The sequence below is a fragment of the Centruroides sculpturatus genome, unplaced genomic scaffold (genome assembly GCF_000671375.1).
Source record: "Centruroides sculpturatus isolate CEXI.00-Female unplaced genomic scaffold, Cexi_2.0 scaffold20, whole genome shotgun sequence".
In the NCBI taxonomy this organism is placed as follows: domain Eukaryota; kingdom Metazoa; phylum Arthropoda; class Arachnida; order Scorpiones; family Buthidae; genus Centruroides; species Centruroides sculpturatus.
In genome coordinates this window covers 611,991-663,352 of record NW_019384333.1, presented here as the reverse complement: position 1 = coordinate 663,352, position 51,362 = coordinate 611,991, and the positions used below count along the sequence as shown (strand labels likewise).

Below are 51,362 nucleotides of genomic sequence, written 5' to 3'. Positions count from 1 at the left end.
TTTAAAACTTTTTTGTTACACAATATTATATTATATATATATATATCTTATTATTGGGCATTTATATAGATTGTACTATATATTTTCTAAAGGGCATTTGTTAAGTTCCTTTCACCTGTTATTCTGCATTCTGTCTCTTACAATGTATTATTATCTATCAAAAGAAGGTTAAAAAAATTGTGCAGATTATTATTTTTTTGTGCGTGCGTGTAAATTTGAAAAAAATAAAAAAATAATAGAAATTTTTATTAATTGTCAAGACGGAATGTGATAAATGTAACAGTTGTGTTGTTAAACTATATTAAAATTAAAAGCAAGATTTAAAAATGCAATTTCGTTTTCATTGATAAACGTAAATTCAGTGTTAAAAAACGACAACAGATGGCCGCGCGAGCAGCCACATTACACACTTCCCGAATCCAAGAATAGAGCTTCAATCGAAGCAGAGTCAACACTTTCAGAGGGCACAAAGGTCGCGACTCCCTCCTATTTAATTGTATTTAAAAATAAACAATTAACTTCCTTAATTTGAAATTTACGTATTTAAAGCTGCGGTTTAGTAAAATTTATTTAGCAATTTTAATTAACAACACTAGGCCAGTGTTACGTCAGAATGCTAACTGGACGGGGTATAATTTCGACCTTTTATTATTATTTGTGTGTTAACGTAGGACAAAGGAGCGATTCGAAACCGATTTATCCTGACCAAAAAAGGAACGGCAAGGAGTACAGTAGATGTAAATTTGGTAGCATCCACTCTAAAAAGGGTGGAGAGACGAACACTAAAAATAATTCCGAGGTCGTAACACATACCTAATACTGTTTGTGGATGGAAAATAGCATTAGGAAAATACGTCGTCGACACTTAACCTTAAGTAGGAGGCCATTCGTCTTGATTTAAAGGTGTTGGGAAGGGTGCCACGCCCTTTTTTTCGTTATTTATTATTTAAATAAGTGGCTTCACACGGAAAATTCGACACAAAAGTATAATCAACTATAAACAATTATAAACTAATATTTATGAAGTTCAATGTCTACAGCGATTACGATTATGATAATATTTTTTATCTGACATATTAACAAGAGAAAGTCTGTTGTACGTACCAACGAAATGTAGCGAAACCGAAAAGTTGGCTTGGAACACGAAAGATTTTTAAATTTCGGGTGCTGCCTGTAAATATTTCAAGTTATTTCCATAGAGATGAGTCGAGATATGCGTTTTAATAATCAATCTTAAGTTAATAAGCTAAATAAACTTATAATTAACCGTATCATAATCGATCTGTACAATTAAGTGTTATATTTTTTTAAAAATGGAAACAAATTACTTTTCCACTTCCTATTTGGAGTTTAAAATAGAATAGAACATCTCCAGATGTTCTCCTCTCCTCTCTGAATATTTTTTTTGATAAGGATCCTTAATAAGAGTAAGAACCCTGACCTATTCGCTTTACTTGCATGCTTGCGAGTAGGGAGGTAAAAAAGGAAACAAGGACACCGTATAGTTTAATTGTATTGTTTCAGTGTGGGATGCCTTGTGTATTAAAAAACAAATAAATAGAAAACACATTAAATTCGGAAGGTTCCTAACAATGCCGAAGAAAATTCGAACGTTTCAGCTTACTTTCTCCTTCTACAAGATGACCTTAAATGAGCTCATTCTAAAGTTAGTACGCGACACAGCAGTACACGGTGCCCAAAATATCATCGAATTTTGTCATCTTGGCTAAAGATGCCAGAGCAAATCAGTCGGTTAAGAAATTCCACCAAACAATAACTACGGAAATATAATTAATATATTATTAGAATTAAAAATGGCGGCCACACAAGTTAATTTACGGTATTATTTTACAAATTTTTAGAATTACTTNATTATATTTATTTATGAACAGTTTGGTACTTAGAATATATTCTACGGATTATAATTTTGATTAAATGAATACATTATGCACCCTTATGTAAATTGTATAATAAATTAATCATTTTTTAAAAATGGAGACAAATTCTGCCCAAAAGGGACCACCATTTATTTTCTTTGTGTTCCATACAATACACTTTGTCTTCATTTTTAAAAAATAATATACAGTAGAGCATTGATTATCTGACTCAATTGGGGACTGGGGTTGGTCGGATAACTGAAAAAACGGATAACTGAAAAATATGAAAAAATACATTATTAGTATAGTATATCAGTATATCTCATGTCATTAGTATATTAGTATATTGTTATTAACCTACTTCACGTTGAATTTTCATCAATGTTAAGCCTAACAAAAATGTTTTTAAAATAATAATCATCGTTATTGTATTGTTAAAAATTAGAAAATTAAGCCTCGTTTAAATACTGGCTCCCTTTCATGGTCGAGCCATATTGACAGCTAAAACACGTAAAAATACTATTAAAGTAGCCAAGACATAGCCAAATATTGTAGCGCCACATCACTAGCGGACATTTGAATTTGCCGACTAGTAATTAATATTTTAAATTGTGTTTTTACAAAATAGACATATTCTGGTCTGTTTTGCGTTGCTATCAATCCCTACAAACGTTTCCCAATTTATACAAATCGTGTCGTACAAATGTACAAAGGCAAGAGGAGGACAGAAATGCCACCCCACATCTTCGCCGTATCAGACGGAGCTTACAATGACATGTTACAGAGTAAGTACCCGAAAACACATATATTTAAACAAGTAATTAACAATAGAAAATACCCAAAACCGGCGGCATTTACGAAGTAAAAAAAAAGAAAAAAAAAAATATATTAAAAATAAAGTAAAAATTTCCTTATTAGGNGGTTAAGAAATTCCACCAAACAATAACTACGGAAATATAATTAATATATTATTAGAATTAAAAATGGCGGCCACACAAGTTAATTTACGGTATTATTTTACAAATTTTTAGAATTACTTGACACACAAATCTCCAGGATTTGTGTTAAATAATTCTATAAATTATATTTAATTAACACACAAATCCTGGAGATTTAAGGTGTAATTTAATAAATTTAAATTATAAAATTCAAAAATTACTTAATTAAAAAACACTCCTGAAAGTTTCTGGTGTTTTCATTTATCATTTTAACACTTCATTTGTCATGGGTATTTAGTTTATTTACTGTGTAAACATTTTTTTAAATATATGTAAATATAAACATTTTAAAAATATTAAATTCATTTCCATGTTTTATTAATTTGTTTCATAAACACCAAGTAATGCGGAATCTCTCGTTTATTTATTAAAATTAGTACAATGGCTTAAAAAGGTATGGAAGAAAGCTGGTATAGTTAAGTATCAAGATACGAGGCATCAATTTTTACAAAACAATTAGAATTTCCTCTGTTTCTGTATTCTACTAAAAGTACAGTATATGTAATATATATATATATATAGGGCTACACACGCCATCTTTAAATTCCGTGTACTAAAGATAAAAATAAGATAATAAATCCTCAAGTACTGTAAGACATTAAGCAGTGTAAGACGTATTTCATTTAAAATACCGAAATGTGACTGTTATAGTTACACATACCTGCGATATTCATTGTTACGCATTTGAAAGGGCATAACCAATAAGGGCTGGGGATTTTTAGGGGGAAAAAAGGGTCCCGTAGTGGTTCTTCCTGTAAATTTGCAGGGAGGGGCTCCATACAAAGTCCTGTATTCAAGTGAGAATAATTAAACACTAAAATTTGCTGTATATTTTCAAATTATGACGTAATAATTAATTTATAGAGTTAACTTTAATTCTAATATACAGGATATAATTATAACATTTTATTAACCAAAAAACAGTACTTTCACACTCCATATTTAATAAATAAAAATACAGCTCTGGGGGATCCGGGCGGTCGAGATACATGAAGAATTTTTTTTCATGGATGGATATGTCGGGCTCCATCTCTCACTACTATGATGTGGGCCTAGTCACCGTGGATGCGATTTAAGAAAGGCCCTCTTAGTGCCCCACAGGGCGAAAATGACAAGAATACTATTTATTTGGGGTAGCTTTTTAGCTTTAGTTTTTTTTATACTGGTCAAAATAATGGGAGCAAGAGATATCGCACACAACAATCATTTATGACGAACAACTGTATGTTATATGGCATTGTTACATAATATACAGTAAAATATACAACCATTCGTAAAAAATAGGTATTTGAGCCGACTGTTGTAATACATGTTTGGCATGCACATTTTTGCAAAGATCGCGCTTCCCTATGGATGGCTTTGACCATTGTATCGTATTGCAAACAGGTGCCATACTGATATTTGCCATTTCTTTCATAGATAACACTTTTATGTTTATTTAAATAATGCTCAAATATATATTTAACACTATCTAATTTCAAATGACTTTAATCCTTTGCTGATTTATTATTTAAGCTACTACAATAGTCTGAGTGACAGTGAAAGTAGAATGAACTTTTAATGCATTGTAAACTATACCAAACAGCTCTATAAATACACTTAACATTAACTCTTCTACTCTGTAGTTCATTCATCTAATTGTCTAACAAGATACTAAAAAAAATCAGTAGTGGTGCCAAATGTTCTTTTTATAATCAAAGACAATGAATGGAGAAACAAACAAACAATGGCTTATGAAGAGACAATGACTGGCATAGTTGGCTACATCAGATATAGTTCAAGGTTACGTTTATTATTGTTTTTTTCTGGCTAAATAGACTTTTGTCACTATTCGAACAATGCCAGGAGAGCATCTAAGGATTGTCAAGCATTACAATGGAGGAATTTTAGTTATGAAACGGCTCTTACCGCCGATAAGGGCGCCTCTAGCGGAGAAAACAGAAGCGGGAAAACTTTCCTCAAATTATCAATTACGTTTTGTTACATCATAATAAGCGATTGTGATGTCACGAATGCGTAATTTCGCTATGATATGTGTCAACTGTGACACCGAATGTTATGTTTACGTAATGGCAAATGATAAAAATTAGCAGCATAAAATATATTCATTTAAAATAAAATAATTTTCGCCGTCAACAATTCACCTGAAATTTAATTATTTAATTAAAATTAAATAAATCTAATTTAGAACAAATCGTTGTATTTAGTTTGAGGGAGGGAGGGAATAGCAAAAAGTACTTCATTGTACTGTACATGATGGGGAGAGAGGGGTAGAAGCATTGTCTACGTGAACTTTTAGTGGTATTAGTGGCCACTCACTAGTGTTATTGTACACTCAGAAGGTACACAAATTATTGTACACGTAATTAAAGAGTAGAGGCGCCAATAGTACACCATTGTACAAAAAGAGAAGGGGAATCAAACGTGGCACAAAATTTACATACGCAATTAAAGGATGATCCCTATCAATAATAAACAATGGATTAGATTTCTGAGTGTACTGTACATAAAATATATATTAATTGTGTAAGCAATTATAAATTGATTCCAGTTATAACCACGAAGAAAATGTCCATGATCATCATTCGAATCGATTTTTTACCCATTGTCATCACATATCCTTATGATCATCCTCTTCCAAGTTAATTGCACTTTTAGTTAACGAAGATAAAGGCACTAAACCTTATAATCCCTAAACAATTGTAACTACGAGTTCTTGCAAGCCCAAAGTCGTAATACGTTTTAAATTTAATAAAATTTAGACCAAGCGAAGAAACAATTCCAAAATTCTTTCGATTAAAAAAAAAAAAAACTGGAATTGATCCATTAAATAATCTACTCTTTAACATCACCTGATCCATTTTAAGAATAACGAAGACAAAATTAGAAGTTGTTTACTATGTTTTTTTGATTATTCATCACATAATTTCTATCAACAGTTATTTAAAAATAATTTACGTTATCGTCTATTTTAAAAATTCCTGAATCTATTAATAAGAATATTCACTTCCAATTCCGTAAAAAAAGAAAAAGGAGTGGGTACGTTCGCGTGCCCTATCAAAATTTCCAAATTATGCCACTTACTCTTGAATTCCTCGCGCTTGTGTGGATACGCCGGCGTGGTTCCCACTCTAAAACACCGATTTATAAACGTATTTTAATATAATTAATACGGAATTATCGTCTTTACATTCTGTTTAATTTAACAAACGATTAATTTGTGTTTTTTTACTTCATATTGCTACTTCTCAGTCTGTCCTGATTCATCAGTTTATTTTGGCAACGGTTTAAGAACATCCCAGCGTTTTCTAAGCATGAATCAGCTAACGGGTTATGTCCTGATAACCTTTATTACGTGAGAAAGAAATTAAAACTACATCTACAAGCTTATCTTAAAATACAAGGTATATCACAATTTAAAAGCGAAAAAGAACTGCAAGTTAACATGGTCTGTAACTCAACTTTGTAGAATCTGGTGAAGTGTCATGGCTGAAACTTAAGTATATCATTGGAGAAGAATTTAGAATGGTATATCCTAAAGATAGAGCAGTTAGAAATTTTTAAAAGAAATATTTAGACTGTGGAGGTGAAAATTTATAACCTGAAGTTACTGTCATATTGATTTTTATGGCTGAAGAGGATCTTGTTTACTTAAGAATCTTATTTTTTAAAATAATTTTCGTTTCATTATTTAATTATAATTAAACTAGCTTAAATTTAATTTTTTTTTAAACTAGACTATTAAATGTTAGAGTGAATGTGATTTTGAAAGACACTTAGGAGATTTTTGGCATTACTTCCAAAAAATTGAACCCAATGTTCCGGAAGTATTCCACGTCCACACTGTGATAACTTGGATGAGGTTTTTCTGAGCTTGTATAAACAAAAAAAAAAAAAAAATTCTGGCTGAAATTCAATAAATTTCATATTCATAAATGCAAGCGAAGGTAAGCAACAATACGATTTAAAAAAATACGTGGAGGCAATACGAATTATTATTATTTTAACGGCCTTTTAATGTTCTTTCGAGCATCTCTGTACTTCTCCGCCATTTAAAAATCCCTAAATAAAATGGCATTTCTTTAATTTCGAGAGCGATATAAGAGGAATTTCTTCAATAAGATACAAGAAAAAAATCCGATCGAGTCTTCGCTACGAGGAAACAAGATGGCGTCGCCTTAAGCTTAACAAACCCAGTTGTCTAGAAGTATTTTTAGACTCTATATCTCTTATCCCAAATGTCCTATGCCTCATCAGCCAAACATGGACTGGTGGGGGCGTGTGAAGCTTTGACTTATTATGGCGCTTCCCCGTCACGTGGCCTCCAGACGGCCAATGGTGTCCATTCTTAAGTTGCTGGATATGCATGATATCTGGTTGCATGGGTTTATATAGAATGGTTTGGTAGTAAAAGTTGGCATTTACAGCTCTAGATAGTAAGTTGGGTTTATTAGCATTATTCTGTGTATTTCCAAAGGATTTTTTGGATACTGTAAGAGTTCAACGTGTGGTGTGTAAGGCCTATGCGTGTAATTGTGCATTGGGTGGCAATCAGGCTTGAATATCTTTTAATTAATTAATTAATTAATTTTCTGGTTTTATAATTAAACAAAATAAAAATTTGTCTTCACGCGAAAGACAAGAAGCCACGACATTTAGTGAATGTCCACATTTGATAAACAAGGTGCGCTCGTTCTACCCCAAATGCCTTCGACTGACTGCATAAGCTGTTAAAAAAGCAGAAGACTAGTTTTAAAAATGATCACGTGGTGGGGAGTCACGTGACCGGGCGATGCGTGTGACGTCACCGTAAAAAACACGTTCCCTATGCGGAAAACGTGTTTCGGTTGAGGAAATTATTATAACTTCAATAGAGGGAAAAAAAAGGCTAACGTACTTCATAAGTAAATGCTATTTTCCCCCAATAATTAAATATATAAGAATAAAATACTTAAAAATTTCTATTTAATTTGAAGTATTTTTTTTTATATATATTTTTGTTAATTATTAAATTATTTTTAAAGTAGTAAAACTAGTTAAGTTATAATTAGAGCTCAACTGGTTATTTAAATTATCTATTTAAAATAAATATATATATGTGTGTGTGTTGTGTAATATTTTAAGAAAAATTTCTCATATTAAACCTTAATTTTTATAATAAAATTTTTAATTTATTTTAAAATTAAAGTTTAATATCAGAAATATTCATTTAAATAAATAATATAACTTGAATTATACTACCAATGGTACAGCAAAATTAACTTATAAAACTTGTTTATAAATTAACTCTTTATTAATTTAACTTATAGAAAAATATATTCAAGTAAATTTACTTGCTTTTATTTAAATGTTTTAAATGCAGTTAATTTAATTCAAAGTACAGAATGATAATACAAGGCAGGATAGACCCAGTAGGGCTATTTATCTTGGGATCCAGACAACATAAATTCCTAAAATTTAATTTATTTATATGAGAAATATGATATAAAACTAATATAAATTAAATGTTTTTATCATAAGTGATGATAATCTGTTTTTATTAATTTTTAAAATATTTTTGATGGCTTTCTGGAGTCACATATTTGTGATTGGGCTTAACTCATCTCTATGAAGTTCTGAATGTATATTATAGAAAACGTCGGGATTACGTAATTAATAAAATAAAAAATAATGTAAACTATTGACAAAAGTGACAACTTTCTTAATTAATTAATCAGAAAAATTAATTTTCAGGTACAAATTTAATTAATCAGGTACAGTACAAGTACTGAAAAATTATGATGTTTTTAATTTAAAGGTTTTAAAATAAAAAAAGAAAAAAAAAACATTAATAATTTATATATAGATCAAAATGTAACTTGCAAAATTTCAGAAATTTTTAACAAAAGACACATGAGTTATTAACGGAAACTTAAATTAACTTTGCACTGGAGCTAACTTTTAAGATGCTTAATCTTATTTTAAATTAGTTGTCAATTAGGAAGTTATATGACGTTCCTCACCCTTTTTCAATAATCCTCTAAGAGACCTTCAACCATAAAGTGAATGTCTTTTTTTTTTTTAAAGAAACTGTCATCTAAGGCAGTGTTTCTCAACGATTTGACGTCCGTATACCTCTTCTTAAAGTTTTGTTAAGTACCGAATGACCCCCTCAAAAATATCTTGTGCAAACTATCCGTGCAGCACTTACCACAGTTTAAGTAGGAGAATTCATCCGAAATATATAATTTACAGGAAAATGTATAAGTTTAAAATAATTCGTTACTATAGTGGTACGTAGCCGAAATCACTGCTCTCAGTCAATATCTTCTCTTTTAGAGCCATGAAATCCATCTAAATGCCCAAACTATGAATTCTGTAAGTATAAACTTTATAAAGTTAAAAAGAATTAAGATTTCAACTTAAAAATAATACTAAAATATTTCTATAAAAAATTATATACTGTAACGTTTATTACAATGATAAATAACAAGTTGTATGCAATTTAGAAAAAGAGGAGGAATATACTGTAATAGATTTACGGCATCGGGGAGGGGGTATATTTTTTAAACATTTTCAATATAAATATTAGCTTAAAATTTTTAAACATTAATAAAAATTGATTAAAAACAATACTGTTGGCAATTTTTAAAAGTTATTTACTGTCCACCAGCGGAATTTTTAGTGCCGAAATGCTAGAGATGTACAATACATTATGCACTCTCTAAATAATATTTATATTATTAAACTTTTTATTGAACAGATAAATTATCCATTAGCTATACTTTTTTCCCTTAAATAATAATAATACTATTGTCTCAATCTCGTTATGCCCAAACTCACTACAAACTTAAAGATTTTTGATAAATTAAAGATTGTATTTTACATTATAGAAAATGTATAATAGAAAAATGAAATAAAAATATTGGAAAATACATAATAATTTCTGTTCATAGATTTATTTACTTTACTACAGTATGTGTATTTACCAAATAAGCAAGCTTTAAAACACTTAGCGACATCTTTTGATCTATTTTAGTACTAAATCACGAATCCAGAATACAATTTTTTTCCTAAAATAATAGATTTACTTCTCGCTCGCTATTAGATTCGCATCCGCATAGTTGCATCTTAATTGCATTACACGTGTATACTATATATCCGACAAAAAATCTAACAATGAGTTGCATAGCTTTCCCGGCTGTTATGAGAGTTTATTTAAGAAATAACTTTTGTATTATTAAACGTAATAATTAAATCAAATTGTGTATGGCGCGTCATTTGTTATGTTATTAAAACTTTCTGTATTTTTGATTATTGTAAAATGGCAAAAGGTTTAATTTTGAGGACAGAGATGAGTGTTAAAAATTAAAAACTGTAAATTATAACAATAAATAAAATCTTTAATAATTCAGATCCCACTCGAGATACGTCAGCACCCTGTATCTATCCATCCCCTCGACCTTTATCCACCAATATTTAATATCATCAATTCCCCTTATATACAAATTACCATGCCAAATTTTGTTTCTTAACCTTTACCCCATCCTGAGATATTAAACGAAATAGAAGCCAACACACACACAGAGAGATTTTTTTTTGTATTTTTGGGGGTTCAAAAGGTCTCAAAACGTGGAGATTTGCAAAAATCTCAGAGGGCCAAATTTGACACGATTCCAATACTGTACTTTCCCTTGTTATGTGTACTGTACATAACAGCCTATTTAAGTATATTTACTGTGATTGCAAATATACGTATCTATGAAAATAGCATATTATAACTATAATTCCATATAGCTATCACGTTGCTTAGATATGATATTTAAGATTTCTTGTCTTTGTAAGGGTAACAAGAGAAGTTTACTGCAAAATGCAAGTTGCATTTTGTCTGTATTGTAAATGGAGAATGTATGAATCGAAAGGTTTCAGGGTATTGGGGATTTTGTTAACGTTTTAACTTTTAATATCTTTCAATAAAGTAGGAAAATTAAGTATTTTAAAGATTTGGGGGTTATTTTAACTGGTATTTTTATGCAATGAATTTTTCACAAAAATCTAGGTTAATTCAAAAATGTGATAGATGTGATTACGCATGAAAAATGTCGGTTAAGAGAGCGGTGACCCTCGAGACATCAGCCATTTTTTAAATTCGTGTAGTTTTTCGACTACTAAATGCTGAAAAATACCGTTCTCAGTACCTTCTTTTAAGTGTCTAAAGATTACACTCAAAAAATTTGAAATCTGTAGGAAATATACCTTTTTTACAAAGAGCGAAACAAAGTTCACTCATGTACGTTTTCTTCTACAGTTAATCTGTGTTTTCTTCTATACAAAACAAATTGCACCTCTCTAGAGTAAAGTTTCTTGTTTACAATCTACTCTTTCTCCCTTCCTGACTAACCGCGGGGATTAGTGCGGTTCGGGGAATGTAGGACAGTTAAAACCTTTCGCTGATAATAAGCCAGTGAAAAATATACATATACACAATTTTTATAAAAACACTGCGTGAATACACTGGGTTTGTGAGATCCAGGGAATTCATTCGCGTAAGTGAAATTGATGTTTGCTTTATGTAGATGAATATTGTCTTAATTTAGTTATTTGTTTAATAATTATTATTTACATGATTCTAAATTGAGAATTGACTGTCACTATTTTATACATATTGTTCGACATATATAAATAATAGCGTTCTCTTATCAACAATGCGGTGTTATGCAGGTAAACCACTTTTACTGATACAACTGTAATATCTCGCTTAAAATTTGCGCTACATTCAATCTGTTTTTCGATTTCGATCAAAAACATAAAATAAAACCATTGTTTAAATTTTTGTTCATTGCAAATTTAAAATTATAATAAAATTTCAAATTTTCCAACAAAACAAAAGAAAATTAATTTGTAAAGATTCCCTGATACATTAGTCACACACACCTGGCTTTTATACTAAACGAACCACATATCTCTAGAGCCCGCTAAGTATTTTACAACCTTGTTTACAATTTTCTCTCCCTTCTGACTAATTGCCTGATGGTCTGGTTCGGGTAATACAGGTCAAATTTCGTCAACGTATCTATTAGAGTTTGCGCTTTCGCAGTACGATTTTCTCAGATATGTGACGTTTGGTCTTGCTCATCTGTCTTCATTTTTTCTTGTTCTCCAGATGTTGTCTGCAAGGTATATAGAGATAAGGCAGCGCAACTCGCAAGTCAGACGTATGACAAAACTAATTAGAGAAAAAGGATTCTACAAGCAATTAAATCGTTACTTTACCTCATGGCTGCTCCTCAGGCAAATAAACATGTTTTTACCATGATATTTTCCGAGTAAAGAAGAAAAGTCTAAACATCCATATGAAAATTGTTAGAAATTTTTTTTCGTTATAAATATGCTTCTACAAAACTAAAGTTTTTTAAAAATACCAATGCTTTACAAGTAACAAAATACATTTTTGCTTTTTTATTCAATACAAAATCAATGTGGGTATTACAATACATCTAGTGTAGAGCTAGATATTAAATAACGTGTATATTTACACTGGTTTAAGCAAAACATTGCATTAAGAGAGCTATATATATATATATATATATATATAGACTATAATTATAAATTTTTTAATGTCTGGATGTGCAAGCATATTAAGCTTGCTACTTTCTTGCCTTTTTTTGGTGTTGTTTAGCAGACCTTTGGATTTTGCTTTCTGCATTTATATAACGTTTCCATATAAAAGTCTTGTTCTGACATACAATTTTATTACTTGGAGATGCAAATGTNTATTTAATTATTTTTTTTTGTATTTTTCTGGTGATGGTTTTTTTAAAAGGCCAGTGTCCTTTTTTTCCCTATCAGTGGTGAATCGGGTGCAGGAAAAACAGAAAATACAAAGAAAGTCATTCAATATTTCGCCCATATAGCACCTTCGGGCTTAAAAAAGAAATTCACCAGTGGTGTAAGTTTATTATATAAAACAGAAAAAAAACAATAACTGGCCTCGAAAACAATTGCGAATTTTGAACGCGACTGGATTTGTTTTACCTTATCAGGACAATTTTGCATCTTGAATTGAGAAATTTGCATGCTATATCAACTTCCGAATCCTACATTCCTTTAACCCGATGCTATATTTTTCATTATTATTATTATTATTATTATTTTTTTTTAATCTTAATCACGCTATTATTAATACTAACATCCAACCTCCTCACTACATTCATGATTTAGTTGTTGATGTGCAGTCTTGCAGCAAGTAGTCACCATTTATCACCAGTATAATAAGGCTTTTGTGTGTGAAATTCTGACGGACTGCACATCATATTTTTCTGTTTAAAAATAGCCTGACAAGCAGTCTGTTTTCCTAAAAATATACTTTCCTTACCCTTTAAAAGAGTTCACAGTAATTAAATCCCTTCTAACTTATCCAGTTTCTTCCTTCCATCTTGATCCAAAGTTTCTTAATTATGATTAGAAGGACGAGAGGAGAAAAATTTTTTTTAATTCTTTTTTCCCCCCGTCAGTGGAGAGTCTGGTGCCGGAAAAACGGAAAATACGAAGAAAGTAATCGCTTATTTTGCTAACGTCGGTGCCGTTTCGCAAAAAGCCGGAAAAGAGAAGAAAGAGGGATCTAAAAAGGTAGAAAAAATAACAAAAAAAAACGACCCTGCACGGAGTGAAAGAACAAAAGTGTTGCATGCGTTACCTCCCCTAAAACATCCCATTCCACGACAGTGCCTACAGTATCACTACGGAAATTATGCACGTATCTGATGACAAGTTAGTCAGAAGTGCTATTTGATGGAGAAAAATTAAAATTATAAAATGAAATTATTAAAATATACTGGGTGGGCGGAAAGTAACTAGGCATGGAGAAATCGCTTTAATTTTTGTACTAATAAAGCAGTCGTAATAAAATTTGCGTGTGAATGTATATCAATCTGTGGAATTTTATAATTCTTGCATCGATGATGTCGCGATGATCAAGAGAGGCTGCACGTGCAGTGGGAGAAAACATGGCCGGCTGCTTGTCCAGGAATGAGCGGGCATAGATTGCGCAGGTGTCTACATTAAGGTTATTTTACATTAATGCATCCGTATTTCCATTTAATAAAGTATACGGAAATGATTTTCCTCACCTTTAGTGTTTGAAATGTAGAAATTATAGCAAATTTTTAATGCCTAGTTACTTCCCACCCAACCTGTAAATCAATAGCGTCTATTATTCTATGATAACCTTTCATTTTATAATTTGTAAAGATTTAAAAATTGTTTCATCTTCGTTACTCAACTCCTAACTAATGTTTTAGATCAAAATTTATAAGAAATAACTTCAAAAAAAGTTATTATTTCAATGAAGTTGGGCAATTCAACAGCTTATTATCAATCATACCAATTTGTATTGGTTTATATTATGTTTTATTCACTTCGTATTGTTTTTGAATTTATAAAAATCGTAAATAATCTACTATATTTTTATCCCCAAAAGGCGCTGTCATGGTAATTAGCATGAGTATTCAATCCAAAGGTGATCTTCACTCTTTACTCCCAAAGATGTTACCTGTTGGTATAGAAAAATCCTTTATATGTTTTATATTAATGCATGTTTATAAAATTAACATGTTTCCCACTTTAAGAACTGGTATTTTATGTTTAAGTTTAAACTTTTTTGTCCTGTATTTGGGCAAAAACTGTCAGAGAAACGTTTCATATGTTGTGGATCTTTGTAACCTATCATAACACTGTTTTAAGCTAGTAGAAAACTGTGTGTTCACTAAAATAATGTAAAATTATAGCTTCCAGGTTTACATATAAATCCAAGTTTATGTTCAGAGTGTTTAAGCTTATTTTATGTGTCTACTTCTACGCGTGTGCGCGCAGAAATAGATTATCTCTGTGCCATTTTAACACACAACAGTTTAAAAAATAACCCATCAAACACTAGTTTCTCAGTAAGACATACAAATATTGATAAACACATTAATAATATATATATATTTTTTTTTTATCATGCAACTAGATGCTTTATAAATGTATTCTGCATGACTATGTTCTGTAAAAGTGTGATGTTTAGAACGTTAAATGCATATAAATGTGTACATGTACATGTGGCATAATTAGCAGAATTCAGTATGAAGTCTGAATATTGAATAATGCTTTGAAATTTGCATGCTTCAAGTCTTAATAATGATTCGAAATTTATAAATATACACTTTATTTGAGTCATTTATTTACTTATTTATATGATATTTTTTAAGGGTAACTTGGAGGATCAAGTTATTCAAACTAATCCAGTATTAGAAGCTTTTGGGAATGCCAAAACTGTGAGAAATGACAACTCTTCCAGATTTGTAAGTTTACTAATTAAAAAAAAAGGCCTCTCAATTGTTTTTAATTACGATTTTTACAATTTGTTTACTGTTTTTCAAGGGTAAATTTATCCGTATCCACTTCGGTCCTATGGGAAAATTGGCTGGTGCTGACATAGAAACATGTGAGTAAGAGTTTTAAAAAAATCTCAGTTATTAAATTTGAACAAGTATTATAATATTTTTGATTATTTAGACTTGCTTGAAAAAGCTCGTGTGATTTCTCAGCAACCTTTAGAGCGATCATATCACATTTTTTACCAGATTACATCAGGCCAAATTGCAGATCTTAAAGGTAACGTTGTAAATATATATATATATATATATATATAGAGAACAATGAAGAAGGACTTGCTACAGCAAGTAAATCCACCTAAGTTCGAAAAATGTGACGATATGTCCTCTCTAACATATCTGAACAATGCCAGTGTGTTGTACAACTTGAAAGATCGTTATTATCAAAATTTAATTTATGTAAGTAGAGTAGATTTTTATTACCATTTCTATTTTAATTAATGTGTACTTTTTTCTATCCCTTCCTTTCCTTTCACTTCTTTAAAAAAAAAAAAATTACCTACAATTTTCAAATCCTACCCACGTGGTGTTCTGTCAATGGCACTTCCCCCACTTTCACACCACCCAATATCCTTTCATCACCCCAACCCCCATTCCAATATACAGAGATCACTCAAAAAGGACCTACTACAACAACTTAATCCTCCAAAATTTGAAAAAACAGAGGATATGTCCAACTTAACCTACCTCAATGATGCTAGTGTCTTATACAACTTAAAAGAACGCTATTATAGCAATCTTATTTACGTAAGTACTCGCTTGCTTTATATTTTTGCATAACTCGCATGCTATTTATTTTATTTTATTTTATTTTTATTTTAAGCAATTAAAGCATTACACAAGCATATAAAATTATATCTNAGTATATTAATACACATTTTTAAATTTTGAAAGAACGAAATGAGATATGTTAGAATATTCTATCAAGATTAAAAATGTTCTTTGAGTTTAAAGTAGTATTTAGAAGAATAGAAGTATTGTTAGATACAGTAAAAAAAAAATATACGGAAATACAATACTGAAATAAAGTAATTATTATTATTAGTTTTTGTAAATGCTTTATGAGAGCATTTCTTGACTACTTTAATAATGTAAAGATGCTCTTTAGGCTCATAACACAAAGTAAAAAGCAGTATAATTTACACTGATCCGAAAAGACAATAGAAATATGTGGAAAAAAAATAACCTTTTTAAACTAAATATCTAAAGGATACGTCTAAAAAACAATAAAGTTTTTGTAAATGTGGATTGATTAACAACAACAGAAATCCAACCAAATTACAGGCAAATACTCTATATAGCGCCAATGCTCGTAAACTGACTTTCCTCCTTCTAGCAGCATCCATCGTTATCTCTGAATTACTAAATATAGGATTTTGCATTGTAAAAGACATTCTCATAACCCAATCACATGACTCAAACACTCGATTAAGTGCCTATTTCAGAGACGAACGAGAGAACGATATATCGAGGTTTTACAAGTGCCGTAAAATGACCTTTATCTCTGCAGGAACAGAAATAAAAATCCCTTAAAGCATCAGCACTACAATTCAGGTTATTCTGAGTTATATATAAACAAGATAAAATGCAAGAAAGATAATTCCGAATCATGTATTTTTTTTTTAAATTCCAGCCAAAAACATCAAAAAGAAACACAAGGTCAGTATTACAGAGTTTAATGTTGTGTAAAATTTCAAATATGTGTTGCTATATTAAAACTTCATCTGTCAATGAATAAAGAAATATAAAATTAGTATTGCAGCTAAGTAAATATTATAATACAATGGGGCATTTACAATGTTTAATGAATAATAAACACAGAAATTTGAATATGCTTTTATTCTTCTGAATATTTACTGATTATTTTTGCATTTTTTAAGAGTAGCCTTGTTCTTTTTATTATTTCACTATTAAAATGCAATTTTAATGGCAAAATAATANTTATTTTTAGAAATTATTTCTGTAGCTCGAGAAATGTATTTTTCTTATTACTAAAAATATACTTTCGGCGCGCGGTCGATATTTTTGTAAACCGAACGTTAGCTTAAGAATATGTTTATTTTAATATCGGAAGCGTCAGTTTGCTTTAAATTAAACGACAAACCCCGGCGCTAACGTAAAAAGTAAGGCTAAAATTTAAGAAATAAGGCTTTAAAAAAAATCATATTTTAAGCAAATTTGTATAGAAATCTAGCGGTTAAAGAAGGGAGCCATATTCAATTTCTCGCGCAAAAATAAAAAGAACAATATAAAACATTTATTAAATTATATAGGCTTATATCTAGAAGTTATTTTTTATGACGGCAGAGTTTAAAAACGGCCGAAAATAATATTTACTTATTAATGAAAGAGGGCATTTAATATCGAAATTTCATTGTCCATTCATATTTTATGCTTGTATACTTTGTAATTTAATATACGCTTTATAAACGAATCGTGTTTTAATTAATTATAAAATAGTTATATTTGTTTGTTAATTATTATCTTACTTGCTTGATTACGCGCAAGGCATTTCAAATTTCACATCCGCAAACTCCGTAAAAAAAATGGCGGACGTTAAGAGTTAAGTTATAATATTAACTGTATTCGTGAAATATTAATTGTATTTTGTTTATTTGCTTCAGGTAATACTTTCCGGAGCTGTTTAATTTATTGTGACCTTGTGCATCAAAATTTTAATCCTTCGATCGAAAAATAATAATCGTAACTTCTAGTCAATATGGCTGCCGAAGATCCCGATCCAAATCCATTTCTTTTCGTGTCTTTGGAACAGAAACGAAAAGATCAAACGAAACCGTACGATGGGAAAAAAATGGTATGGGTACCGGACGAGAAAGAAGGTTTCCTTCTAGGAAACATCGTTAGTACCAAAGGAGATTTGGTTACAGTCGAAATTAAAGGGGATGAGGTAAGTAATTGTCTTCCATTCTAACCGGCATATACCTACTCTTCCATATATAACTGTATATTAAAATACACTGGCAAAATTTAGCGAAAGTACCGAAATTAAATTAAATTTTTAAATATTTAAATTAAAACAAGAAAAAATTTATTAAAAAAATAAAAAATAAAAAAAAATAAAAAAAATGGAAGCGAATATGTTCAAAATGGTTCAAAATGGCGGATTATTATTCATATAAATTTAAAAACTTTTTAAATAAAAGAGTAGGTNAATAAAGCTAATATGTATCTCTAATGTGATTTTGCTAATATTTAATTAATACTTATGTTAATAACTACCTTCCCTTTTTTCCCCTATGTTTCTTTAATCACTTCCAGTTGAATAGTTTTGAACAACTGTGCATCAACTTTACCAATGAGAAATTACAGCAATTTTTCAACCATCACATGTTTGTTTTGGAACAAGAAGAGTACAAAAGAGAAGGAATTGAGTGGACATTTATTGATTTTGGATTGGATTTACAAGCGTGCATTGATTTAATTGAGAAGGTAGGAAAGTAAAAAAAAAAAAAAAAATACACAGAAAACAGAGAGAAATTGGGCGCTTGTGTAAAAGAATAATGGGCACTACGCAGCATAAGCAGCTTTGCGCTTTCCAGCACACAAAGAAATATATCTATTGCTGTACTAACAATAGCAAACACGTGCTTTTAACTTTCTATACATCAAACTTTTCTTTTTTCGCATAACTCATACAGTATAATGGCTTTGAACAACTCTGTATCAACTTTACCAACGAGAAATTGCAGCAGTTCTTCAACCATCACATGTTTGTACTGGAACAAGAGGAATACAAACGTGAGGGAATCGACTGGACGTTTATTGATTTCGGTTTGGATTTACAAGCTTGTATTGAGCTGATAGAAAAGGTTTGTCGTTGCTTTTCCATGTATTGTATTTTAATTGCTTCCATGGCACTTTACTAACGACTTCATAAGTATAAGCTATAGTATATAAGGCTTTATGCCCATGTGATTAATGTTTCTTGATTTATTTACATGAATATGTAAAGAAATATAAACTCTGTATATAATTTTTGTTTTAAATTAACAGAAACTTTGTTTAAAGTTTATTAAGTTATATTAATGCATGTTATAATGTCGATAGCCAATGGGTGTGCTTTCAATTCTGGAAGAAGAATCTATGTTCCCCAAAGCCACCGATAAAACTTTTGAAGAAAAATTAAAAACTAATCACCTTGGAAAATCTCCAAATTTCGTAAAGCCAAAACCACCGAAACCTGGACAAGTAGATGCTCATTTTGCCATAGTTCATTATGCAGGAACTGTAAATATACCTATCACTGTGTTAAATTATTAATTTGTAAGACATATAAGACTATAAAAACCATTTATTAATAAAATAGGTTCCCTACAACTTGACAAACTGGTTAGAGAAGAATAAAGATCCACTGAATGATACTGTTGTCGATCAGTTCAAACATGCATCTAACAAATTATTAATTAGCATCTTTGAAGATCATCCAGGTCTTGGATCTGATGATCCAAAGAAAGGTACTTTCATATTTATAATTACCATCATCATCAATGAAAATACAGGGCTTATTTATTTATTTTAATTTATTTCTCTTTCATCACTTCAGGAGGAGGAGGAAGAAAGAAGGGTTCTGGATTTCAAACAGTGTCTGCATTGTACAGGGTAACTAATTCATTTGAAACATTAATTATTTTTATTTTTATAGTGTTTAGGATATTTAGAAATTAAACTTTAGATTATTTTTAGTTAGTTTATTTAATTTTTTTTTTGTAATATATTTTGTAAAAATGGGATATCAGACAGATTAAATTTATATACATAATTTTTTGTTGGGGTATTTTTAGACCTTGCAGAGGGCATCCATTATTTTTATAATATTTTCAACAATTAAAAATTACATAAAATGTAATTTAATGCTCTCCACCATCCTTTTTGACTACTTATTTTGTAAGACTCTTTTTATTATTTTCTATGAATAGTTGTAGATTATATAATTTTAGAATTTTCCTAAACTCAGTAGTATAGTAAATTTATAGTGTAGTTATAAACTATTAGTAACAGTAGTAGTACTTATAGATATAATATGCCTACCTATACTTCCCATTCCTACTAGAGTAGATCTTTATCTCTATCCTAAATCCCACAGGAACAACTGAACAAGTTGATGACCACTTTGAGACAAACTCAGCCTCATTTTGTGAGGTGCATCATCCCCAATGAAACTAAATCCCCAGGTATATTCCTCTTTCTTTTCCTTTTATTCCTTATATTATAATAATGTAGTGTGTAAGCCTGAACACATTGTCTCTGTGGAGTCTTTCCCACCAATCATCCTCAAACCTCCGAAGAAACAAACCTCCCCCCTCTCTCCTCAAATTTTCTCTTATCCTCGGAAAACATTCTATTCTTTGCCTATTCTAACTAATAATATGAGCAATTTTATATATTTATTTTAGATATAAGCATTTACAAGCGTATTTTATGCTTGAATAGCTTCTAACTTTGTTGGCTATCGCTTCGCTCTCTGCAATGTAGGATAGAAGAGCTGGCTGATGTGCTTTGCTAGTCTGGCAACAGTCATCAAGAAATGGGAGCAACATCGTCATGGATGCCAAATCCGCAAGATCCCCCTTATCAAACCTTATTCCAAATTTCCAAAAATGGCCAAATATAATAATTTCCTTCCAAAAAAAAATAGAAAAAAAAAATATATATTTATTATACCGTTTCGCTTTACGCTTTCCTGTCCAAATTAAGCCCATTTTGACACTCATTGCTTATTGCTTAGATCCTTTTCATAAAACTTTCCCTTGGTTATTCCTGTTTCCAAACGTATAGGAACAATTGAACAAGTTAATGACCACTCTGAGAAGTACATCACCCCATTTCGTCAGGTGTATCATTCCGAATGAAACTAAATCGCCAGGTAAGGAGGTTTGGATGAAAAGATGTGTTTGTACATACGTTTTTCTATTTATTTTATTTTATTTTCTTACAATAACACTAATTTTATTATTATTATTACTTTAAATTCCCTTTCTCCTATTTAGAAAATACTCGTAATCCCTATCAAAATCTATACTTTATATAGCTTTATATACTATATTATCATTTCAACTTCATTTTTTTTTTATATTTCAACCCATTAACAGAAAAACTTTGTCTGAGTGACAATATTCGGGATTACCATTTTGTATCCCAAGGAAAAATTGAAATTCCTGGTGTAAATGATGGTGAAGAAATGGGTTTAACTGATGTGAGTATAATAAATTATCAATGATGTCCCCATTATATGGTCTGTATGGATATCAGACAATTCCTGCTTTATTCGTTGTCCAACCTGAAAATAGATGTTCCAATTCAAATGTGTTTTCTCTCTCTCTCTCTGTTCTCAGTGGCAATTATTCTATGATGTGTTTTCCTCCGAACATTCACCTATATCTGTTTACCAATATATGTGATCAATGTGTTCATATGAAATGTTTGTGTATCTCCTAAACCAAAATACTTTTGGTTTCTTCCAATTTTAACGCACTATTCTCGAAAACCCAGAACTGCTTGAAGATTTTAGTACTCCTTATCCAATTATCTTAGACCCAATCCAAAATAAAACCCCAAAATATGCACATAGAATTGTTTCCCTCTATTTTTTCCCACACAATTAATAGTTCAAATCCGAAATCTTCGTAATTTCAGAGAAATGAAACCTCGTTCGTAATAATATACTTTTCCTTTACATGCTAGGATTAAATCCTGATTAATTCCCATGATACTCACACCACCTTTGGAACCCTTTTCTTTTAGGAATTCTCTTGTTAAGTGATAACATCAAGGACTACCATTATGTGTCTCAGGGTAAAACTAGTATCCCTGGTGTGGATGATGGAGAAGAAATGAGTTTAACTGATGTGAGTATATATAGAGAAGACCCTTTATTCAATAAGTCCCTATAGCCGTCCATAGGATTTGACCACTAACATAGATATACCATTAACCAGAGTGCTGTTTTCATTAATAAGTTTTAAAAAGACATGTAATATTGTCATGAAATCATTGTTTGTGAGTGTCCTAAATCAAACTGGGAACATATACTTCTTGTGTTGAAGAGATCCTATTGTTTATGTGTTAATGTTTGTGTATATTTCTCCGAATACTTCATTAAATGTCATAATAACGAATTCCTAATGAACGATTTAACAGTACAATAAATATTTTCTATAATTCACTTAAGCAACTTTGTTTTCAGAAAACATTTCCGCTGTTATTTACAATACAGTTATTTTCCTTTAACTGTAACTAAAACCAAAGTGTTCTGTGTATTATTATGAAATTCGTCGTGTAGAAAGATATTAGACCTACATAATTTCATGTAGGCCTGTTATAATTGTTAATTCTTGCAGAATATTGAAAGTCGCATCTTTAATTTCTTAAAGGGATGTATTATGTTCACAGAAATTCAGCAAACTTACGTATCCTCTCGTTCTATAGTATCCATTACTTGTAAATGATACTAAATTATGTTATAGTGAATATAGAAAATATTTTACATTAACAAATCCTGTAATTTATACAGTATTTTAAAACCTGGCATAAAAATTCCTTAATAGTTCCTTCTTATATTGTACAGTTCTAGAAAATAGTTCACTGAATTGTACATTACTCAACTTTTTCATAACAATAAATTACCCATCCCAAACTCCAAGAAATATCCCTTAATATCTTCCTAAGAGGAACGTATTTTGTGCCTCTTCCATTCAAATATAATCTCCCCTTACCAATAATAAAATCCTCTTTTTTTATTCCACACCACGTAGAATTCCTTTTATCATAAATCCACTTAAAGATTCCCATTCCCATCTTTGTATTCAATTGCACTCTTTCTTTCCAATCTTAGAAAATCCCCACACCCTCCCATAACTTACCACATAGATCCCACTGTGTTTAAGTAGTGTATTGTGTCCATAAATTATCATCATCGTAACTGATGGTGGTAGAAACCAATGTAATTTGTTTCTGATTCCAATGGCGAGCAAACCTGTGATGTATCCTAGTGTAATATGTAATCCCTTTATACCTTTCTAACGGTGTCCTCCTTCGTGCCTGTTTTCTTACAGAGAAAATGTTACTAAGCAATAACATCCGGGACTACCATTTTGTATCTCAGGGTAAGACAGACATCCCTGGTGTGGATGATAAAGAAGAAATGGGAGTCACTGATGTGAGTAATTTGTCAATCTCTCTTTGCGATCCAAGAGAGAAACGGGTCAAAAATATGTTATACTTAACTCTATAACAATATAAATTTATTAATACAAAGAGAGATGTGTAAGATTAATAAGTAAAATTAACACAATAATAATTAACAAAAAGTAAACAAAAAAATATAGAAAATTTAAGACTCGTTCGATTGGTTGGGATGGTGCACATTATTTTTACGTAAATCTGACGTCATTCTTCACAATTTCTCATTGCAAAATTAGAGCAACGACGTCAAATTGACGTAGAAACGTACACTATCCCAGCCGATCGAACAGAACGTTAGATTATATTGTAAAGATTTAATTATGATTTCAGAATGGTTTCGACGTCTTGGGATTCACGGACGAAGAGAAGACTAACATTTATAAAATTACCGCATCAGTCATGCATTTAGGTGAAATGAAATTCAAGCAAAGGCCAAGAGAAGAACAGGCAGAAGCGGACGGTACCGAAGAGGGTGAAAAAGTTGCTCATTTGTTAGGATTAAACGCGGCAGATTTGTATAAAAATCTGCTGAAACCGAAAATTAAAGTCGGCAACGAAATGGTAACACAAGGAAGAAATAAAGAACAGGTGCGACATACAATTCCTATCTTTCAAAGCGTGTGTATTTAATTGTTTTTTTTAAAATATTTTTTCATAACAACAACTGTGTACTTTTCACTCAGGTTGTGTATTCTGTGGGTGCTTTGTCCAAAGCAATGTATGACAGATTATTCAAATGGTTGGTCAAGAGGGTCAACGAAACTTTAGATACTAAACAGAAGAGACAACACTTCATTGGTGTATTAGATATTGCAGGTTTCGAAATTTTCGACGTAAGTCGTTCAAGAATTTATTTATTTAGCGAAAAATTTCTATTGCCATTTTATATAATTTTAATAACATTTTTTCTAATTTTTAAAGGTAATATTAATATATAGGCATATATATATAGAACGACCTAATAAACTGCAGAATAAAAGGAATGAATTCCCATTACAATTATAAAAATGTCCATAAAATGCAGGTTCCAATTATACACACGATCTTTTTTATTTTTTGTATAAAATAACTCTTGTTGAATTTAACTCGATATAAGGCTATAACTAGCAAACCAAAGTTGGCATAAATATGCTGAAGTTATTTTGAAGTGTCTATTAATAGCAAGGAAATGTCTCCATTACTTTTCTGTTATTAATTAATATTCGACTAGTAAAATAAAAATTTAATTGTTTTTACAATTTAGCGTTAGAGTGAAAGAAATAAATGGAATAAACACTTAATTCGAGAGCTTCGTGTGTTATTTTCTTTGATTATTAATGTTAATGTAGTCTTACAAACTTACTTAAACACATAAATTGTCCTAAGATTTCATTCTACAGTTTATAACACTGTGTGAAAATGTTATGTAAATTGTATATTTTTATTATTTAAGTTATGTTTTCAGTGAAACAAAAAAATAATTAAATAATATATAGTTTTTTTTTGCCTTTTGGTATACATTAAATATAAATAGACCTAATTAATGAAAGGTCTCATTGTGTAACAAATGATAATTATATATTTATATATGATTCTGTAGTTTATTTGGTTTATCTATATATAATATATATATATTATACAATTTATATTATATAAACCATAAATCAATTTAAAAAATTTTAGTTTTAACTCGCATCAAACACATTTTACACTTAATTACATTAGATATTTTTAAAAGCATTTTGTACAAAATACATCACACAACACATCTGCAATCTACAAATGTACTTAAACTAAATTTAGAACTGCCCATTTTGAAATCAAAAGAAAATAATAATAAAAAGATGCGATTTATTTAAATGCGCGTATTTTTTTTCCTCTAACAAATCCCAAATTATTTTTTCCTCGTGTGACCAAATTCCTGTTGTTTTTCACCTTTATTTTTTCCCTAAATCCCGTTTTATTGTTTTACCCTTAACTGTACCCTAAACAGAGTGAAAATCCTTATTTTTAGTTTTGAAAATTTAATTTTTTGTATTCTTTCCTCCATAATTTTTCTTTTTTTTTTTTGGTTTCCTTTAAAAAAAATTCCCATGTTTAACTGTTTCCCAAATTTTTAAAAATCGTTAATACATTTATTTTTATTTTATTTATTTTATACCCGTGCCTACCAAATCCTTGACCTTCCTGAAGTTAAGTTCCCTAAATATCTTTTTATTTATCCCTTCCAGTACAATGTGTGACTCCCTGATACCGTTAAACCTTTATCATACTGTATATTAATGTTTGTAAATATATAATAACCTGTGTTTTTTTATATCCAACCTTATATATTAGCTTTATTCGTGTATATTTTTCGAAAGTATATTCTATTTTTTTTAAGTAAAAATAAGTAAATTTGTAAGATATGCCCAGAAAAATAAAGCTAATATGTATCTCTAATGTGATTTTGCTAATATTTAATTAATACTTATGTTAATAACTACCTTCCCTTTTTTCCCCTATGTTTCTTTAATCACTTCCAGTTGAATAGTTTTGAACAACTGTGCATCAACTTTACCAATGAGAAATTACAGCAATTTTTCAACCATCACATGTTTGTTTTGGAACAAGAAGAGTACAAAAGAGAAGGAATTGAGTGGACATTTATTGATTTTGGATTGGATTTACAAGCGTGCATTGATTTAATTGAGAAGGTAGGAAAGTAAAAAAAAAAAAAAAAATACACAGAAAACAGAGAGAAATTGGGCGCTTGTGTAAAAGAATAATGGGCACTACGCAGCATAAGCAGCTTTGCGCTTTCCAGCACACAAAGAAATATATCTATTGCTGTACTAACAATAGCAAACACGTGCTTTTAACTTTCTATACATCAAACTTTTCTTTTTTCGCATAACTCATACAGTATAATGGCTTTGAACAACTCTGTATCAACTTTACCAACGAGAAATTGCAGCAGTTCTTCAACCATCACATGTTTGTACTGGAACAAGAGGAATACAAACGTGAGGGAATCGACTGGACGTTTATTGATTTCGGTTTGGATTTACAAGCTTGTATTGAGCTGATAGAAAAGGTTTGTCGTTGCTTTTCCATGTATTGTATTTTAATTGCTTCCATGGCACTTTACTAACGACTTCATAAGTATAAGCTATAGTATATAAGGCTTTATGCCCATGTGATTAATGTTTCTTGATTTATTTACATGAATATGTAAAGAAATATAAACTCTGTATATAATTTTTGTTTTAAATTAACAGAAACTTTGTTTAAAGTTTATTAAGTTATATTAATGCATGTTATAATGTCGATAGCCAATGGGTGTGCTTTCAATTCTGGAAGAAGAATCTATGTTCCCCAAAGCCACCGATAAAACTTTTGAAGAAAAATTAAAAACTAATCACCTTGGAAAATCTCCAAATTTCGTAAAGCCAAAACCACCGAAACCTGGACAAGTAGATGCTCATTTTGCCATAGTTCATTATGCAGGAACTGTAAATATACCTATCACTGTGTTAAATTATTAATTTGTAAGACATATAAGACTATAAAAACCATTTATTAATAAAATAGGTTCCCTACAACTTGACAAACTGGTTAGAGAAGAATAAAGATCCACTGAATGATACTGTTGTCGATCAGTTCAAACATGCATCTAACAAATTATTAATTAGCATCTTTGAAGATCATCCAGGTCTTGGATCTGATGATCCAAAGAAAGGTACTTTCATATTTATAATTACCATCATCATCAATGAAAATACAGGGCTTATTTATTTATTTTATTTTAATTTATTTCTCTTTCATCACTTCAGGAGGAGGAGGAAGAAAGAAGGGTTCTGGATTTCAAACAGTGTCTGCATTGTACAGGGTAACTAATTCATTTGAAACATTAATTATTTTTATTTTTATAGTGTTTAGGATATTTAGAAATTAAACTTTAGATTATTTTTAGTTAGTTTATTTAATTTTTTTTTGTAATATATTTTGTAAAAATGGGATATCAGACAGATTAAATTTATATACATAATTTTTTGTTGGGGTATTTTTAGACCTTGCAGAGGGCATCCATTATTTTTATAATATTTTCAACAATTAAAAATTACATAAAATGTAATTTAATGCTCTCCACCATCCTTTTTGACTACTTATTTTGTAAGACTCTTTTTATTATTTTCTATGAATAGTTGTAGATTATATAATTTTAGAATTTTCCTAAACTCAGTAGTATAGTAAATTTATAGTGTAGTTATAAACTATTAGTAACAGTAGTAGTACTTATAGATATAATATGCCTACCTATACTTCCCATTCCTACTAGAGTAGATCTTTATCTCTATCCTAAATCCCACAGGAACAACTGAACAAGTTGATGACCACTTTGAGACAAACTCAGCCTCATTTTGTGAGGTGCATCATCCCCAATGAAACTAAATCCCCAGGTATATTCCTCTTTCTTTTCCTTTTATTCCTTATATTATAATAATGTAGTGTGTAAGCCTGAACACATTGTCTCTGTGGAGTCTTTCCCACCAATCATCCTCAAACCTCCGAAGAAACAAACCTCCCCCCTCTCTCCTCAAATTTTCTCTTATCCTCGGAAAACATTCTATTCTTTGCCTATTCTAACTAATAATATGAGCAATTTTATATATTTATTTTAGATATAAGCATTTACAAGCGTATTTTATGCTTGAATAGCTTCTAACTTTGTTGGCTATCGCTTCGCTCTCTGCAATGTAGGATAGAAGAGCTGGCTGATGTGCTTTGCTAGTCTGGCAACAGTCATCAAGAAATGGGAGCAACATCGTCATGGATGCCAAATCCGCAAGATCCCCCTTATCAAACCTTATTCCAAATTTCCAAAAATGGCCAAATATAATAATTTCCTTCCAAAAAAAAATAGAAAAAAAAAATATATATTTATTATACCGTTTCGCTTTACGCTTTCCTGTCCAAATTAAGCCCATTTTGACACTCATTGCTTATTGCTTAGATCCTTTTCATAAAACTTTCCCTTGGTTATTCCTGTTTCCAAACGTATAGGAACAATTGAACAAGTTAATGACCACTCTGAGAAGTACATCACCCCATTTCGTCAGGTGTATCATTCCGAATGAAACTAAATCGCCAGGTAAGGAGGTTTGGATGAAAAGATGTGTTTGTACATACGTTTTTCTATTTATTTTATTTTATTTTCTTACAATAACACTAATTTTATTATTATTATTATTATTTTATAACTGGTTGTTCAAAACTAAAATTTTAATCTTGTTTTGTAAAGGGGGCCGTTTAGAGCTGAAAGATGATGAGTTTTTCCCGAGCCTAACCCTCTATAAAATTAATTTTATTTATTTAAAGGCGTTAACACTACTTTATATTAATAAATAAGCATTCTAATTTTTTTTATTTCTTCCAAAAAAACATGCTAAGAGTGCCCCATACAAGCTCTGACGGCCCTGTTTATAAATAATTACTTCATAATTTGGACTGATCATAAAACAAAAATTCTATTCGGTAATTAATAAATTAAAATATAATTTTTTTATTATACAATTACATCAACTTTTAATAAAATTTATAACTAATTTTATATTCAATTATTTAGGATAAAAAGCATTAAATAGTTATTATAAAGGCATAAATTGTAGCATTTCTATATTCATTTACTACATTATTTACTACTAATTTGTTTTCAATTAAATTTCAAACAATAAATCCAGACATTCTCTTCAATGTGTGGACCTATAATATAAAGATTTCATTTGTTTATTTTATAGAACAGTTATCAATGATGAAAGATAAGTCAAAGATCCATAATTCTAATTGTAAAGTTAATATACTTTTGTTAAGAAGTACACACATTTTAACTGACATTGTTCAGACTATTACACAATTCATTTAACTCTATTCACATACTATTTTAAAATCCATTAACATGTTATCTAGTGTAACTTGAAACCTAAAATTACGCTTACGATTATAATTCTCCAAGGAAAATGCACGTTAACGAAATAAAATAAAAAAATTCAAGTCATTTAAGCCAACAAAATTGGAATCATTAATTAAAAATAATAATTTCGGTTCCATTACAAATGAAATAACACTAAAGAAAGTAAATAAAATGTAAACAAAATTATTAAAATTAGAAAATTACAACATTAAAATCAATAAAATTAGAAGTAAGCATCCTTCTAGTTTTAACAATTGTATACTTATTAAACTAAAAAAAAAAAGGTAAGCAATATTGTAATGATTTATTGTATATTGTAAGCTGATTTTTTAAATTATTTATGAACAGATAAAAATATTATAGTGTTTGTTTAGGTGTGATTGATTCCCACTTGGTAATGCACCAACTGACTTGCAACGGTGTACTCGAGGGTATTAGAATTTGTAGGAAAGGATTTCCTAATAGAATGTTGTATCCTGATTTTAAACACAGGTAAAAATTTTAGTATGAAAATTTACTAAATTAAACTGGCAATTTAATTAATAATTTCCAACTATAAATCTTTATAAATAATTTATATTTATTTCAANCTCAAAAAGAGCCGCATTTGCCCATGTCTGGTATATAAAGTCTGACAAGATTGAAGAAAGATGAGGTGAAGATACTGAAGCTACTGTAAGCAAGTGAGGTGAAGTTCCTGAGTGAGTACAATTGGCAAGCAAAGATTTCAAGACTATTTTTTCTTTTTCTTTATGGCATGATAGTTAGGTGAGTTATTTGTAAGAACCTTTTGTTGTAATTTTTGTAAATAGTCTAGTTTTTATATCTGTCAGATTTCTATGGTAATAAACTTAATTAAAACTATCTTAGAACTAAGTTACTAAGTGTTGGAAAAGTTTGGAGTCTTGTATTTTTTTTTTTTCTGATTAGATAAAATATCATTAAATTTTATAACTTGTACAATTAGTTTTTCTAACTTATTTTGTATTTATTAATTATTGTACATAGTCGATCATAAAATAATAATAAATTTAATTCTTTTTTTGATGCATAGTCACATATTCATTTCAGGCTTTTTCATACAGTAACTTATTTTTTTTTTTATGTTCAAAGAAATTCATTCATATTTTTGCCCATTTATAAGTCCTGGCCTGTCACTGACTTGGATGTTTTGTTTTGTTGTTTATGTAATGCTGTTAGTTAATTTTTGGGTTTTTTGAAAAAACTAGACGTTACAGAATAAAGTATACTTTCATACTGACTTTTAATTTGACGTTATTACTGTATCATTTTGTTGTTAAATTATTGTATTTTGTTTTATTTTGTATATTCAAATTAGAAAATAACTTTTTTTACCTTTTTTTATTAAATTTATAATGTAGGAAAATATCTCAACATTTATTATCTAATATTACTTGTTTCAAAAATAACTTTAATAGTAAAAAATATTTGGTTTCAGGATTCAAACTATTCATTTGATTACTCCAAAACTTTGTTTTTGGGATAAACCTATTAATGGGCATCAAAAGATTAAACAACAGGAAAGGAAATCAAATATGTTTCCTGAAAATTATCACTTCCTATGACAAAGTACTGTATTTATAGAAACTATATATCCAACTGCACATTAATCATAAGAATTGTGACTAAAAGTCCATTAATTATATGTATATAAACTGACAGCTGGATGGATAAGTGATCAAGGTGGCAACCTACTACTCTGGGAACCTGGGACTGAATCCAGACGGGTTGAAAAATCCCCTAGAATTTATTTGGAGTGGTCCAACCGGATATGTTGGCTCCCATCCCTCCTCACCACCTGGTCAAACCCATAATGGGCTTGCTAAAAAAAAGACCCTCTTAATGCCCACAGGGCAGAATGAGTTTTTTTTTTTAAAAAAAGTATATATGCCAATAACGAGTAAAGTTTTGCACATATGTATCCTCTATTTCCCAACTTTCATGACTTTTTAAAAAAAGATTTTTGTATATTTTTTCTGTGTATACAGAACTTTTTTTGTTGTTTTTTGCATTTTTACGTACCTTTTTTTGATGATTTTTTAAAATAATTTTTGTTGTTTTCATCGCCAGATACACAATTTTGGCTCCCAATGCAGTTCCTAAGGGATTCGTTGATGCTAAAAATGCAACAGAATGCGTACTTGCGGCTACACAACTTGAAGCTAATGAATATCGAATGGGTCATACAAAGGCATGTAAATTAAGCAACAATAAAACAAAACCTTTTCCGATTTTATCAGGTCAAATAGCACTGAAAATGTCACAGGGTCACAGAGGTATAGTAATATGCACGTGCACGCTTTAATTATCTGCCTGCTTTCTGCTATTGTATGTTAATAATACGCTTATTAATCTATACTTTTTTTTTCGTTTTCAAGTGAATGTTATGAGTATAAACTTATTAATATTTAATTAATTGTGTTTTTTGTAGAACAGTGAACAGAAACAGACTTGTATCAGTATGATACGATTATATAACTTATTAATAAACATCTAATGCATAAAACTCAAATTTTCTATGTGCATAATAATATAAAATATATGTATATTTGGTTTAGTGCGAGTTATAAGCACTGATAATTGAATTAATTTGGTGAATCTGAAATGTGAATAACACTAAACGATTAAAATAAACAACAGAATGTGAAAATAATCTGTCAATACGAGTGAATAAAGTATTTTATGTGAATAACAGCAAACAAAAGATGTCAAGGTGTTGCAATGTGAATAACATCAAAGCAGAAAAGTGTGAATAATAACAATGCAAACGAATATGCATTTCGATGTGAGTAAAATCAATGGAAAAAATACTTATGTATTGCAATGTGAGTAACATCAATGCAAACAAACGTGCATTTCGATGTGAGTAACATCACGCAAGAAGCAATGAAGTGTTGCAATAATAATAAATAATAATAATAATAATTGTTTTAATTAATAAAATCACAATTTATTGTAATGCATTTAACTTCAGCACAAATGCAATCGGGATTATTAAATAATAATAATAATAAAAGAATTTGGGAAATCTTTAAAATTTGAACTTGAAATCTATCATCTCAGCAGAATTTTATCCATTTTCATCAGAAATCTATCTTCAGTTGCATGAAAAATAATGGGAATAATTACGTGCACTAATGTTTTTGTAATAAGAGATCGACCCATGACTAATATGCAAATCCTTAGAACATGCAAAACCCTTTTATTACAGATTAGAAAATTGCAACCATTCCTTATCACTTTATATCCATCCTATTATAATTTACCAAAGGACCCATCCATAAAATAACAAGTGTATACTTTACTAATATACCAAGAACAGGGAGAGTTTTTAATATTTGCAATTACTGTAATGCATCTTCCCATCCTTTCCTGTACAGATATACAATCCTAGCTTCGAATGTCCTACCTAAGAATCAATTCTTGGATGCTAAGAATGCGAGTGAAAGGATATTGGAACAAACACAATTGGATCCTAACGAATATCGATTCGGTCTTACCAAGGCATGTATATTAGCATGATTCTATCGAAATTAGTTATAGCTTACCGAATTTCTTGCAAGTTATTATAGTATTAAGTTTTAAGATCAAAGGATCACAGATCTGAGGTAAGAGATGAAACTTTTCTAAAAAAGAAATTAATTCCTTCTCTAAAATTAGCTTGTCTGCCTGGAAACTGTACAGCAAGCAAGACGTTAAGAAGCATTCTGAGCTTATTTTCTAATTCTTAATTTTAGGTATTCTTCAGAGCTGGTGCTTTGGGACGTCTGGAAGAATTGAGAGACGAAAGATTAAGTAAAATTATTACAATGTTGCAAGCATGGATCAGATGGTACGGGTGCAAGAAAGAATTCAAGAAGTTACAGGAACAAAGGTAAATAAGTGTTTCAATGAAAACCTCTATTGAAATTGTTAGTTTCCTGGATGTTATGGAACAGCTGGAGTATTGTAATTGGTCAAATTTTATACCTCGAGGATTTCTAAGGTCTCTTAATTAATAATCATAAAAACTCCTCTTCTTTCAGAGTTGCCCTACTGGTTATTCAGAGAAATCTTCGAAAATTTTTACAACTCAGAAATTGGTTATGGTGGAAGCTTTACTCAAAGGTATTTAAAATTCGTTTCCAGCACCAAGATAACAAGTTAACTGTAAACATTTATATATTCTTTCTACTTTTTTTTAAACAGGTGAAACCATTATTGAGCATTGCAAGAGTAGAAGACGAATTGAAAGCTTTGGAAGAAAAATTGAAGAAAGAACAAGAAGCTTTCGCAAAAGAAGAGAAGATCAGAAAAGATCTCGAAGTACAAAATGTAAAATTATTACAAGAAAAGAACGATCTCTTTTTACAATTGGAAGCAGAAAGATCCGGATGCGGCGATTTGGAAGAAAGATTGAATCGTGCTCTAACACAAAAAGCCGATTTGGAATGCCAACTTCAGGTTAGTATTTCATCACACTAAACTACAGAAAGGCGAAACAATTTTTTAAAAAAATATTAAACGATATAGAACATTTAAAACAGCATAATTTTAATTCTAAAATTAGAATAAATTCATCAACTTTCAATTAACTTTAGTTAGGCTAATTAAATTCGATATTCTTCAGGGCCTGCCTTGTAAAAAATGTTGTTCGTGGGGCCGTAAAATATTTGTTTTTATTAGATTCTTTTAGAAATTTGAAACTGTATGGCCCGGACTTCTCAGATATGAAAACTAATTTTTTATTTCCGAATAATTATAATTTATTAAATTATATTAATTACAATAAACCTGTTTAAATCGGAATCGCACTGTACCGGATATTTTTTCCGTTTTAAACAGGTTATTATTTTAAAACATGGAAAACCGTTCGGTTTCAAAGAAGTTTTCTCGTTTATACAGGTTATATATAAATATATATATAGAATAAAAGCTCTTTACATTTAGATTTTAATCTTTATTTTAAAACTTAGTCATCATCTTCTAGTCTTTAATAAATAAACATTTTTAGTTGAAAGTTTTCTACACTTCCTACTAAATATAGTAGTCTGAGAGTCTCCTTACAAACTAAACAAGTTGAAGATAATAGGATCTATTCTCTCACAATCTCAAGTGGTAAGGCCGGTCAGAAATATTCCCTGTCATATGTTAGCTAGGAGTTAGATATGGCAGTTACCGAATGCGATAACGAGTGGTCTTCGATATCCGAACAGTTTCATCCAAGTTATTATTCGTCGGATGCCATCTCTGATCAATATTCCTTGTTTTCTTCCGATCAGGAAACACAAGATAGGTTGAATCACGAAGAGGACGCCCACACTCAACTTTCACAAACAAGAAAAAAATTAGAAGGTGAAGTGTCGAGTCTGAAGAAGGACGTGGAAGATTTAGAACTTACTATTCAAAAGGTCTGTTTTATTATATTTTTAAATATAATAGTTTAAATTCATATTTTGTCATGCTTATATAAATGGCGTGTTTATAAAATACATCCTAGACAAACTAAAATACAGTAAAACTTTACAATTTCTGGCCACTTAAGAGAGAGGTGTCCATTAATATGGAGTTTCATTTATGTAGGGCATTTTCTGTGGGGGGTGGCAGTATGAAGTTTGATTTAGGCAGATTAACAGGAAATTTTCAGTTGTGGCCACAAAGCCAAGTTTTACTGTATATAATATTTTAAACACCTGTATTCTTCGTGTATTTGAGTAAATTGCATAATTTTTAATCGTTTAAATGTATAACTTTTAATAAATTAAATTTATATTGGTTTTTTAATGTAGGCAGAACAAGATAAGGCTTCTAAAGATCATCAAATTCGTAACCTGAACGACGAAATCGCTCATCAAGATGAACTTATTAATAAATTTAACAAAGAAAAGAAACATTTACAAGAAATTACTCAGGTATATCAACACAGTACAAACTTATTTTAACTTTTTTTTTTCAATATTTTTATCTACGAATATTACTTTATAAATTCTAGAAAACATCAGAAGAACTTCAAGCAACCGAAGATAAAGTAAATCATTTAAATAAAGTGAAAGCAAAATTAGAGCAGACTTTAGATGAAGTAAGTTTTATTAATATTTTTAAATCATTAAGTTGTAATAATTTAAAATTAAATTTAAAAATATATTTTTACAGTTAGAAGATAATTTAGAGAGAGAAAAGAAATTAAGAGGAGATACAGAAAAAACAAAGAGGAAATTAGAAGGCGATTTGAAGTTAGCACAAGAAGCAATAACTGACTTAGAAAAAGCCAAAAAAGAATTAGAGCAAGCTCTTCAGAGGTATAAAATATTGCAAACTAATCTTTTTTTTAATTTGAGATATTTAATGTAATTGTAAGCAATTATTTAGGAAAGAAAAGGAAATGGCTAGTCTGGCTGCAAAATTAGAAGACGAACAAAGTTTAGTGGCAAAATTACAAAAACAGATCAAAGAATTACAGGTTAATAAATTAATATATTTTATCTATTGCATAAATTTTGGCATACTGAGATATATTTTTAAAAATTCTAATTAGGCTAGAATTGAGGAACTCGAAGAAGAACTCGAAGCTGAACGACAAGCTAGAGCTAAAGTAAGATTTTTTTTTTAATATACACATAAATCATTTTTACAATTAATAATACTAAAATTTGGCTTACTGAAATGTATTTTGTTATTCTAGGCTGAAAAACAAAGGGCTGATCTTGCCAGAGAAATTGAAGAACTGAGCGAACGTCTCGAAGAAGCCGGAGGTGCAACATCAGCGCAGGTAAAAAAAGTATTCAAATCTTAATTTCCTTGGCTGTATTTTTTTCTAAAGATCCTATTGTAAATCTATTTTAAGGTCGAACTAAATAAGAGGAGAGAAGCCGAAATGTCAAAACTGCGAAGAGATTTAGAAGAAGCCAACATACAACACGAACAGGCAATGTCAACTTTGAGGAAGAAACACAACGATGTGGTGGCCGAATTAAGCGAACAAAACGACCAACTTAACAAACACAGGAGCAGGTAATTGTGTGAACAACACTAAATAATTGTTTAGAAATTCTGTCGTCACAAATAAAAATCTTCTAAACAGGTTGGAGAAAGAGAAAGGACAGTTGAAAGGAGAGTTAGATGATGTTAAATCCAGTATCGATCATGTACAGAAAGAAAAAGTAAGGAGATTTCATTTAGAAAAACATGAATGACATTTCTCACTTTTCTAATTTATTTATTTATCATCAGGCAAATTCCGAAAAACAAGTGAAACAATTAGAAATACAAGTTTTAGATCTGCAAGGAAAATTAGACGAAGCTAACAGGTCTTTAGGAGATTTCGATTCGACAAAAAAGAAATTATCAGTAGAAAATTCCGATCTACAAAGGCAGGTGGAAGATTTAGAATCTCAGCTCGCTCAAGTTAATAAATTAAAAATGTCCCTCTTAACGCAATTAGACGAAGCTAAAAGAACGGCAGATGAAGAAAGCAGAGTACGTAGTTTTATTTAAAATTTATATAATAAATTGTACGTGTTTAATTTAAAAAAAAAATGAATTTCATCTCAGGAACGTTCTGCTCTCATGGGTCGCTTCCGAAATTTGGAACACGATTTAGACGGATTAAGGGAACAATTAGAGGAAGAACAAGAAGCAAAGGCTGATCTTCAGAGACAATTAAGCAAAGTTAATGCCGAATTACAAATGTGGAAGAACAAATATGAAAGCGAAGGACTGGCAAGGTTGGAAGAACTGGAGGAAGCGAAGTAAGTAACCATTTATTTTAAATGGTTACTGGTCAACAGACAAATCTAAAAAGTAATGAAAATTTAATTTTTATTCTTATAATTCAAGGAGAAAACTTCAAGCTAAACTCCAAGAAGCAGAAGAAAACATCGAGCAAGTAAATGCAAAATGTAGCGGTTTAGAAAAGACGAAATCAAGACTTCAAGGAGAACTTGAAGATATGACCATCGAAGTGGACAGGGTAAATTACTAAATAGAAATTTTCTAAAATTTATATAAAATTTCGGATATGTGTTAACGTTATATTTAATTATTAGGCGAATGCAACAGCAGCTGCATTGGAAAAGAGGCAAAAATCATTCGACAAAGTCGTTGCCGACTGGAAACAGAAAGTAGACGATTTAGCAGCAGAACTCGATGCCTCTCAGAGAGAATGCAGAAATTATTCCACCGAACTGTTTAAATTAAGAGGACAATACGAAGAAAGCCAGGAGCAATACGAATCAGTCAAACGAGAGAACAAAAATTTGCAAGGTAAGAAAAAAGTCTTTTTTTTATAATATTTAAAATTGAGGAACGTGTATTAAATTCCAATTTTAATATCATAGACGAGATCAAAGACTTGATGGACCAATTAGGAGAGGGTGGTAGAAGTGTCCACGAGTTGGAGAAATCACGTAAGAGATTGGAAATGGAAAAAGAAGAGTTGCAAGCTGCCTTGGAAGAAGCAGAAGCAGCTCTAGAACAGGAAGAAAATAAAGTATTAAGAGCACAATTAGAACTATCTCAGGTTCGACAGGAAATCGATAGACGCCTGCAAGACAAGGAGGAAGAATTTGAAAACACGAGGTGCAAATTCGTGTCTGCCATTTGTTCTTCTCTTTTTAAATAAAATATTAATAATTAATTTTCGTGTAAATTATAGAAAGAACCACCAAAGGGCAATCGATTCGATGCAAGCGAGTCTCGAAGCCGAAGCACGCGGAAAAGCAGAAGCTTTGAGACTAAAGAAGAAACTGGAGAGTGACATCAACGAATTAGAAATCGCTTTAGATCATGCAAATAAGGCAAATGCCGACGCTCAGAAGAACCTGAAAAAGTATCAGATTAATCTGAAAGAATTACAGCAAGCTTTGGAAGAAGAACAAAGAGCAAGGGACGAAATAAGAGAACAATATGCCATGTCTGAACGTCATTGCAGCACTCTTCAAGGAGAATTAGAAGAAAGCCGACAGTTATTAGAACAAGTAATCAAATTACTATTGAATTTTATGCTTTATTAAATTGATAACACGCTTATTAAATTATTTATTTATTTATTTATTTAACAGTCTGACAGACAGAGAAGATCGGCCGAATCCGAATTAAGTGACATGCACGATCAAATGAACGAACTTTCAGCACAACACGCATCTATATCTATGGCCAAGAGGAAATTAGAAGGAGAAATGCAAGCATTGCATGTATGCAATTTTATGTATATTATAAATTTGTATTATCAGATACAAAATGATTAATAAGAAAACAGTAATCAAGTATTTTTCCAATCAAAATAACACTATGATAAAGACAGAAGAAAATGTGTCTACAATCTTTAGCAATATGAACACAGCCACATTTTTTTTGACTACTCGCATGATTAATTGTGCGTAAAAGAGAGTTGAAATTATTTATAGATACGATGTAGTGTCTTTAATAGGGCTCATCTTCCGGAAATAGTTATTAATATCCATGCCATACATAATTGATTTATTGTTTTATCATCAGAATCATCTAGGCATTCAGCATGTGGCACATGTAATGATTTCATGATAGGATTTTATTTTGGTTACTGTTCTTTTATCAACGGAATCAATTCAGTGAACACATGAACGAGTAAAAATTACATTCATATATTTCGTATATTTTAGGCCGATCTTGATGAAATGTTGAATGAAGCCAAACAATCGGAAGAAAAAGCAAAGAAAGCAATGGTCGATGCTGCTAGATTAGCCGATGAACTGAGAGCTGAACAAGAGCACGCTCAACAACAAGAAAAAATAAGAAAAGCTGTCGAACAGCAGCTGAAAGAAATGCAAGTCAGATTAGACGAAGCAGAAGCAGCAGCTCTTAAAGGAGGAAGGAAAATTATTCAGAAACTGGAACAGAAAGTGTGTAAAGTTTTAACAGTAGAGTTTAATTTTAAAAAGAATTAATTAAATAATAATAATATCTAATTTTTAAGGTGAGAGAATTAGAAACCGAACTGGAACACGAGCAACGCAGACACGCAGATTCAGCTAAAAATTATCGCAAATCAGAAAGAAAATTAAAAGAAATTCAATTCCAAATGGACGAAGATCGAAAGAATCACGAAAGAATGCAAGATCTTATCGATAAATTACAACAGAAGATAAAAACATACAAGAGACAGATAGAGGAAGCTGTACGTTTTAATATACACACATACTTACATATATATAATAAATTTACTATATATTTTCTTAATTAACGGAAGAATATAAATAATTGAATTGTAATATTCTAGGAAGAAATAGCAGCTTTGAATCTCGCTAAATTTAGAAAAGTCCAACAAGAATTGGAGGATGCAGAAGAAAGAGCAGACATGTCCGAAAATGCACTGGCAAAACTACGAGCAAGAAATCGCAGTTCTGCAAGCAGAGCAATGAGTCCAAGTGTAAGTAATAATATAAATAATAACCGAACTTTTATTATTATTTCTCTCTGTCTACTGTTAACTTTATATTCTATTCTTCCTTCAGCCCCTTCCAAAGTCCAGGCCTAAGGCCAAACAAATGGGAAATGAATAACATTTCACTTTACCTTCCATTGTAACCTTCCATTGTAGGTGAGAAAGATCTTATGCATGTTCACTTTTATATTCATCTGTTCTTATACTAATAATTCTGATATTTCAAGAATTCTTCTTGATCTGAAAATATTAACAAACAGTATTAACAGGAAAATCACAGAAAAAAAAAATATATATATATATACTTTTTATTATCTAATTAACTAATTCTATTGTTAATTATTTCTTTTATAAACAGCCTCCTATCCACCTTTACTCGAAAATTCACAACGATTATCATTCATCGAATAAATTAGGTTCGAGGGATTTCTTGGATCAGTCCGATCTGTAAGAATACGATGATTTTTATAGGATATCGCCTATTAATATAGGAAATGGTGTTTATCCTTAATTATCCTATTAGAAACGACAACTTTCTTTCTGTTTTGTGCTTTGTATGCATGATCTTGTCAAAAAGAGCTTCTTTGCTATTATGTATGTTGGATATTTTCATGCAATAATAATGAAATAATAAAAAATCACAAGGTCACAACTTCAACGAAGACTATGTAATTATTTTTATATTTTTAATTTCATTTATCTTCTATCATCACAGTTAGCGTGTTCTTGTTAATTAATTTCAGAAAACTTAGCAAATAATTTCAACGAATTCATTTTTATTCATCTACGTACTTTATATTCTACTTTATGTGGATTGGATGGATTGAATAAGGCAATGCAACGCGTGGGAAACTGGCCAACATTTAGGCATTAGACACATGAAGAAAACATGGTAAATCTTTGGGAAAATTGTCCGTTTAGGTGTTAGGTACAGTACAATACTTTGAAATCTCGCGTGACCAATGTTGGCGAGGAGCGAACCCACGACCAATGTTCTGTGGTTTTTATACACTCGGCTACTGTTGGACACTCATTTTATGTAGGGAAAAAATAATTCGTTGAAATTATTGTGTAAAATTTAAATAGGAAACATTTTACAAATATTTGAAGTTTAAAACAAATTTACAATATTAACCTAAACAATAGAATGGTGTTTTTGACATAACAAGTTTTTTTTTTTATTGTTGAATAAAAGGAAAATTGTTAAACGAGTATAAAACTTTCAATGGCAGATCAAGAAGCTATCAAAATGATTGAAAATCAGCAAATTTTATTTTCTTACACATCTGCATGTTACCATGCATTAAGATTTGTAACCGAGATCATTCTTGGTAGTATAATTTACTACTTATTATCGAAATTTCGCTTCTTGGAGGAAAGTCGGATGAGAATTGAAGAAAATTGGGATGAGCAATTACAGTCCGAAGAAAATGAAGTGGTTTCCTTCTCAGTTGACGATTCCGAAATCCCTTCTGCGGAATCTCAATTAAATTTCTTAATTGAGATGGAAGAAATGAAGTTAAGATTGGTAAGAGTAGAGGATTTTATAAATTCGATGAACGAAATGGATATTACCGAGCGAGTGCTTCCAGAAAATAAATCCTTCAGCGAAAAATCCGCGACATGTGCCGTAGAATGCGAAGAAAAGTGTGTACAGACAATGGATGTTCGCATATACGATGAAGAAACGGATGCAAAAAAATCAGAAAATGGCGTGAGATCAGCCGTAGATGTGAAAAAACAATCGAAAGAAACGGTGAAGCCATCGAGTGAAATAAATATCGGAATATCCATAAATGTAAAAGAAAATCAAAATAAAATCGATTTACAAGCATCAATCGAGGAATTATCAGACGATAAACATCAAGAAGAAACTGCAGTTAAATCAGAGGAGAAGTCTCCCGAAATAGCGAATGATTCTGTGAAAAATGCTCCAGAAATAAATATAAGTAATACCCGATTTAACGCTGTAGAATCAAAATCATCGGAAATTTTTAAAAGTGCAGGGATATCAAAGTCAATAATGGATATAAAAGAAGATTTAGAAGTTATAAAATCTCTTACTGAAATTTCCGAGAAAAATTCAACAAAACCAGTAATCAACACAGAAGTTTATTCGGAAGAAATGGTAAAGCTGGAAACTATGGAGCCTATCAGAGAAATTCACAAAGAAATTTTAGTGGAAAAGATTAATCCGAAAGAAACTGAAGACCACATTGAAAAAATCGAAACAAGAATTACTGTGGTTTCAAAATCATCCGAAATAGCTCTCCCTCCAATGTGTTTAGATGAGGAGAAAATAATAGAAGAGAAATACGAGGAAATGATTGAAGCACCCTCAGAAAATATGGATCCAAAATTCCAAATGGCTTCGAGAGATAAAGTTCTAGAAACGAAGGAAGAAGGGGAGGAGGAGGAAAGAATTGTGGCAATAATTAAAGTTAAAGATTCATCCGAAGAAATGTTACACGAGGAGCAATATAATTTTGTCACGCAGGAGAAAGGAAATTCAGTAAAATTACACCGCATAAAATCCTCGGAAGCAAATTTTAACAATTTCCTGACAGAAGAGATCCAGCAAAGTATCATCGACCAAGCCGTTTCTATAAAAATTGGTATCGGCTCGGAAGAAACAAATGGAAACAATAGTCGTGCAGAATTTGAAGTAGAACTGTCGATCGATATGGGAAAAGAAGATGCAGAGGATAAATCAGGAATAATTCGAGAAATTTCTGAAACTGCCATTCGAAGTAATTTGCAAAATAAAGAGTCGACTTCCTCGCAGAAAGATGAGACTAGAAAAATGATTTCATGTAAAAACGAAGGAAGAAAATCGCCTCCAATCCGCAATTTCTTGGAAAGTTTGGAAAAACTGGAAGAAGAAATCGACACGACAAACAAACGAAATTCGGAAAACTTGGCAAACGAAATTGCCAGCAAATTTATTTTACAACACGTTTCTTCCCAGAAACCAAACAAAAAACTGAAAACCAAAAAAATAAATTAAATTTTCATTTTAAATTTTCGGGTTAAAATTTCAAACTTGTGTTTTTTTTATTTTAAAATAAGTCAATAAAATTGCTTTATCAGTAATTTTTGTACCCATTTTAAATACGTTTATCACGAAAGAACATTTACTTATTAAATACAAACACGAGTAATAAAGAATTTAGTATTGTATATCCGGAATAGGATCGTGTTAAGTTGATATAATTATGCATGAACACGGTTTAAAATGTAACGTGAACACTATCCGTGTAAAATCTCGAGAATAAATGCCGCCATTAGACACGCGAAGGTTAGCAAGAGTTAACATTTCCGCTCCGATACACTTTGAATGTAGCTATTTGTTTTTATTTTTTATTAATAAATTATGAATTGAAATTCAAGCGTTACGCATGTACCGTAATTTAATATCTTGCGTAACAATTTTGCAAACAAGATTATTATTTCATACGTTAATGTATTCGGGCTTTTACGTAAATGTCTGTATACGGTAACGTGAAACGTGGACAATCTACCGATGGGAAAGGATTTTCTACAGGAAAAACTGGCCCATTTAGGTGTTAGAAATCCCAGAAAATTGCACGTGGTCCCATCCCTTTGGTAACGTGCGAACCCACAACCACTCCCACGTGAGTGGTTTTAGCCACCGGCCACTGGTGGACATTTACTAGTAATAGGGGATTTTCAACTTGTTATAATGATTTAATTAATACAAAATATTTAATAATAATATAAAATAAAGTTTCGTAAAATTGTTTAGTATACTTTACATTCTTCAAATCAAAGTAAATTGTAATAAAATCTACGAAATAAGCCGAAAGGTCATACACCCGTATTTATCCATAGTGCATGGCAATTTTTCGGTTGTTGAAAATATTCATTAGTCACGAAAATATAAAAGATGACGTAAGACGAATAGGGGAAGATGCAGCAGCTTATATAAAAATCAAAAAAGTTTTGCATTGTCACTACTACTGTCATCACGATACAGCAAACACGAGGTAAGGATATTTCGTAACACAGATTACCCATTTTTAGCACCAACATTATACGAGTATTATATTACATTGTGTACAACATTATACGGTAAAATCCACGTAAACAGAAATTGCATGGTACAAAATAGCCATGTTTCCGTTTTATTCAGATTTTATTGTACTCGGGGCAGATTTAGGGTGAGTTCAGCTGCACTCTCATATTGGGGGTTTTTCCCCCAGTAAAATCGGGGACGTCACATATTGTTTCTTTTTTGCACCCCTCAAAAGATTTCTGGATCTGCTGTAGTGTATATTATACGTATAAAAAGTGTTAATTAGAAGTACCATTTCCTTTTTAAAAACTTAAAATTATCCAATTTAACAAATTCAAATGAAAACAATTATCAAATCTGGATTAAGATTTGAAGTTATTCAATTACTTCAAGTAAACGTTATTGGTTAATTTCCAATTCTGACTCTTGATTGGTGGTTGGGAATTCGGGCATTGCAATTCTAGAAACAGTCCGTACTCTGTCTATTTTTAGAATTTCAGTAATTCTAGAAGAAGGAAGAGTCAGAAATTAGTTTGAAACCAGTCTATGATTGTAGCGTAACTAGATTTACCAAGAATTCTGCGTTCGGCTTCCTCTTCTTCTCTGCCATATTGTTTGATTCGAGGCCAACGAGAAAGACAGGCCATGGCAGGTAGAGATTAAGAGATGGACACGTGACCAACTTAGTGTTTAACAAATTACCGGCATATAAGATGCATAGAATATTTATTGTATTCAACTGTAGATTATGAACGCCGTTTGGTGAATTCATTAACATACAGAAAATAGTAACGTCGCTTAAGGAGGGATTTTTGATCCCGTTTTTTGGGCAAAAGTTGCGTCTTATATGCCGCAAACTACGGCACTAAATAAAACTAAGAAAAATAGTTTTCATATTAAAATATTTAATCAAGTTTCTTGTTTATCTATTTTCAGTATAGAAATGGAATTTTTTATCGGAAATATATCGGACCCAATAAATTTATATAATTCGAATATAACCAGAAAACCATTCGAGTTCGAAAAATATTTTCGAGCAGAGACCATCGAGCCATGGATAATCGACAATTGGCACATAACATTTTATTTAATAAGTATTTATTTAGCCGCCATTTTTGCCGGTCAGCAATATATGAAATCTAAGAAGCCGTTTCAACTCAAGAAGATATTCTTCGCTTGGAATACGTTACTCTGTATATTCAGCATCACGTGTTTGTCACGTGTTCTGCCATTCTTTTTGAAAGTCATCGAACACAGCAGTCTCCTGGCATCAATCTGCAACATCAACTACTTCTTGAAGGACCAGCCAACTGTATTTTGGGGTTGGTTATTCTTATTGTCGAAAATTGTAGAGTTAGGGGACACGTTATTTATCGTTTTGTCTAAGAGGAAATTAATATTTATTCACTGGTGTCACCATGCCATAACTTTAATTTTCTTCTGGTATAATACATGGAAGAGAATGTCGGTTGGTGTTGTAATTATGCAAATGAATCTTTTCGTTCATTCTTTCATGTACGCGTATTTTGCTTTAAGGACAATAGGCGTAAATGTTTCGAGGTTATTCGCCATGTTGCTGACCACCATTCAAGTTATGCAAATGATAATTGGTTTTGTTTTAACAATGTGGGCTTATTGGGCTAAATTTAGAGGTTATCCCTGCGAAATACCCGATGAAAGTTTCAAATATTGTGTTTTTGTAGGATTGATATATAATATTTTGTTTGTCAATCATTTCTATAAATCTTATATTTTAAATCTTAAAACAGTCAGAGATAAATCTGAATAAAAAGCATTATAATTAGTTCTCTGTATAGCTTACATAACACAGATTGAATCTCACTAATCCGGCAAGACTGAAACCAGATATTTTTTTAGTAACTCTCAGGCCTGTGGGCACCAAGAGTGCCTTTTAGCAAACACATTGTGTGTTCGACCACCTAGGTGATGACAATGGAGCTCAACATATCCGGTCAATCTCGGGTCTCCGAAAGTGGTAGGCTACCACCACAACCTCTCGGCCATCTGGCCGCCAGGAATATGATATGTGGCGAAATGGAAAATTGTTCAGGAGCTTAGGGTAAAAAATGGCAGTATTTTATATCGGGGTAGATTTAGACCCTAAATCCACCCCGATATAAAATACTGCCATTTTTGTTCAAGGCGCAACTGCATTCCCTCCCCTTCTGGGGTTTTTCCTCAATAAAGTCAATACCTTAGGTAGTAAAAAATTTGTAAGATACATATTGTTTCATTTCTGTAACCCCTCCAAGAATTTCTGAATCCGCAAGTGGTAATATTGCCGGGTTGAATGGCTATTATACTGGCATTCAACCCATCGTAATCTGTTGCATCTATAAACAATATGGGTCGCAGATGATGATATAGCTGCATGTTGCCAATTTGTGGATATTTATCCGATTTGCGAATAATTTGAGGTGGTGTAGGATAGTTTTCCAACTTTTCCCGAGGAAAAAAGTTAATAATTTCGGATATTTTTAGAAAACCTGCTAACCTCTTACAGTCCAAGTATTTAAAAATCACAAAAATTCGCAAATTGACAATTTTTCATATGGTCAAAAACCAAAACGAAACAAAAATAATGACTTTTTTCTAATTTTGCCGCCCTATAGACACCAAGAGGGCCTTTTTCATATACTGTACATCGCGGTTTGCCAGGCCCACAAGGAGTTTACCGGGTGATGAGGGATGGATCCTGATATATCGGCGAAATTTTTCATGAAAAATTTTCGGGTTGCCCGCACGGATTTGATTTCAAATTTCCCCAAAAAGTAGGCCGCGTTGATTATCCGCTGTTGTTCAAAACAATGGCTGTAACCTAGGGCCCAATATAAACCTTGGTAGATGCTGCCAGGAACTAGTAAATCCCGGATTTGTGAGGTTCAACCCGTATTATTATTATTAATACACCTTAGCTTGAAATACGAGTTAAAATGCTATATGGATTATATTGATGTAAAATTATTTATTTTTCAATTAATTTCTTTGTATAAGATTCACATAAATATAATAATAAAGCAACATATGAGACAATGTTAAATTAATATGGGAGATAGTGGGAATAAATAAAAATTGGATTATTTTATAATGTGTATATTGTAAAGATTCTTTGATAAGAACTATACAAACATACCGTGTTAAAATAAATAAATCCAATCCAAGCCTTTTTAGAGAGGTTGTCTTCCATTCATAATTTTTACTTTCCGGACAGAGGAAAAGTATGGCTCTCAAAACTTTTAATGTTTTGGACTCAGGGAACCTTGAAACGTGGAGAAATACGAAAAAAATTGGATCTTTTTTCTGTTTCTGTATGTGTAGATGTTAGTATGGAACCTGTTCAAACAGAAAAAAATATTTGGTACCGTGCGATACACAGGTTTTACCATATAATCAATGCTCATCACATATTGAAAATTATTTGAAAGCAAATAGACACTAGGCATTAACAAAAGTTTAGTTAATAAACCACTTTATATAATTTGTAATTAACAAATTACACAATGTAAAGAAAGCAAAAATTTCTCACGTATCAACCGAAATTTTTGGGCGCATATTATTATTTGGGTGTCTTAAATATTGAGGGGATCTTTTCAAATACAGTATATACATAGAGGGGTTTCAAAATCGCATGTCACGCGATAAAACGCACGTTTGCTCCGCCCTTTCGCCATGTTTGTGGTCTAGATTCCGCTTGCTTAGTTTGCACGTGGTTTGTCCATGATATAAAAATACTGCAGTTCTATTAAGTTTAAATTGAACAAACGTGTTGCCAATCCGTCAGATAAAGTAAAAAAAAAAAAAAGCTTTTCTAGCGGTTTATTCTCGCAGTCTGACAGAACAAGATGCTGCTCTATAAATGAAGAGAAAGTTTCATTACGTCAGGGTGTCGATCCATACGAAGCCAGAAGCATTGTTGCAGATTAATTAAATTTTACTTTAAGCCACAACTCTTAATGACATCGTAAACCATTTGGGTACTCTCTGCTTAACGGAACACAAGTCATTTTTACTACTTTTTAGCGAAATCGATATTTTATTTCGCAATTCATACATGTTTAAAATTACAATGAAATACTGAACAATTAACAAAAGGAATAAACTTACTACAATTATTTTTGTTTTGAGTATAACATCGTTTCAGGGTCTACAAAGTTTATACATGTGTTCTCGCATACGTACCGCCAAGTTTCTTCTAGTCACACCCACAATCTTTTTCAATTTCTAACTGTTGATTTTCAAATTGTGTTTATATATCCCAGCTTTCTCTTTCTTTTTTACGCTGTATTTATCGTTCCGTAGATATTGGATGCTCTTTTATAGACCATTCTCTAGTTTTTATAATAAACTAAGTCATTCGCCACGCCTTCTAAATGCGTATTGTACAGTATGTGAATTTGTTAATTCCTTCTGAGTATCTTTTTTGCCTTTATTCTCTCTGTAATTTTTGATCAACTGTTAAATTGTGGCGGTTTTGTAACCCAAGTTTGTTGCAACACTTTTAATTCTGTTTATCTCCTTGAGACGGTTTATACCCGTGGTTTACTTGCAAACGTTCGTATCAGTCTTCTTGTAACTCGATAGTTTGTACTCCAAAAGTCAGAAAATATTATACTTTCTTCTTCATGTTATTTCATATAGCAACAACCCTTATTTTAGCCGAACGGTTTCGCACGGTAACTAAAAAAATACACTCGATTCACGGCTAATTCAACCGAATATCCACTACTACGGAAGAACACTTCCGACATTGTTTTCTACGTGACTTTCGTACACCGACATTTTGTTTTCTACGTGTAAATCGACTTTCGTATACCTCAACTACTCTGTTTGCACCACCTAATTTTATAATGATTAAAGATATTTAAAAATTGGTACAAACAGAATTCATATAATCATTCCGATCAACAATAGTATTTGGATTAATTCTTAACTCGTCATGTAAGATTCCAATTTCTAGGAAAAAACGAATCACAATTTCTTCGTCATTTGGCAATTGTCATATTCTAAAATCCTGTTTAAATCGAATAACAACAAACTGCGAACCTACCAAGAAACGTAATTTACATAACCACATGATGTTGAATGACGTAACTATGAGAAGCAGTACTATGCAAATTAGGTTAAAAAATAAATTTTAAAAATGTTAAATTAACTTTTAATATAATCCTAATTTCGACTTCACCATCAAATAACATAAAATAACAAGTTATAGGTATAATAGATTTTACAAATACGTGAGCCGTTCACAGCCCGGCACACAGCCCGGCACACGTATTTGTAAAATCTAAGTGACTCGTACAATATGGAATTCATATAAAACGGAATTATAAACAGTGTTATAGGGGGGACGACTGTACGAATAGGCTATCATCAATTGATTGGTGTCCCGTTAAGCAAAGAGTACCAAATTATTTAACTTTATTTTGTCGGTATTAACGAAGGAATTTATGCAACCGGCTTGTGTACACACTTTTATGATACTCAAGCGAAAGTTTATCTAATCATTTATCGATAAAATAGTAATCAAATGTTATTATTGCTTACCCGAAATGAAATTTTTCTGACAAACTCTTGTATTGACATTCACTTTATCTGTATTGAAATTTTTCTGGTTAATTCTCCAGAGCCATGTAAATTGCCTTCGTCGTGAAAGTTTCTCGGTTTAGACCAGTGTTTCTCAGCGGGGGGCGATATCGCCCCCAAGTGGATGTTTTTCCATGTTGAGGAGGAGATTAGAAACAATTTATATTTTGGGGGCGAAAAATAATTTTCTGGGCAATATAGTAAAACATTATATTAAGAATAATTAGATATTTTATTCGTTATATCGTACAATAATTAAACAAATAACATTATACTAGTCACTAGTCTATTCGATGCAGTACGAATTAGTCACAGTTCGATGCTCGACCCTCGGCATCGGAATTTTGAAGCGAAGGGGGCGATACTACGTAACGGTTTTATTGAAGGGGCGACGATTCGTTAGAGGTTGAGAAACACTGGTTTGAACCCTTGATGACAGACAATGCCGGGAATTTTTTTTTAAATGACGTTCTTTTGTTCTTGAGTGCGTTACACCCAATTACACAACAATTCACCGTGGTGATATCGGCGACGAATAAACGATACAAGAACTTCAGCTAAAGTGCGCGAAAACACAAATAAAACGTAAAAAACCACAAAGATTGTGCATGTTCGTGACGTCACTCGTATTGTCGACTTAAAACCTCTCTGTACGCACAAAAGCCCGATATGCTCTTTATACAACACGAAAAAATATATAAAATAGAGTAAGATGAACCAACAACCTTTTCATTGTATTCTGTAATCAAGAAAAAAGGGGAAAAACAAAGCAGATCGTCTAAAGCAGCGATTCCCAACCCGGGGTATGCGATAAGTTGTTTAGGGTATAGAAAAAAGTTAGTTATTATGGCAGAAAAAATAATAGAGGAGAAGGTGGTATTATGGAACCCCAATTACATTTTAGTGAATTGTAAACAAGGTATCATAACTACACCCACATTTTTTGTGCAAAAAGTACTTGTAACTATTAAACTAAATGTTCTTAATTGGATTTTTCGTTAGTGTAACTATAAGTATGGTTTTTGAAGGCTTTTGTACAAAAAGTCCGAAAGTAGGCTTAGAGAAAATCGGGTGGTAATATGGAACCTTACTGTATATTTTCAAAAAAATGCTTTAATGTAGCCAAAAACAAATAGGAAAGTACAAAGAATGGTTAAAGTCCAGATACGTATACTGTCATGGCGACTCATCTCTGATTCCAGTAAACAGTGGGGACGCACGTTCTAACCTAACCTAACCTATTCTAATAATTTGGTTGGTAATAATTATGGTAATTTATTAGAATAGAATAGGTTAGGTTAAATTAGAACGTGCGTCCCCACTGTTTCTTTTGTTTGCTGGAATTAGAGATGAGCCGCCATGACAGTATACGTATCTGGACTTTAACCCAAAGAATGTTAAATAATTACAAAATCATTTACTCCAATGTATTTTAACGCAAAAATGAAAAGTCATAAGATGGCAACTACTTTAATGAGAAAAATAGTCTAATTTTTTTATTCTCAGCAACTATAACATTTGGTAAAATATAGACTAATAGTCTACAAAATTTAATTTTTGAAAAACGTTTTTAAAAACAAGAAAATTTAATATTTTAAAATTAGTCTATATGTAAATGCACCATCTTACCCCACCTATGAGGTAAGATGGGGATTTTATTTTTATAGACTATAGACTACAAGAAGGACAAATTAAAATGGTTAAACTATCGCTTTCTTCAATATTGGCACAAGAACAGTGTGCCCATTTATCACAACTGCTACATTTATTGTTATTTTTCAAATAAATAAACATAAAAGTTTGAACTTACTTGTAGACTATTTACTTTACCAGACGATACTGTCACTTCGCGCATGCTCAGTTTCGCTATTTTGTAAGCA

At 31.0% G+C, this 51,362-nt stretch overlaps 2 protein-coding genes across 14 annotated transcripts; both read left to right on the top strand.

Annotated features, from left to right (window-relative positions):
- Positions 1 to 12,857: 12,857 nt before the first annotated feature.
- Positions 12,858 to 40,500, top strand: LOC111630771 (myosin heavy chain, muscle-like). 12 transcript variants are annotated; one of them, XM_023374993.1, is made up of 38 exons: positions 12,862 to 13,483; positions 15,103 to 15,195; positions 15,275 to 15,338; positions 15,410 to 15,508; positions 22,051 to 22,154; positions 23,821 to 24,078; positions 24,174 to 24,323; positions 25,995 to 26,165; positions 26,784 to 26,963; positions 27,043 to 27,190; positions 27,285 to 27,340; positions 27,824 to 27,911; positions 29,797 to 29,914; positions 32,824 to 32,947; positions 33,181 to 33,317; positions 33,469 to 33,550; positions 33,632 to 33,886; positions 34,705 to 34,833; positions 35,212 to 35,334; positions 35,415 to 35,501; positions 35,576 to 35,721; positions 35,792 to 35,882; positions 35,958 to 36,014; positions 36,105 to 36,191; positions 36,267 to 36,433; positions 36,504 to 36,582; positions 36,653 to 36,898; positions 36,974 to 37,170; positions 37,259 to 37,391; positions 37,468 to 37,684; positions 37,759 to 37,999; positions 38,076 to 38,397; positions 38,482 to 38,613; positions 39,061 to 39,300; positions 39,375 to 39,575; positions 39,678 to 39,827; positions 39,913 to 39,998; positions 40,201 to 40,500. In XM_023374993.1, exons 3-37 carry the CDS (start codon positions 15,305 to 15,307, stop codon positions 39,958 to 39,960), a joined length of 5,097 nt encoding a protein of 1,698 aa, XP_023230761.1. In that variant the 5' UTR covers positions 12,862 to 13,483; positions 15,103 to 15,195; positions 15,275 to 15,304; the 3' UTR covers positions 39,961 to 39,998; positions 40,201 to 40,500. The 12 variants fall into 12 exon arrangements, with proteins under 12 accessions (XP_023230727.1, XP_023230720.1, XP_023230705.1 ...); XM_023374959.1 differs by lacking the exons at positions 25,995 to 26,165; positions 27,824 to 27,911; positions 39,913 to 39,998 and adding exons at positions 26,375 to 26,545; positions 28,516 to 28,603 and having other exon boundaries at positions 12,858 to 13,483; XM_023374952.1 differs by lacking the exons at positions 27,824 to 27,911; positions 39,913 to 39,998 and adding an exon at positions 28,516 to 28,603 and having other exon boundaries at positions 12,858 to 13,483.
- Positions 18,509 to 21,291, top strand: LOC111630842 (myosin-7-like). Of its 2 annotated transcripts, none has more exons than XM_023375009.1 (5): positions 18,509 to 18,738; positions 19,357 to 19,536; positions 19,616 to 19,763; positions 19,853 to 19,908; positions 21,085 to 21,291. In XM_023375009.1, the coding sequence occupies exons 1-5, from the start codon at positions 18,637 to 18,639 to the stop codon at positions 21,274 to 21,276; spliced, it is 678 nt and encodes a 225-aa protein (XP_023230777.1). In that variant the 5' UTR covers positions 18,509 to 18,636; the 3' UTR covers positions 21,277 to 21,291. The 2 variants fall into 2 exon arrangements, with proteins under 2 accessions (XP_023230777.1, XP_023230783.1); XM_023375015.1 differs by lacking the exon at positions 18,509 to 18,738 and adding an exon at positions 18,799 to 19,118.
- Positions 40,501 to 51,362: the final 10,862 nt, after the last annotated feature.

Excerpts from the sequence above, each read along its gene's own strand:
- LOC111630771 (XM_023374959.1), top strand. The coding sequence starts at position 15,305 with ATGGGAAAATTGGCTGGTGCTGACATAGAAACAT. Across the intron at positions 35,883-35,957 it reads AACAGATCAAAGAATTACAG|GCTAGAATTGAGGAACTCGA; the intron begins GTTAATAAATTA and ends AATTCTAATTAG. Across the intron at positions 39,828-40,200 it reads GCAGAGCAATGAGTCCAAGT|CCTCCTATCCACCTTTACTC; the intron begins GTAAGTAATAAT and ends TTTTATAAACAG.
- LOC111630842 (XM_023375009.1), top strand. The coding sequence starts at position 18,637 with ATGTTTGTTTTGGAACAAGAAGAGTACAAAAGAGAAGGAATTGAGTGG. Across the intron at positions 18,739-19,356 it reads GCATTGATTTAATTGAGAAG|CCAATGGGTGTGCTTTCAAT; the intron begins GTAGGAAAGTAA and ends TAATGTCGATAG. Across the intron at positions 19,537-19,615 it reads TAGTTCATTATGCAGGAACT|GTTCCCTACAACTTGACAAA; the intron begins GTAAATATACCT and ends TTAATAAAATAG.